General features: G+C 42.8%; 11 protein-coding genes across 17 annotated transcripts in view; 3 read left to right on the top strand and 8 right to left on the bottom strand.

The window, feature by feature from the left end:
* The window catches only part of ammecr1 (AMMECR nuclear protein 1), a 19,152-nt gene extending 10,130 nt beyond the window's left edge, over positions 1–9,022 (bottom strand). Inside the window, exons 1-2 of the mRNA XM_083665097.1 lie at positions 7,652–9,022; positions 1,293–1,403 (exon numbers count right to left, since the gene is read on the bottom strand). Of these exons, the coding sequence (XP_083521223.1) occupies positions 1,293–1,403; positions 7,652–8,100 (560 nt within the window). The 5' untranslated portion in view covers positions 8,101–9,022. The remainder of the gene's footprint in view (positions 1–1,292; positions 1,404–7,651) is intronic.
* Positions 9,023–11,878: 2,856 nt separating this feature from the next.
* Positions 11,879–22,642, bottom strand: kif4 (kinesin family member 4). 2 transcript variants are annotated; one of them, XM_083696193.1, is made up of 31 exons: positions 22,403–22,642; positions 21,909–22,042; positions 21,692–21,806; positions 21,228–21,418; positions 20,925–21,014; positions 20,474–20,640; positions 20,179–20,273; positions 19,948–20,067; positions 19,352–19,527; positions 19,145–19,197; positions 18,675–18,807; positions 18,478–18,536; positions 18,216–18,321; positions 17,856–17,969; positions 17,515–17,697; positions 17,187–17,290; positions 16,877–17,021; positions 16,617–16,727; positions 16,421–16,504; positions 16,120–16,233; positions 15,736–15,891; positions 15,465–15,562; positions 14,829–14,958; positions 14,507–14,677; positions 14,269–14,391; positions 14,007–14,084; positions 13,750–13,851; positions 13,449–13,601; positions 13,162–13,287; positions 12,753–12,869; positions 11,879–12,451 (listed from the first exon to the last, which is right to left on the bottom strand). In XM_083696193.1, the coding sequence occupies exons 2-31, from the start codon at positions 22,029–22,031 to the stop codon at positions 12,260–12,262; spliced, it is 3,729 nt and encodes a 1,242-aa protein (XP_083552319.1). In that variant the 5' UTR covers positions 22,032–22,042; positions 22,403–22,642; the 3' UTR covers positions 11,879–12,259. The 2 variants fall into 2 exon arrangements, with proteins under 2 accessions (XP_083552319.1, XP_083552320.1); XM_083696194.1 differs by having other exon boundaries at positions 22,435–22,642.
* Positions 22,643–23,210: 568 nt separating this feature from the next.
* Positions 23,211–25,722, bottom strand: mrps12 (mitochondrial ribosomal protein S12). 2 transcript variants are annotated; one of them, XM_083691173.1, is made up of 3 exons: positions 25,595–25,722; positions 24,274–24,324; positions 23,211–24,118 (listed from the first exon to the last, which is right to left on the bottom strand). In XM_083691173.1, exons 2-3 carry the CDS (start codon positions 24,320–24,322, stop codon positions 23,736–23,738), a joined length of 432 nt encoding a protein of 143 aa, XP_083547299.1. In that variant the 5' UTR covers positions 24,323–24,324; positions 25,595–25,722; the 3' UTR covers positions 23,211–23,735. The 2 variants fall into 2 exon arrangements, with proteins under 2 accessions (XP_083547299.1, XP_083547300.1); XM_083691174.1 differs by having other exon boundaries at positions 25,591–25,720.
* Positions 25,723–28,018: 2,296 nt separating this feature from the next.
* On the bottom strand, positions 28,019–32,253 carry LOC310801239 (neuronal PAS domain-containing protein 4A-like; the record flags this gene model as incomplete). The annotated part of the gene is made up of 9 exons (XM_083665234.1): positions 28,019–28,047; positions 28,243–28,870; positions 29,129–29,852; positions 30,071–30,206; positions 30,370–30,479; positions 30,572–30,863; positions 30,978–31,080; positions 31,462–31,613; positions 32,079–32,253. 9 exons carry the CDS (start codon positions 32,251–32,253, stop codon positions 28,019–28,021), a joined length of 2,349 nt encoding a protein of 782 aa, XP_083521360.1.
* A 4,339-nt stretch (positions 32,254–36,592) lies between these two features.
* efemp2b (EGF containing fibulin extracellular matrix protein 2b) lies at positions 36,593–40,550 on the bottom strand (the record flags this gene model as incomplete). The annotated part of the gene is made up of 10 exons (XM_083665395.1): positions 40,451–40,550; positions 40,124–40,172; positions 39,635–39,847; positions 39,310–39,432; positions 39,091–39,207; positions 38,845–38,964; positions 38,539–38,658; positions 38,022–38,148; positions 37,417–37,612; positions 36,593–36,754 (listed from the first exon to the last, which is right to left on the bottom strand). The coding sequence occupies exons 1-10, from the start codon at positions 40,538–40,540 to the stop codon at positions 36,593–36,595; spliced, it is 1,317 nt and encodes a 438-aa protein (XP_083521521.1). The 5' UTR covers positions 40,541–40,550.
* A 2,407-nt stretch (positions 40,551–42,957) lies between these two features.
* Positions 42,958–47,560, bottom strand: fibpb (fibroblast growth factor (acidic) intracellular binding protein b; the record flags this gene model as incomplete). Its single annotated transcript, XM_083686006.1, has 10 exons — positions 42,958–43,180; positions 43,357–43,454; positions 44,045–44,131; positions 44,401–44,464; positions 44,596–44,704; positions 45,780–45,913; positions 46,147–46,247; positions 46,765–46,891; positions 47,051–47,249; positions 47,482–47,560. The coding sequence occupies 10 exons, from the start codon at positions 47,558–47,560 to the stop codon at positions 43,111–43,113; spliced, it is 1,068 nt and encodes a 355-aa protein (XP_083542132.1). The 3' UTR covers positions 42,958–43,110.
* Positions 47,561–48,846: 1,286 nt separating this feature from the next.
* Positions 48,847–49,446, top strand: LOC310823732 (coiled-coil domain-containing protein 85B-like; the record flags this gene model as incomplete). The annotated part of the gene is made up of 1 exon (XM_083696581.1): positions 48,847–49,446. The coding sequence occupies one exon, from the start codon at positions 48,847–48,849 to the stop codon at positions 49,444–49,446; it is 600 nt and encodes a 199-aa protein (XP_083552707.1).
* An 815-nt stretch (positions 49,447–50,261) lies between these two features.
* Positions 50,262–51,907, bottom strand: tmem223 (transmembrane protein 223). The gene is made up of 2 exons (XM_083696547.1): positions 51,205–51,907; positions 50,262–51,037 (listed from the first exon to the last, which is right to left on the bottom strand). Exons 1-2 carry the CDS (start codon positions 51,809–51,811, stop codon positions 50,739–50,741), a joined length of 906 nt encoding a protein of 301 aa, XP_083552673.1. The 5' UTR covers positions 51,812–51,907; the 3' UTR covers positions 50,262–50,738.
* A 1,120-nt stretch (positions 51,908–53,027) lies between these two features.
* LOC310825000 (cofilin-2-like) lies at positions 53,028–56,800 on the top strand. Its single transcript, XM_083697396.1, has 4 exons — positions 53,028–53,107; positions 54,953–55,263; positions 55,404–55,480; positions 55,585–56,800. Exons 1-4 carry the CDS (start codon positions 53,105–53,107, stop codon positions 55,695–55,697), a joined length of 504 nt encoding a protein of 167 aa, XP_083553522.1. The 5' UTR covers positions 53,028–53,104; the 3' UTR covers positions 55,698–56,800.
* A 2,519-nt stretch (positions 56,801–59,319) lies between these two features.
* On the top strand, positions 59,320–63,863 carry tmem151a (transmembrane protein 151A; the record flags this gene model as incomplete). Its single annotated transcript, XM_083665522.1, has 2 exons — positions 59,320–59,379; positions 62,211–63,863. 2 exons carry the CDS (start codon positions 59,320–59,322, stop codon positions 63,861–63,863), a joined length of 1,713 nt encoding a protein of 570 aa, XP_083521648.1.
* A 4,729-nt stretch (positions 63,864–68,592) lies between these two features.
* Positions 68,593–69,719, bottom strand: part of LOC310820066 (mitochondrial fission factor homolog A-like) — a 6,966-nt gene continuing 5,839 nt past the window's right edge. For all 5 annotated transcript variants that reach the window (XM_083691566.1, XM_083691565.1, XM_083691564.1 and 2 more), the window contains one exon: positions 68,593–69,719. This exon is cut by the window's right edge and continues 1,312 nt beyond it. The gene's annotated coding sequence lies outside the window, so the exon portion shown is untranslated.

Raw genomic sequence — 69,719 nt, 5'->3', positions numbered from 1 at the left:
TGAAGCAGCAGCGAATACACTGACGGTGACATTTTGGTTGCAAACTCTCAGCACTCATTTCAAACCTAGGGAAATAATCTTGAATTATTGAATTGAATTATTATTTCTAGAACAAAGTCAGGAGAAGTCAGAATGCCATGGGGGGGGGGGGGGGGCAAATAATCTGAAAACCAAAATCATAGGTTAGCACAAGCCTTCAGCCAGAGAGCAGACATCTGTGTGACTAAATACATGATCAGACAGCTAGTTGTTTCAGTTTTATGTAGGACATGAAGGATATTATTTTTCATCAAAGGAGTATATTGATAACATTACTCTTGGAGGCAAACACCAGAAGGCCCCTCTTTTCACAGAAGTAACCCAGGCCTCCCTAATGACATTAGATCCCACAGAGGCAGGCCAAGAAAGGCAGGGGGGGTGAACAAAAACACCCTACTCTACTGGCATCCTTATCTGGACTCACCTCTGTTTTAGTTCCCAATCACAAAACATCGCCCCCACCCTCCTACCAACTACCAACATTTGAAAAAAACAGTAACTTGATGAACACCATCAAGGTATAAGCTAGGAACATAAACACACTGGTTGAAACTGTTCAAAAAAGACATGTTGTATGAAACATACTAACAATGCATCAGAAAGTTTGACTAATCTTGATTTTTCTTTTTAAGAAATGTTGCTGAAAGGGCTTCTATGTTGTCATCAGGGAAAAAATGAATTAAGTGACATTTGCTGTGACAGCAGAAAACTTGATCTCTCTGACTGTTGCAGTCCATGACCTCCTCTATAGGCCCCAGTGTGGAATCATCCTAGCAACAGTGCTGGCCAATGAGAGGCTGGCAGGAGTCTTAACTTGTAGCCAATGGGAGCCAAGCTCCAGATGTCAGTGTGTAGGCCTATGTGCCTGAGTGTGTGTGCCTGAGTGTGTGTGCCTGAGTGAGAGTGTGTGTGTGTGTGTGTGTGTGTGTGTGTGTGTGTGTGTGTGTGAAAAAGAGCGATAGGGAGAGAGCTTCAGCCCAGCCTTGTGTGCACCCCCTGCCCATTCTAATACAGTATGTTATTTTTTCCTGTCCACCTGCCTCTCCCCTGCTGAGGTATTATGGGCCATTTCCTTACATGATCCAACAGAAACAAAATGGTTTCTCTGATGGTCGGGGGTGTTTTTCAACAGCTGAATAAAAACAGATAGAGGAAAAGTCTGACATTGCAAAGATTGGTTACAGCTGTCAAGCCTGTAAAGACAATGAGGTTGTGGAAACCTTGTTCATGTAAATATGAAGAAAGTGGCTTACCTGGTAAGGGTGTACTCCCTGAGTCCTGAATGCAGGTTCATGGCAGAAAATGTACCTATACAACCCCTCAACCGCTTGTCTCTGCCTATTTTCCATGTGACAAACAGCGGGCTGAAAGAGAAGAGAGACAACACTGGAGTCATTGGAGATTCACAAAGTGAAACCACTCATAGTCTAGGCTAGGTTATATCAACTATTTGAAATTGATCCACTATGAAGTAGACACAAACAATTGTGGTGAGATCAGACACTTCTGTTTCTGATGATTTCCATTATTGATTAAGAACAGGTTCATATCGGGAGGGGGGGGGGGGGGGGGGGGGGTCTTTTACAACTCACAAATTGGCACTGACAGGTATTGACTGACATCACACTCCCCAATAGCCGATATAAGAAGTAAGATCTAATATGTTACTCAGGTGCTCTCTGGTTCTGTTTTCTCTCAAAGCAGGTCTGTAGCTGTTACAGGTTAGACTGTCTGCTAATCATTTCCTTATGGACTCTGCAGCACACATTTTAAGCCTGACTGACCATAGGGAGCCAACATCCATTTCCAAAGGAGAGAGGGGAGCAAGGCAGCAGTGACATTTTGTCTGTGGTATGTGTGCCTAAAGAATGCTGTGCATCGATCATTCCTGCATTCAACCGAAAACTGACACACAGATAGAGTAGTCTACATGTTAAAGACACTAATCTTGCCAACAAAAAAAGCCCAAACCCAAAAGTATAGGCGACAACATTTAAGACGACAACAAAAACAATGAAATCCTTCAATCCAGGGAATAACACTGAGAAGGGTGTCCAATTAATCACCTAAAAACCTTTTCAGCTCCACCGCTTCAACCTCAATTCACCTTAGGAAAAAGTGCCTAATCTTGTTCTATCAATTATCTGAGGATCTCCCAATTCTATTGCCTGACACTGAAAGCTAAACCCTGCCTAGGTTCATACAGCACAGAGTTGTATGATGAGTACCATTACCTTTGTTCAGTAAAGTATTGAGGCAGCACATTCACCTTATGGGTGTAGAAGACTTATGACGTAGAATGACCATCTAAAAAAAAAAAAAAAAAGAGAGAGAGTGCCAGGGAAAGGAAAATAGTATAAAAAGAGTAAACTATTCTTAGTATCACTGCCTTTCTTGAGGTTCATGTATATTTAACAGCGAGGGCAATGAAGGGGAGACGGAGGGAAGCCAGGCAGTGAGGACATCATAGAGCGTGAGGAAAGGAGCTGGCAAGAGGGAATCAGATGGTTCGTAAAATCTGACGCTGTGGCTGAATCTGTGGCTTAAAATCTGTCAACCCGCATCTAAAAATCAACTACTGTCACCACAGGCAGCACTCAATAACTGTCTGAAAAAAAGAACAGTGGACAATCACTTCACAGTGCCCTTTAGTCTCGTAAGAGAGAGAGAGAGAGATGGCGACTGTACAAGATAGACATATTTATCTATATGTCGGAGTGAGAGAGGCATGAACGTAATGTATACATGTGAGAGTAAAAAAACACAAACACAGTGAGATTTATGATGGTCAATTCTAATAAGAAGTGATCTCTGGGATGACAGACTGATCTCCATGCTTAGGGGTGAGGGGCTGTAATGGGTTGACTTCATCAGAGAGACAAGCTCCTCCAGACTGTCAATGAGTCAGGCCACTCCATGGCTTTGCAGCAGAGACCCACCCAACCCCAGAGACTGACGGTTTCAGTCTGCAGCGCCCTCCTTAAGATGGATAGCTTTTAATCTCGCAGAGGAAACTCTTGGCAAATAAGGTGAGCAGCAGCCTGAGAGTCTGTGCGAGCAAAGCCATTAATCTATGAGAAAACAAGGGGCAAAGGTAGGGACAGTCAACATGGGTTGCTGCTGTGACCCCAGCTCACCACGTTTATGGACAGTCTTACATTTCTCTCTGACAAAGGCTGGAGGTTCCATTCGAGATCTGTGAAATTCAGCACCATGCTTTGAAATGTGTCTCATTATTGAACAATATGTTGTAATAGGGGTATTCTATAATACCTTACAAAACAAATGGGCACTTCCAGCCATAAGGTTTCCTGACGTGTGAAAATGGCAGATGCGTTAAGGCCTGTATGCTATGTAAACTCTATGGTGAGTGTTATCAGTGCTTGAGAGAGGGATTATAGGGAACATTTTTGACACGCAGCCAGGTTTGATGGGTTCACTGCATTACAAAAGCCAGACTCTTGAGTCAACATTGATTTCTCTTAATGAACTGCTGATGAATCAATCACACCATGGGGTCTAAGCAAACCAGAGAATCTGTAAAAACCCTGTGGCTGAGTCATCAAAATAGTTAACAGGACAATAGAGCACTGCAGATATCAAAGGAAGGGGGAGGGCGGAGGGTGGGTTTGAACAGCTAGAAAGCAGCCATCTGGTTTACTGTTCAGGTGACACACCCTTGTTGTGGTCTTTGTGTCCTCAAAGTCACAGACCACATGTTAATGAAATGTAAATTATTCCCTGGACTCCTATTACGTGCTCACTATCTAGAGTGCTACCCAGGCTCTTTTCTCACTACTCTCCCTCTCTTGGCTGAGGTCCCATCCCGTGTGCCCATTCTGAGCAGTAATCCCACAGCCTGCCTGCCACATTCTAAAGGGATGTCCTATCACATCACGTGCCACACTGTGACCTTGACGCTTCCACTCAAGCACTCCCCCCCACCCATAGCCATCACTATCCTCACATTCACACACAGAGACCGGCTCCAACCCCCACCTGGATGCTGTATTTTCCTGATGATGAAAGGCACACACATCCCCAACGGTTTCAATGAAATCATTCAAACGTGTGTAAAATGGCATGGTATCATGGATGGATGGCTGGAGGAATGGAGAGCAGTGTGACTCACTCATCATGGATTGATGGATGGATAAATGGAAAGCAGTGTCTGATTGACAATGTGGATTTCATCCCATCACAACGACACCCACCCACCCACACCCACACCCACACCCACCCACCCACACACACACACAACGGCACACAAGTGTTACCATGGAATCCATGGCCACACTTTACATTTACTGCATGCATTTTACTGTGTAATTACAACTAGGCCTATTGATCAGAGACACTCTGTCTGTGTCCACAGGCTTGGTCCTCTGCAGTGCAAAAAGCTTACTCAGTCCATTCATAGCACTTTATATCACAATGCTAGTATTCCTATGTAAATACTACTGCACATACAGTACCATCGAACAAGTAAGCTATTGTACTTAATCATTGGCATTGTTACACTGTGCTTACATTGTACTTAGTGTTCTGGTTAAACTCTGGTTTTTGTAAGTACAGTGTAGCAATGGGTAATTAAAATGCTTGTCACACAGTAATTACAATTGTGTTTACGGTACATGGTCATAAGAGCACTAATGTAAAAGTGTTACTGAATTCACTATGAGAGTCAACTTTCTGCACTGCAGAGGGCCAACCCTGAGGACACAGACAGTGTGTCTCTGAGAAGCACATCAAGCAATGGAAGATTATAAAAGGCTTCGTCAAGCATATTTAACACAACCCAGCTAGACACTTGAATTAGCAAGGAGGCCTAAGCCACACAAAGAGGTCTTGACAGGTGCATACTGGAACAGATACATAGGTGGTGGTCTAGGCCTGTGTCATAAGGGAGGCTAATGTGTTTACATTGGACTTTGTGTCCTGTGCTTCATTCAAAGCTAAATAAATGAAAATAGGTGCCGGAAACACAATACAAACCTGCGGGGGGGGGGGGTACTGCTACATCTGGAGCACAGTTCGTATAGCTACCTCCACACTGCAGACTGACTGCTAAGTAGTGATGACATCACTGCCAGCCATAATCACAATCACACATTGGACTACACAGGCCCAGCGTGTGTTCACACCTCAGGGATTTTTCAGTAAATGCATCATTGCTGTAATGGGTACCATCTATCCCTCCGCTTAGTTGAAATTACAGTCTTAGGACACTGGCATCATACAAACAACATTGACTGTTGATATGGGCAGCAAGTGGAGCTGGTGTTGACTTTGAAATGGACTATTAATAATAGCAAAGCATTTGGGATACAGCGTTCTCCCGAAAATCACTACATCTCGTTTGCTGTTGGAGGAACCTCTCATATGAGTCCTGTGCATTTTGTTCAGAGACAGGAACTCACTACCTTTCCATGGCCAGTTCAAAGTGTTGAACTTGATATCAAATAGCAATTTTAGGTGGGATCTCTCTTTGAGGGAAAGTCAACCAGGGTTGGAAACCACCCACACCCCATCCCATCTGCCACTCTCCTTGGTCTTTCAGGTCACATTTCCCAACATCAGGCAGAACTTTCCCTTGACCCCTAAATCCAGGGACAGTGGGCACATCAAATGGATCAACAGATTAGAGTGCATCATCACCATGGCCCTGAGCACTGGCTGCTTCCTGCTGTCACAAAACACTGATTCAAACAGTATTTCCCTGCATAGTGCTTGGGTGAATACTGGTTTTCCAGACGCATGGAGCCTAGAGACTTGACATGTTAAAACCACACCTTCCACTTCTCCCCATGACAGGTTGTTATTTGTGGTTTAGAAAATATTATTACAAATGCTTTGGGATAGTTCTTTCACTGCAATAAATTAAACCAAAACAAAAATTGTGACATTGTCTTAGAAAGCAATTTAACTTTGCTAGTTGAGCTCTATCACCAGTAACAACAAATAAGAAAAAATATAGTGCTGTTTTTTTTATTATAACAAACCAGCTGGTCATGGGAATCAGGGGAAACTACCTTCAATAGAACAACAGCTACCAGACTTCTCTCACTAGTAAATCTATAAATAGACCTCTAATTCAAGAAATCCCTGCACCTGTAAACTGAGACATGATATCACATGTCCCGCTTTCAACCAATGACTTCACTCCACTGTCCAACATTAATAAGAGGTCCTGAATATAGTGAGTACATTTCAGTGTATGCATTTGTGGGAGAGAAGGAGGCCAAGAGATAGCCTAAAGAGAGATGGGTGGGCCACTGGCCTTCTTTTGCTTGCATATCTCCATATTAGATATTATGTCCTTGTTTTCATATATTATTTTTCTTCAGACTGTATGACAGTTCTTTCATACACTGCAGAAGGGGCCACATATCCAGGTTGAAAATAGGAGATACTGTTTCTGACTCCTTGAGAAATCTTGGCACAAAATGCTGACAGATGATTATTTGAGGCACGTTAGGAGCTAGACAGACATACTCATATTCTGAGGGGGTGGACATTCAATATTACTTACACCGTAGCTACAAAAACGTAAAAGAATTGACACAATGAGTAAAAGATATGTTTCCTACCAATGTCCCTATAATTGATAGTCAACATCCCATGCAAAACAGGCTACATAATCTTACCAAATTATTTAAAATTCAGTGACAATTCAATTAAATGGCAAATAGATGCAAGAGGAAGGTATTAAGCTTGAAAATAAAATGTCTGATTCTAAAATACTGTATTTAGATGTCCTAAATAAATGACTGCCCTGAGTGCTACTCTACAGCCCAGCAGCAGCCGGCCACATTCGCTGGCTAGCTATGCTAACCGATGGATCCATTTACTAGAGTTCGACGTTAAGATGAATGATACTGAGATGCGTCTTTTTCCGAAAACACGTCTGGCTTTGTATTTCCAAGTTGTCTGTGTGTAAGGCGATCACGTTGTGTGCCGTGACATAATTTATGTTTTTCAAAGTTTCTTGAGTTCCACCTCGTCCTTCCCAGCTACAAAGCTTGCTATTATTGCTAGTTAACTAGCTAGCTACCATTTTTCTTTGTTGATTTGCAGTGGCTAGCAGGCAGCCGTATCGCCACCGGGTCTGACTAATCCCTGGAACGACATAAGATAAACATAAACGTTTAATTTTTTTAGACATAACGTTATGTCTAGTATATACATAGCATTTTCATACATTTCCTCAGTGAACAGAAGCTCCCAATAGACAGAAATGCAATTGATTAAAGTGAAACTGTTACAAATAGATTCAACATTCCATGGCTAGGACGTTCCATTCCAGCAACTAGACTACACCACCCAGTGAAAATGTAAACTTGGCTGCATCACCAAGTAAAAGCTGAAGTTAGTAAACTTGAGACGTTTCATTCAAAGTAACTGGCTGGGTAATTTCACTGCAAATATTTAGGAGACGAGATGTAAATCAGTCACTATGGGAGGACACTTCTCAGCAAGTCGCTCGAACGTTTGACGTTCGCTTGCTAGCTGAAAAGACTAGTTTTGAGTAATGTGTGTAACAATATTAGACTAGCCAGGGTAGTTACTTGTTAGCACAGCAGCAGTTGCGTGAAATTAGGACGGGACTTACTAGGGATCGTTTGTAAACCTGGGTGTTCGGGGAGGTTGGTATCCATACAGATGGCAATAAAGCACGTCGAAACAGAAGCAGCACATCTCCGCCGAAACGACCATCTTCCTGCCCCCACTTCCCGAACCAGATCCCGGGCTGAGGTTCGGGGAGAGGCCAGTTGAGTTGTAGCCTCCCGGGGTTGGGGACAACGCGTTGGTGGTGCTACTACTACTACCCCCAGGACCCCCCAGGCCGTTCACTCGGTTAACGTTCCCCGCCGCCACTGTCGAGGAGGAACCAATCCCCAAGTCCGATCCACAATGTCCGGTCCCTGCCACCCCGCTTCCCGCCCCCACCCCGCCAGGACCCCCCGACCCGGGGGATCCCGACAGCTTCTGCTTCTTCACCCCGCAGCACCCGGCCGCCATCTTGGAACAATCTGCACCGACACACCGCTTCCGACCCATCACCGTCACCGCGGGAAGGGTGGGGGGAAACGCCGACCAGACGTAAAAATCCCACTGCGTTAATACGTATGACGGACAATGCTCCACTTTCACTTTTTTTAGTCGGACGAGGTAATAACCAATATGAGGAGACTGCAATGTCACCCTATAGTTGCCTTTAAAATATGCGTGCCTTACGCAAAATCCTTACGCGTTTTCCTTAGGGAGCCAGCTGTGGACCACTTAAAATGTAACGGTTCGATGGATCTCAGATATTTGTCTGGGATACAGGCCCCTTCTTCGGAACACGATACCCACACCAAGGTGATATCACAAAGCAATCTCTCGTATAATGCAGAAGCTCATTCACCTTACTACCCAACAAAGCGACAGTTAGTTGGTTAACAAGACAGTCAGTAGCCAGATGTGGAGCTGACCGCTACTGCACTGCACCCCCCGCAGCACATACACAATCCTTTTTGTGTGGGAGTCGGGAGCTTGAGTACGCAGGACCCATACGCTTCAGCACGAATAGCACATTACGCTCCGGACCATGAAGCTTAACATTACACCAGTTGTTTACTTTCATCCGAACTTCTAGCTAGATAACTGCCCCAATATTGGAGGTCCAAACGTCAAGTCGACGCAGAGTACAATTCTGGCATTTGGCAATGCAGTTTGAGCTAAACAGCGTCAGTCAGCGCCGACTAGGTCATTTCAACACACCCGCAGCTGTTCACATTGCACCTGCATTTTATGGCTGTTCTGGTGCCCAGTTTAAAAAATCTTATTAAACTCAAACGTCATATGTCGAGCTGAAAGTTTGCTGTAGATTTGTTTGGAGGTTGTCATCCGTTTATGGGGATACATTTTTAAAGAGCATTCTATTCCGTTTGTCTGAAATCCTCCGGGTTTAGCCACCCTCGCTCCTCGTCAGACTCACAGCGGCCAGCTACCATTAGCCTCTGTGCTATTGAAAAAACCCTGTGATCAGCTGTGGTCACTGCATTCACCTCCTCGAATACAGGAAATATGTTCCTACGCACAATACGTAGGCTAGTCCAAAAGGGGTGCTCTCATGGGTTGACAAATCGGAATTCTTGATGCGGATTACGCTGAAAAAATGCTGCGTGCGGCTGTCCTCAGTTTAGATCGTTTGATGCCGCCAGACCTCAGCGCGTGATGTTCGATTGACGACTGGAATGAATTGCTAAAAATTAAAACCAAGATAATTCCTCAACATACTCCAAAACCTTTTCTGTCTAGTCTTAAAATTCAATCCAATCGTCCTCTCGCCACCAGGCCACATCTGATGATCATAGCTCTCTCCAAAATGCCTATGGTACTCTTGCAGTTGCAAGGGATGCTCAGATGTTTTAAATTGGATATCATCGTGCTCCTCTCACACTAGAGCTATTTCATAAAAGGGAAACACTTTACATTAAGTTGCCCTATAGGCCTACATGTGTAGTAACATTATAATGAATGTAGTAACAACATTGTATTAACATGTTGGTATCATAGTTAAATACAAGTGGTTTGTGTTATAAGCCTACACAAGTGGAATACCGATCAGTCCTTATTCCACTTATAATAACATAAACGTCTCGGATCCTATATGCAATTACAAACTGTATTTATTTACAACAATTATTCCTAATGCAGTGTAACAGCATGTTGATGTAATGTTGTTACTAACGTTATTAAAGAGTACTACACAGGTACAGGGGCAACATAAATGTGAATGAATTAGCCTACTTTATTCTCAAATATGTTTCACTTGCAGACAGCTATACTCACAAGAACTAAACATTTTTCATCGGCATAAGTGCTTAGAGTGATACCAAGGTCAGAGAGAGATCCTTGCACAAAATTCAGTGTTAGTTTACATCACTCTGCAGATGGGTGGCTTAAAATGGATGACAGTGAGATTTCTCTCAGCTGCGCTAAACAGATTGAGAGACAGCAGGTTTGGGAGAAAACTCAAGAGCCCTGTGAGTTGCTCCATCTAATAAGTCAAGTCATTCTCCATTGAATGTGCAATTGACTTGATTTACCGTGTTTTGCCGGGTAACCTTTCTACAAACAACAGTGCAATGCAGGTCAAGTGGGAGGGGGTGGGTGGGGGAGGGTATAATGATATTGAAAATGCAAATAACTTAACTTTAACATAACCATAACTATAATGGCATTTAACCTGCTCCATTTACATAGACCTGTTACCTGCAATTTACCAGTATGACTAGGTCTGCCACAGGTACAAGGAATAATCCTGCCGAGAGATTTTGAAGCCAGTGTCGTGTTCTCGATCTGACAGAAAGTGTGTTTTTAAGAATAATCTAATGGAAATTATTGTAAAATAACAATTATACTGTCTTACACATGATACCATGAATATTCATGTTATAGTACTCAACTTTTGCAATTATGATTAAATACTACTTCAGAGATTGTCAATCATCATGCTATTTCCTTCATCACATTTTTGTAATTATTATAACAGTGGTTTATGGCTCATTAGATCGGCTGTATGAATATACTTATTTATTCAAAATATGCATATTCTTCATTTATTAATCTATAAAACGTTACCGATGGTATGATGTTACCGATGGTTGCAGATGAGATATTGTTCTTTGCATGTTAGTGTGTCTGAAAGTCTGTCTGAAACATTTAGATTATTTTGGTGTTAAATTGTCAAATTGCCATAACATCAATTCATGTTCTGAATTACATAATTAACTAACCCATTAAAAATACAAGAAAACATTTGGAATGTACGTTTTGCCTTAGGTACCTCTTAAAAACGACAATAATTAGAGGGGGAACACTATCTGACAAGGAAACACACACTGGCACGACACCGGATATACCATGTGGCCATGGAGAGAACTGCAGCGGGTGCCAAAACGCATATTTCACGTCAGAAAACACAGTAAACACGTCAGAAAAACACAGTGCCTCTACTTTAGCAACTGACTGCGATTGCGTTGGTGCTACCAGTCAGATGTCGTAATGAACGTTATGGCGGCCCCATAAACGGCATTTATTGGCTTCATTGCGATCTTAGGAAACATATATGTTATAGATGACCACCAAATGGATCTCCTATGATCGCAGTTAAGCCTATATCCCATATCAGTCAATCAATGGTGTAACCGGGGTTATTGACACTTTACAAACACGCCAATCTAGCTTCCATCACACTGTATGCCTTTGAATCATGCTATACAATTTTGCCATAGAATTTTGAAAAGTCCCCTTTATAACTGTAACAGAGATTCCTTTAAAGAGGCTTTGTGTGTAATCAACTTTTCAATGTGGATATTGTGATGTCATCAAAACGATTATTGAAAAGTGGATTGCTATTGCATTTTGTATTGTTGGCAATGCTGGAAATCCAATGGTTGACTAGCTCTGCAGCCTCATCTACATTCATTTATTCAGGCGAGGGAAGTAATCACACCTGATTTTTGGACTCTTTTGAATTTTCCAGACACTAACTGCATTATAAAAACCAACTCTACACCAGAACCAGCAATACATACCTCTTACAACACTGGGTTATTGCTCATTTTAACATATTAGTCCGTGCCAGGCGTTCTCACGACACTGGCACAACAGTGATCCCTGAATAAGGAGAAAGACACTGTCATTTTGAATTTGGGCCAACCCAGGCTCTCAGTTTAGCCACATTGATCTACTTTTACAGTTCTTCAAAAGGATTGCCTTTAGTAAGAGTTTAGCTTGTAATTAATTAAATTAACTAATTAGTCATCTTCCACAGAAAACATTGAATAATTTTTCATTTATTAAGACAAATCCAAATTAATAAGATACGCTAGATTAATAATCAATATTTGCATACTTAACATTTATATTTCAAGTGACAAATGTTCCCTATGGACTAATCAACTAGCTCATTAACGCATTTCTGCTCTCATAATTAGGAAATGTAAGAGAGCTTACAATCAGTAAACTGTCCAGTGTCCTCGAACATCAGAAGACAAAAAGATTATTGTCTAACTTTAAAATCAAGTCCTACACTTATTTTAAGAACAGAAGTGGACAGTCAAAAGACAGAGAAAATGACAAAACAAAACATTTACAAAGACACACAAACAGATCACATGAGAACTATCCAAGAACAGATTGAGAGGTCTGTTCTAGCCTGCCCAACTTAAGGCTCTTCTCCGATGGGCGTACACACAGAGAAAAAGCTGTTCTGAAAGTTTGATAGGGCTCTTTTCTTCTTCTTCAAGTAACTAGCTGTGTTCCTCTCTTCTTCTCCTTCTTTCTCCTCCTCCTCCTCATCTGGGGTGACAGGTTTCCTCTCCAGTTTCAGGTCTGCAGGGAGGTGCTCTCCAAGCACCTACAAGAACACAGTGAGGAAGAGTGTTCTATAAAGCACATACTCCAAGAAATAAACACTTCTCTCTCAAAGTGTTCCTCCCTAAGGTGCAACTCAGTGTGAAATAATATCATCTCACCAGATTCATTACCAACTGAAATGTAACACTACCCAACTGTGTGTCATAAAGTGCAAGAGAGCTTGATGAGCTATTTACAGGTAATGATGTCACCTCTGCTCCTGTATAATCAACTGCTCGGTCTAAGGACACGAAGCCCTGTCATGATATAAACTTTGTTGATTGGGTACTTGGGTTGCCTACCTTCTTAGTGGGGGTGGCACAGGGTGGTTGGAAGAAGGTGGCATCCCCAGGGCTAATAGCTGTGGGGTCTTGAATGGAAACTGAATCTTTAGACCCATCGTCCAGATCACTTGAGTCCTGCATTCAGAAAAAGAGGGAGAGAATACCATAACACATCACCACCTCAGTCTTCCAAAAGCCTACTCTAAAAGCTATTTATTACTTACAAAATCTAATCCCAAATCAATGTGCTTGAAACAAATGTTTCATACAAATGATTTCCTATGGGGGAAAATACTGTACATTTTTGTCTAAATGTTCACACATTGGATTGTACTTCTTTTTTTCTTTATTAGGTAAAAAATGAGATGTCACTCACATACCGCCTATAGAGTAGATATCTGACAACCTAGGGTCGGTCACATCTTACCACAATAGATGTCCTAGTGTCCATGTTGCGGCACTTCTCATGATCACACTGGCAGTTCTCACCACAGGTCATCGCTCCCTTACGGCACCGGCAGAGCTTGTTGCCACAGCGACCCTTACATGCACACTGAAAAAAAACAAAAGAAATCCAACAGGCCATGAAAAACTGGGCACTCTATAAAAGTAGATTTTAATAATTCAATTTACATCCATCCATGATGCATTTGTGTCAAGCCTTCATCAGAATGCAAGGACTATGTTATCAAATACACAGAACATCCGTCTTACCCCTGTTGCCTTGGATCTCTTGCGACCTTTGTCATTCTTCTCAGGGCGCCACTCTTCCACCTCTTCCTCAGACTCTGAGGCAGACACCAGCTCCTCATAGTCAATGGCCACCTTCGAGGGTGCCCTGGCTGTAGTGAAGCGCCGCGGCTTGAGCTGTAGGAGGTAAATGACATGACCAGTGAGAGGAGGCAACCTCAAGGCATTGGCCTTGAGTCAGCTTTCCATTACCTAGTCTGTCCCTACAATATAGACAGATGTGAAACGGTTATATTGCAGAGGCAAGATGTTAGCAGCGGCTTACCTTTGGTGGGACATACTCAAAGGAGTCGTCTAGGGATTCAGTAGACATTGGCATGTGCTTGTTGATCTTTTTTCCACTGGCCAACTGGAGTAATGTTAGTTTCTGAGAACACAGAAGGCTCCAATGCATCAGTGTTTTGTGCTTTTAGCTGGCTACTTGATTTTGAGTGCTGTATGACAGTGCCTTTTCGTGTCGTTGGTGTCTTTTTCTATGGGCATCCCAGGCCCTCGACTGTACCTGCTCATCTGTACAATTACCTGTTTATATTGTTCATTCTCCTCCATCAGCCTCTGGTTTTGCTCACTCAGTTCATGCATCTTCGCAATCTCTTCCTCCTGTGGGAAAAACATTGTGTATGGAGGTGAATGGGATTTAGTTACTCTCATATTCAATCAAATGTTGGATGTTTGGCCTACCTGAGCCTAATTCTGAATATCAATGAAAGAGTTCTAGAAAAAGGTCATGAAAATGGAACAGACCTACTGGTCACACAGTCGGGGACAGGACATGGTAACGCACCTGGAACCTCAAGCGCTGCAGAAGCTCCTTCTCCCTTTTTGAAGTCTCGTCATCTTGCGCCTTTTTCTCTTCCACCCCCCCACCCACGGGCTTAATCTGCAGCTGGCTAAGGAGGTACAGGACCTTGGGAAGGAAAGAGGGAGAGCCACTTCAGTTAGAAGAGAACATCAGCACAAAGATAAAGCAAAAACAGTGAGTGATTACTGGAATCTAATAGCAGATGCAGTCATAAGAGCACCTTCTCTTGGTGGCCCTGCTCTAACTCCACAAGGTGTTGCTGGTGCTCCATATCCATGGTGGAAATCAGCTTCCTCTCTTCAGACAACACCTTCTGCAGGTCCAGGACATTCCCCTTCTCCTGCTGCAGGTTGCAGTCCAGCTTAGCGCTGGCCGTTTTGGCAGACACCAACTGTGGAGGTGGTAAGATTTGTTGCATACATTAAACATTAGCTTACCACAAAGCATTATAGGCTAGTAGCTAGTACAGTGCAATAGTGAGGCACTGAGAATTTATGTAACTGATATCCTTGCATTTATAATGTACAGTATGCATCTCTCACCTCTGACATGAGGATCTTGAGGGCACACTTGGCCTCCACTATAGTAGTGACAGTGTCCCAGCGCTGCTTCAACCGCCCCTCACCATCTGCATCCAGAACTTTCTGCTGGAGGTCAGCTATCTGGGCACTCCTATGAAATAAAGGGAAAAAAAATCAATCAATGTCATTCAATTCATATGTTGTTTGATTGATCAAATCATAACCTGATCTGTTAATTGTCTGATTATCACATAATAGCACTATCCTTATTGAAAGAACCAAGCTGCAGCTGTAAATGTCAATGGTAACACTTATAAAAAGACTTGTAGTCATCTTATCAACAGGAACACGATGAACAGATGGTATGGCGTATGCTTTGGACGAGGTGTGAAAAGTTTGGAGCAGTGCCTCATTATGACATCCAAACACGCGTAGGATTTCCCTGTGCAAGCCAAGAAGGGCTAGGCCAGGAATTCCAAATGAAAGTGCATACTTGCACAGCAGTTTAATTGATCATCTAGATATAACATCTTTCACAATCTTGGGAGTCTTTGAAAAATACATTTAACAGCATGGTGACGGCAGTGTCTCATCCACCATATGAATAAGAGTTTGGATTGAAGAGATCCCACAGCCAAGAGAAAGACGATGACTCACCTGAGGCCCATCTCCGTCTCCAGACTGTCCACCTGTTTACTTAGAGATGCCTCCAGCTCCCCCTGGCTCTCCAGCTCTGAGATAATGAGGGTCCGACGCTGTGAGTTTGTGTGTGTGTGTGTGTGTGTGTGTGTGGAGGGGGGAGAGAACAAAACAGCAATGTCAGTATAAAGTCATAGACAATTCCTCAAAGTATATTTTCAAGCATTCCAAATTGTGTAAAGGCACATTTTCATTCATAAGAAGGGGGGGCATTTTCAGCCTGACTCACTCGGACTTTGGCAGCTGGTCGCTCCCCTGCCTCCATCTGCACTTTGAGTTGGGAGATCTCCTCTGCCAGCATCTTCCTGTCCTCCAGTAGGTCCTTCAGGTGGCGCTGTGCCTCTTCTGTGCTCACCAGCACCTCCACCTCATTCAGGAGCCACGTCTGCCCACACAAACACAAGCGCAGAGTTCAGGCCACGGCATACTCACTTAAGCATCCAGACAGACAAATACTCAAACAGGCCACATGCAATCATTCAGACCTGCACACACTTACACATTATGGCAATCATTTTCTATATTGCAGACCAAGACCCTTACAATGATTAAAAAAAAATAAAAGAAATGCGCAGACACAGACATACAGAATATTATTAAAAGATGACAGGACCTTCACTCTCCCAGCAGCTCCTTCCATCCCTCTGTGCTGGACATCCTTTCGTTTCTCTGCCACCTCACTCCTCTTCTGCAGGGCATCCTTCAGACGCTTATTTGCTGCTGCGGCCTGCGGGAGAGCCAACGCAAAGTAACTACTTACCACACATTACAGACTCTCAACAGCCATTTAGGAATTAACACCAAGACTGCTACCCTAGAGCAGGCTTCAAGATTAAAATAAACAGGTAAAACATTTAAAAAAATGGCATAATAATTCCCTTCTATCCAAATAAGGAGGGGTTGGGGTAGCTCACCTCCTCAGTTTTACGACGCAGGACACTGGCCTGCTTCTCGAAGTCCCTTTCAAGCTTCAGCAATTCATACTGACGCTTACGGTCCTGTGAAGGAGAAAATACATTGTTAATAAATATCCAACAAAATGCTAGGGACACACACACAATATATGCCTAATGTTAGGAATATATACTGGTAAAATCAAACATCACACACCTTCTCCTTAAGCTGAAGCACCTCCTTATCCTTCTTGGTCTTAAACAGTCTGAACTTCTCAGAGTCCTCCTTCATCTGCCTCATCAGCTGCACGCGCTGACCCTTCATAGCCTACAGGGACAGGGAGCAGACAGGGAAGCAATCAACTACCACATTCTACTTCTTATTGCCATCATTCCCCATCACTCATTGAAATGCATCAATGGAGATTCAGATGAAAGCCTTGACTGACACACATGAAGCAAGCCGCATCTGTGTACCTGGATTTCGCCGTTGAGCTTGTTCACGCTGCGTGCAGAGGTCTCTTTGAGCTTAAGAAGCTTGGACTGCTCCTGGAGCTTCTTCTTCATGTCTGTGATCTGACTCTCCAACTCCTGCAGCCTCTTTCTACGCTGCTCACTCAGCCTGGATGAGACGAGGGACAGAGACAGTAAAGTTTGTTGCGCCGGATAAGCTGCCACAGTCCAATCATAAAGCTGTCATGACATCCTGCCCACTTCATTGAGGAGGCTTATTGTAAGTCGCTTTGGATAAAGCGTAAATGAAAATGAAGGAGGCCAGGGCCCTTACTTAGCCTGGTTGGTGTCCTTCTTGGCAGAGTGGAGAGTCAGGATGAGGTCCTCCTTCTCCTTCTGCAGGGACCCCACTGCTGCCTGCAGACCCTTCATGTTATTCTGTAAGGTCACATCATGCACGGTGAGGGGTGAAGCTCAAAAGGCTGCTGCACCAGTCCAGCTCTAGCAATCGGCCAAAAACTTCGCACGCAAATCAAGAAAGTGTGCAGATTGGATTTGGGGCAGATTAGGCCCTAGTGATTCCTTCTTGGGGTCAGTCATACATTCTATGACTGAATCCTCTCTACTCTTCCCATCTGCTCTTATGCCATCTCCACACCCACCTGATGTTCAGTTTGCATGGGCTCCAGTTGGCTGTCATTCTGGCACATTTTCCTGACAATATCCTCCTTCTGCGCCAGAATTTCATTGAGCTTGATCAGCTCCTTGGACATTTGGGCCTGATGCAGGGCATGCTGGGTAGTGAAGCCCTCAGGACAGTCCTTATCGATCATGGCTGCAGCAGTCTGTGTAGGGTGATACAGGAATAAACATTAGTGGAACAGTAGGTCAAAATCCACAGACAAGACACAAATCTCAGAATGTATTCAGGGACTATCAGACTTAGTCATGAGCAGCATAGACAGCATTCTCAAATAGATGACTCACAGAAAAACACACTTACCGAGGGGGAACCCTCTGTTGGGGTTCCACTGCTGTCATCTCTTCCAGTCTCCGGAGCTCCACAGACTTCTGAGGCCATAGACTCTATAGTGGCAGCAATGCCAGCACTCTCATCCTGAGGAAAAGAGGTCAACAATTACTGTTTGGTAAGGTCAGCATGAGCAAGGCACAAACTTCTAAAATACTTTATACAGTATGCTGCTATCACTTAAGAGAAAATAAATATATAGGAATGCAAAAAAGGGTGAGGGAAGTGTTTGATGTGCTCTGTCTTTGCTAGTAAAGAACACCAAGGGGATTGAAGACATTATGCAGCAACTCCAGCCCCGTGGTTTGTGAGAGCTCCCCCCTCTGGCCTTACTTGGAGCTGCAGGATGACGTGCTGCAGATTCCTGATTACTTCCACATTCTCCTTCAGCTCCTGGTCCTCCAAAGTCTCCATCACCCTCTGCAGGTCAACTTTACACCTGCAAGTTAAAGTCTCTGGTGTTTTACAAACACAAATCTTCCTTGTGGCAAACGATAGGGAGTAACGACAACAGGGACTTGGCCCTGTATAGGAATTCAGTTTGAAGCCTTGACTTCAGTCCTAAAAGTGTGTCAGATAAGAGAATCAGACTTACGCTGCATGCTGTTTCAATTCTTCGAGTTTGCTTTGCAGTTTCTCATTGACTTGTTCTGTCTGTTGTGAGACAAAACAGTTGCAACATCTGGGATGAAAACAGTGTTATCACGACATTTAAATCAAAGTGCGTAAGTGTGGCAGTGTGATATGACTGCGGTATTGCTTGCACAGTCCTAGGCTAATGCGTGTCCTTACCATGAAGATCCTCTCAAACATGAGCGCAGTCTGTCCTGCCGCCTCACTCAGCGCTCGGCTCAGCTTATTGTTCTCATCCTGCAGGGTGCGTGTCCTCTCCAGGATCTTCAACACATTCTCTGCAGGCTCCGGCCTTTGAGGGAGGGAATGAAACCACATTTTAGCCAGCGCCTCATTCATGATTGGTTTAGAATCAGTTTTTTGGCTGAATAAAGGGAATGTGCCTTGCATCGAGGACAGTGTGTTTGTGTATTTGTGTTCTCTCTCAGGCAGCTTCAATTAACCTGGTCCTAGTGAGACCTAAACATGGTGAGTCTCAATAGCCGAATGCTTCTTCTCCACCACAACGCTTTCACCTCTCCTACCATTCAGATCAATGCAGATCTACAGAGATGAGACTACACATTTCTGCACTTTTAGGTCTGCATTGAGGAAATGATCCAAAGTGATATACTAGATTTGAAACTTACCCTGAGAGCACACCCCCACGTGCATGCAGGAGCATAACCTGCAGCTCCTGGACCTGTGTCCAATAGAGGGAGAGCATATCACTGAATCAACATACAGATATTTGAAAACATAATGATCCTAAGACAACAGAGTTTAGTCTTAATGAAGCAGTTGGGAATGAAAATCTCCGTACGCTGGAGCACTCTGTACGCGTAACGTAACTGTACCTGCTGCTTTAGCCGTTTTGTTTCAGCAACTCGAGGGTCCACGTTGACTACAGGCTTGTTTTTGATCTTGCGGGCTCGGTCTGCGTAACGCAGTGTGTTGATGGTCTCCTCAATGTTGGAGTCTGCAGGGCTGACGCAGGCGATCATCAAGGTGTGGCTGTTACCGCCCAAAGAATCTGATAGAAAAAAGGAGGATCTGATCTTTCACACATATCCAACACATCCTCATGATCGTGGTCGAAAGACCTCAAGGGCTATGGCATATTAACTTAGGACAATGTTTTTTTTTTTTTTTTTTTAAATAAGTAACACATAATCAGCAAGGTATAACTTGCATAGCGAATTTAGAGTCTAATTGAGAATCAGATGCTAGGTGTTAATGAGAACCTTGAATGTTGTCGTCTCTAAGAATGCCTTATGCTGTATAATTCATGCATCTCTTGCTTTGTCATCTGAATACCACATGGTCTCATATCACATAACACTATCTTTTTTTGCTGTTTTCCTTGTGCACTAAAACAAATACTGACCGAGTGAGATCATATTGACAGTGTCATCTACCCCTGCATGACCTAACCATCCATGAGAGCCCTTACCCTGCAGCAGGCGGGTAAGCTTGGAGTCTCTGTAGGGCACAAAGGTGCCTTTCTTGCTCTCATCCCCCAGGGCACTGATCACGTTCCCCAGGGAAAGTAGGCCTCTGTTGATGCTGATGCCTGGGGCAGAAACAGGATGATATGAACCAACCACAAATTCCAGAGGAGCAAGGACTGCAGTTTAAATATTTAACATTAACGGTTTAAAAAAAATACAGGGAATCGACTCACCTTCCTTCAGACGATCACCCTCAGCTTTAGTTTTCTTCTGCCTCTCAGAGCCTGCTAGATCCACCAGGTGCAGTTTTGACACCATAGAGTCAGTCCTACAAGTTCATATTGGACACAAAAAGGCAACGAAATGAGGACAATTATTTATTCTACTCTATTCTCTCAAATGAAACTATGTAGTGTGCATTGGCTAAGCTTGTAACATTTCAACAGCTAGATTTTAGCTGACAACTCTTGAAACATGTTTTCTGTGGGAGGAAAAGGACAAGGCGTTGTCACATCGTGGCAAACTGACTTGTCTCCCCCTTTGCGCTGGTCCAGGCTGATGGTGAAGATGGCGTGGGAACGGGACGAGGCAGCATTCATGGCTGTGGAGCCCACAGTACGGGCTGAATTTCCCAGCTCCAGGCAGCCTACCATCTCATGGGCAGAGGACACCACCCTCTCCGTCAGGCCCACAATCTGCAAAGACATAGGCAGATGAAAAATATGAAAATGGTTTAACTTACAACACACTATTTACCAAGCAGTTGTTTAAAAGCAAAGCTTTTACTTTAATTAAAAAGGGAACCCATTCTGCCTACTACAAACTTGAAGTATGTTTAATATGCTCCATGTTATTATTAAGAAAAACAATCATTTTCTTCTTCTGACCCATTAGGATAAATAACTTTTGAATAACTGCTGGTTTTTTTCTGCAGATAATTTGTTTGCTCTTAACCTCAGCAACATTATCTGTCAATCACCTTTATGCCGTCCTTAGGGTCCTCTCGAATGCTGATGGCTGGTTTATCTTTGGATGTACAGAGCAAGTCCAGGATGTCCTCATTGTAGATCTATGACAAATCAAATTCAAACAAAATTGTTAATTAGAAAAATGGACAAAAACATATCTACATTACCGCCAAGAACAATACACAGATTTCTTTACAACCAAAGTTCTCAATGTTATGAGCACCAATTTTTGTCCATGACAGGGAAATCATACATAATGACATTAAAACACAATGAATAATACATTTCTATGAAGGCTAGATGTTCCCACAGACCTCAAGGTAAGATACGGTAAGAGAAAATTCACAATCCGTCCTCTTCTCCATTTCGTAAAAGATCCTTCTAACGACCCTCGGGATGACCCCAACTGTGGGCTCATTCTCTTGGGCCGACGTGTAGGTTCCTCCCATGGAAAAAGTCTTCCCTGAACCTGTCTGTCCATAGGCAATCACAGTGGCATGATAACCTGAATAGAAGAATACACAGACTTTATTGATACCATTTAATTGTTGTCACTTTTGGTCAGTGTCATTACCCTGTCATGTAAGGTTAAATTGACTCAGAAGAGTAAAATGGAAAGATATAGATCAGTTATTACAACATGACTAGTCAATGTATTCTATGGCAAGGCATTACTTTGGCAGCAGCTTTAATGTTTACAAACACACATCCAGGCAGAGCTGTTATTTAGTAGTGAAAATAGGTATTCCCTTGACAACAAGGTGTGTGAAATGTTTACCTTTGAAAAGCCCACACAGCAGCGGTAAAACAGCAGTGTTGAAGACTTCATCTTGTTCGGACATTGGGTCAAATACATAATCGTAAGTGAACGCCTTTTCTGTACCAACAATCACCTGCGAAAGACAATACTTTCATTAAACTAGAATTACACTAATTAAGGAAATGTATCTACTGTCTACAACAGCAAGTGATGTGTGATTCATTAGATCAGCCACCTGTGGCTCCCCAGGCACGTAGGTGAGACAGCATTGGCACCCCTCATTGATTTCTTTGGGAACCAAGGGACGGCACCGCAGGGCGACCCGCACGGGAATCGCCTTGTCATCATCTTTTGTCATAGTTAGTACTCCTGCGAGATCAGACACAATCATTGTATATTAATACAAAGTATTATCCCCGGTCAAATGTGACATTACGTAGTCTTCCTGCTGGTCACAAAAAAGACCATATACAAATGTGACATTATTTTTGGTAGCACCTGCTGGTCCTCCCTGCTTAAGTGTGCCACTTGAACCCCCCGCACCAACAGGCACCACCACCCTCGCCTCGGAATAGCTAGCGTGCTCTTAGGCAAGCTCACAGTCAATGTTATTAACTAGCTAGCCACACAGCCGAACCATAAACAACTACTCTACAACAACGCTTCAATGTCATTGTACTTAATGAATTGAACCGTTCGTCAGTTGAAAACAAATCAATCAAAACATACCTCAGCTGGTTCGTAGCGGTGCTAGTTGCTACCTTTTGCTTCAGCTGATTTGGAAGGCGACGTCAATGTCGTTGGTCTTCACTCTCTTCACCTTCTTTCTAGCTACAAATCAATCAGTGCGCGAAATATCTTGGCTAGCTATCCACGTCTCTGGGAATTGTCACAGATGTATAACATTGGTTAGCTAGCCAATCAACGGCATATCGCTAGTAAATATGTGACTATTGTTTGTTCAAATAATCCTTGTGTCAGCTTTTCATGAACTTCTTCTTGCCCGCCACTTTCAAATCTTCAGTCCCGCCTACCTTTTGCGTCGCTTCAGTGTGCAAAGCGTGCTGTATGGTAGTTTGTGATTGTCAAAATAAAAGTCTCACAAAAAACCTTACTCTGCACACACTCAACACATTGGGTTATAAATCGTTTCTTAGCATTCGTTGTAGATTAATTAATAATTTATGACAAACCGATATATGGTTAAAAGTATGTGATATGTGAAGATAATATGCACGCCTCCCTTCATAAAAAACAACCTTTACTGTATTGCAGATATTTTCGTAAAATATTAGGGTATTCCTGTCACTTGGTTATCCGCATGGGCTTCCGAGACAACAGCTATGTCTAAAAAATGATTTGAACACTGTTGCGGTCAGTTATTTTCACCTTAATGTTCATACTTGAAAAGGAAAAGGACTGCATGAACTTAGAGCAGTCTAAGTTCATGCAGTCCTTTTCCTTTTCAAGTGCTAAAAGGGTTTGAGTTTTGTGCTAGAAACCATAAAGAACTAAATGACTACTCATCATACGGTGATGGGATCTTCAGTATAACCACATTTTAATTTGATTAGATTTCAGGGGACACGTAGAAACATAAATATTGCATTACACATACATAGTACATGTCTTTTGAAATAATGAATACACTGTGGCATGCTTATCAATGTGTTTGCATACAATGCACCTAAGGGTAACTGTACAAGCTGCATTTAAATGCTGACATATTGAAATTGATCTATGACAAGTCAAATAAAGTAGGTATACAATTCTGCTTGCCAAGGAAGTGCTAGAAACGAAACATTAATATTGTAAAACTGAACTTTCAAAGGCATCGGTGAGGTGAAAGCTGTTTCATCATATTATAAGTCCACAGTATAAAACGATGAAAGATAAGACTTATTATTGTGAAAAATGGATACTTCACAAAAGAGAACATGGTCACATGGTCAAAGACACAAACAAACACATTTATTTAACATTTCTCACACAGATCCACACACATCAGCTTCCCTCATATATGTGCATCTCACCACCCTTTCCCTTACCCCCATCCCATCAGTTATTGTTTCTTCTTCACAACATGAGCACAGTCATATTTGCCCCTGACCACAGTCAGCTTAACTCCTGGCAGGTCCTGCGTCCTGCCACCCTGCACCAGCACTACATTATGCTCCTGAAGGTTGTGTCCCTCCCCAGGGATGAAAACTACCGCCTCCTTGCCATTAGAGAGCCGGACTCTGGCACATTTGCGGTTGGCTGAGTTTGGCTTTTTGGGTTTACGGATCATTGTCTTCAGGATCACAGCCTTCATCTGTGGATGGCCAAAGAGGGGACCAACACGTGGAGGAGGGGGTGAAGGCTTGCCTCGGCGATGCATCTGATTCAGAGTAGCCATGGTTCTGTATAGGACAGGTCCAGTCCATCGGGACACAGACTGGGGCACTGAAGTGGGGTTGGGTACAAATAGTGCATTAGAGATTTGGTTAACTACTTATCTGACGTAGATATCAAAATGAATTTGTCAAACATCACACAATTCACAACATTTAAGTATCATGTGTATCAAAACACCTCAACATGCAGCCGAGATCAAGTACCTTGTAGAAGTGACGTCAATATCGGTCTCAGACTTCCCAATGATGCCATCCCTGAAAAATACATGGCCAAAAAATTCACACGGGGAGGAGTGATAGCAGCATTGCATCTTTTTAGTCAAAACCTCTTGTGTGCACATATCACATTCCTACAATTGATGAAAATAGATTGCTTGGCTAAATAAAGAGTCTTCTTCCTCTTCTAATAGCCCCATCAGTTCCCGTTGTATTATTCAAAGCGTTCGTACTGAGAGTTATGACTGAGATAGCCCTAACGGCAGTTAGAGGTCTGTTTCATCCTAGTCTTTTGTGTATCCTCTAAAGGACAAGTATGAAACAGACCTCTACCGGCTGTTCTGCCTAATGACTGAGCACTGTGAATGACAGGAACAGATGAGACTAGCTAGCTACAGTGCCTTCAGTAAGTATTCACTCCCCTTTTTCCACATTTTGTTGTGTTACAACCTGACTTTAAAATAGATTTAATAGATTTATTTTGTCACTGATCTACACAAAACACCCCATAATGTCAAAGTAAAAAAATGTTGTTGGTATATTTACAAATTAATTAAAAATGAAAAGCTGTAATGTTTTGTGTCCATAAGTCCACCCCTTTTGCTATGACACTCCTAAAATTAGCTCAAATGCAAAAATGTCTTGAACAAGTCACACAAGTTGAATTCAGTCCATCTGAGTCCAAGGATAATAGTTCATGTGATATCGGAATTAATGTCTTTGTTTTTTGTAGGGTTTCTGATCAATTACACTGTTACTGTTACTACCAACTCAGCAAATTTCATAATTTTCTCTTGATCCTGACAAACTCCCCAGTCCCTGACGGTGACAAACATACCCATAACATGATGCAGCTACCACTATTCTTCACACGAGGGATGGTGCGGAAACTGCATTGCAATCAATCACATTAACGATTATCCTTGCACTCAGATGGACTCAATTCAGTGACTTGTTCAAGACATTTTTGCATTTGAGCTAATTTTAGGAGTGTCATAGCAAGGGGGGTGAATACTTTTGGACTCAAGACATTTCAGCTTTTCATTTTTAATTAATTTGTAAACATTTCTAAAAAAAATATTTTCACTTTGACAGTATGGGTTATTTTGTGTAGATCAGTGACAAATACAAATCTATTAAATCTATTTTAAAATCAGGTTGTAACACAACAAAACGTGGAAAAAGTCCAGGGGAGTGAATATTTACTGAAGGCACTGTAGCTACACTGTTAATGGTCACCTTGCAGTTCGCTAGCAGGTTATTATTAGCATCATTTATTTCAGTCCAAAACGTTTCAAGTCGTACCTACTTTTCAGTTACCCCAAGCCAGTTTCACCGCCTTGTTGTGTTTAAATTAGAAAACAACGTGTAATAGAGAAAATAACAGATTTCACTTAATCATGTAATTATTCTTCCAGTTTCAGGGACATGGCCACCGGAACTATTTCATTTTCTTTTCCGGTTTCAGGGTGACATATTCTTCTTCTTTGCTATCTTTGAACTCAGTTACAGATTTTCTCTACATGCACTACCGCCCCCTAGTAATCAACCTGAAAACAACCAGGGAACAACCACAAAAAAAACACACTGCACTAAATTCCACTCTACTGGTTAGAGGAATGCATTTTTACAGCAATGTATTTTGTTGTTGCTGTAAAATCAGTACCAGTGTGTGTGTGTGTGTGTGTGTGTGTGTGTGTGTGTGTGTGTGTGTGTGTGTGTGTGTGTGAGTGTCTGGGTGTGTGCACGCATGTGTACATGTGTACATGTAGCCTCCATGTGTAGAACAAGATGAAGTAGCGAGTGGGGGCAAAGTGAGGGAGGACAGAAGGGATATATGAGAATGGCAACCTTGAATCATAATAAGATGGTTGAATGAGAAAGGGATGAATGAACGAGAACACAGATGTGTGAAAGTGGGGAGATGAAAGGAAAGAGCGAGTGGTGAATGGATGAGTAGGAGGAGAGAGAAACAGTGAGAGCTGAGAGGGATTGAGGAATAAGCATCTCAAGTCCTTCTTGTATTTTTTCATACCCTTTTGTCACTCTCCTGTTTTTTCTCTCATTAAATGTCAGCCTATTTCGGTCCCTCTTCAATTTTCTCAAGGACAGGCGAGCAGGAGAGGAAAAACGGAGTGAGTGCAAAACATTTGAACCTCTCTCTTTGATTGGAATGGTACAAGTCAAGTCAAGGTATAAAAGGGGAGCACAAACTTTTAAATAACTAGAAAGTAAGGCTTGTAAAATCAGAGAATCAAATGAGAGCAAAATGGGATATTGGAAAAGGAAGAAAGCAGTGAGCCAGACAGAAGAAAAAGAAACACTATTCAAGCAGGGAGGTCATAGAAGATGTAATCATACGTGATTCAAAAACACCAGCTCCAGCAGGGTACATTTGTGTGTGCTTGTGGTTACATTAGAAACAGGGTGCATTATGTTATTGTGCGTGTGTGTGTGTGTGTGTGTGTGTGTGTGTGTGTGTGTGTGTGTGTGTGTCTGTATGTGCGTGCGTGCGTGAGTGTGCGTGTGTGTGCGTGGGTGGGTGGGTGCATGCTTGTGTGCTTGTCTGCTTGTGCGTATGTGTGAGAGAGAGATGTGTGTGTTGTGCACCCTCATTCAACCTTGGAGAACAGTGTGGGCTGTTGATTGTTTCCAAGGGGCGAGATCTTGCATCAAGCGTCACAGTGTACGTCAGTAGTGTCCCTGACTCAGTTTCATCACACAATGGAGAGGAGAGAATAAGGGAGATGGAACAGGAATAGATAGAATCTCAGTGTCTGACCCCTCAATAAGACAAATAGACTTTTCAAGCATATTTTAATGTTGTTGTTTTTGATTGGTGAATACATGTATCAGCAATAGGAGATCATGTCACATCCACATTACTCAGAAAGGTAATAGGTAACTGTGTGCATTTTCTGATGCTGAAATAAAGAAATAAGAAAGTTATATAATATGATTATATAATATGGTTATATACATTGGTACACTAGTAATACACAATTTCCACTCTACTTCTACAGTTAAAAAAATACATATTCAGTACATCAGTCAAATCTAGTATGAGAGCACATGTCAGCATTATTCTCTTCAAAACACTATTACACTATCACGTACCAAGTATCAATTATACAAAAAAATATCATAATCTAATTTCTATAACATAGGAATCAAATCCTTTACTTTTGCTGTAGGCAATTAAGCTACATTGGTGTGTACTTTGACACAAAAAAAAAAGTCTGTGTCAAATGATAGTATAGAAAAACAACCCTTCATGATTGTCAAACCAAAATGCATCCATTCAACTCTGTAAGTAGCCATGGAAGGACATCCTCACAGACAGGTGGTGTTCTTCTGTCAGTCATGCTTCAGAGTGATGTTATTCTACATCATGGCCAACATCAAAAGACCAGTTTATCACAATAGGAAAACAAAATATTTGTGGTGCATCACTTTTCTTTTTTATGAGATCTTGAATTTGTGCTCAAAGTAGACTTCTTCCTCATTATGAGTTGACATTTATGGCACTTTGTTTGATCTCTGTTTTTACTGTATATTACTGAACATTGAGAATAAAAGTAATATAAAGTAATGGAATCATGGTCAAATATTGGATTATAAATATTACAAATATTTCACCTCTCTGGATATTTGTTATAGACTTTTACAGGAAAAGCTTCATCACAAAATATGACAATATGCCATACTTAAGGAATTAAGTCACAGACTTATTTTAGAACGTAGGGTCACGCAGGCTTTCACCTGAGGAAACAAGAGAGAGAAGTTGTAAGGACAATGTCATATATCACTTCATATATCATGCCAGTTGTTTCTATTGATTGTTGCATGCATCTTATACTGTGTGAGAAGGGGACATATAATAAGGCTGTGAAAAGAAATGCATGTAAGACAGCATGCTATGCTGATGAATGCGCTTAATAACAGAAAGGCCCTTACCTTGATGGAAGCTTCGTGAGTGCATGGTTGAGTGGGAGTTGATACAACTCAGGTTGTTATCCCAGGAAGGGGTGATCGAGGCATCTGCCTCAAACTCTGAAACCATGTCAGCTAATTCCTCCACGAGGAACTGGGCATGGGGCAAACCGAGGGTGGGGGCAGGATGGGATAAGGCACAGGGGCTAAGGGCCGGCTCTTGGGAGTCTGTGAAAGTGGTGGATGGAGGCATCAATGACACATCCATATCCATCACACTCTCTGGTGACACTTCCCTGTCTCTTATAGTCCCTGCCCCGACGGCCATCATAGCTCCACCCGCCGCCATGCAATTACACTGCGCCGATTGGACGCTACAGAAGTGGTGTACACCAATTGAAGATTTACCATCAAAGTGGCTGGGGGGAGAGTAGCTCTCTGGGGTCAGTGGGGAGCATGGGGAAGAGGAATGAGAGGGGGAGTTAGAGGAGGAGCACAAAGAGGGCGATGAAGGGAAAGATGAGAGGTCCTGAATTAGGATCTCTAATATCACACTCTCTTCATACAGAGAGATATCTTCTTGAGTAATGGGTGGGTCAAGTCCCCTCCAGGAGTAGCACTCAACTCCACAAGGGAAACTTTGGGGAAGGGACTGAGGGGTGGGTGAAGAGGAGAGGGAGGATAGGGTTTCTCTAGACAGAAGAGGGTCACAGTAGAATCTCTCGGCTAAAGACCTGATATACCCAGCCAAGAGGGAGATTTCCTCCCTCTCTCTCTCTTGCTCTTTCTCCACGGAGGGAAAGGTGGAGCATGGCTGTTGTGTGGGTGATACCTCTGAAGTCAGGAGCCCATTTGGAGGGCAATGGAAGGGCCTCTGGGGCATATCTACATACAATGGCCCCCTTATTACTGGCAGGGTCATGATGTCGCATTCATCTCCTCCAAAAATATCAGTGGTGGGGGGCAGCTTTCTAAAGGGCTCAGCTGGGAGCAGCAGGCCAGGATGACCACAGGAGAGGAAGGGTGTTCTAAGGGCAGAGGTAACCATTGACTGGGGCTTTTGGCATGGCTCTGCTGCATTGGTGGGATCTAAATTAAATTGCAGCTTCTCCCCAAATCTAAAACAGCCACTTGCGTAATGAGGAGTATCAGGGGGATTGCACCCAAACTCCCCCATCTGTTCAGTTTGGGGCATCTTAAGAGTGGGGAGGGGCTTGGTAAGGGTGGTGTGGAGGGGCTCTGATTGGTTGGCCAAGAGGGAGGAAATGCTCTGAGTTAGAGTGTCAGACTCAGGTTCAGTCAGTGTGGGTGGAGAGGAGACGCTTGGTCTAAAAGAGAGATGGCTGGTCGGTGGTTTCCACCGCTGTTGGCCTCCATGTGTCTGACTGAAGTTCTCCTCCTCCAGAGACGACAGGCTGGATAGAGGACCATGGCCAGCTGGCGGCATCACCTCGGAGGAGGAGCTCATACCAAGTGTGGCAGCGCTGAAGTCAAAGGACTGGGCAGACAAGCCACTGCTGCTCGGGGTGAAGACTTGATCTGGGCTGGACATCGTCTCACCAGAACCAAAATACTCAGGAAACTGGTTCTGCTCCAAACACAGCTGCTGACGTATTGACCACGCCTCTGATTCACTGAAAGAGAGAGAGAGAGAGAGAGAGAGAGAGAGAGAGAGAGAGAGAGAGAGAGAGAGAGAGAGAGAGAGGGAGATATTAGCATTATAAGAGAGAGTATGCAACTGTTTTGTGTTGACCCTTGTTTAATAATAATGATTTAGAAATATCAGTCCCTAATGAGGATTGCAGTAAAGGAAGATGATGTACGGTGTAACATGGCAGTGCAACTGTGGTACCTGATTATGTAGTTGCGGCAGCTGATGGGGTACTCTCCGTTGTCCAGTTGGAGGACCATGTAGAGCCAGACCCAGGAGTGGTCCTTCGCCTCCACCTGCACCACCATCTCCACCTGCCTCTCCCCTTCTTCACTCACTGCAGAGAAAAAAACACATTCCGATAGTTACCACTGCTCACTGGTCTATTCCAGACATTGAGTTGAGTATGATTCATTATGTAGGTAACAGTATGTTTAGTGGTTGTGCTGCTTTTCTGTTGAGTTGAGTTGATCTTCGTTGTGTGGTGTCAATGTACTCACCTAGGGCACAGTGCTGTGCAGAGGCATGGGAGAGATCCCTGGGGTGGAGTAGGCTGTACCAGGAGCGGGAGCGGAGAGTCTCCACGTCATAGCCCAGGTATACACTCACACTGAAGGGAGAGGGAATTACAGCATTAATAACTTTTTTTTCTTCAGCTCCATACACAAGCAGAACTTTAGAATGAACCAGGGTCCAGTTTACCTGTCCTGGACATCCCAAAGCCTCATGTCCTTGTGATGCTGAGAGTGGAAACAGGCCAGCAGGAAGGAGCGGTCAGGCGGTGGGGTTAGGAGGGGACTCCTGGGTAATGTGAGGTTGGATGTTTTTGCCTTCAGAGGGGTACAGAAACACACCCATACTGGGTTGGAGGTCCAGTATGTAGAGACTGGGAAGGGGGGGTTCAGGCAGCGAGCCCTGACCAGCATCAGCTTGTTCTCCGCACCCTGCCGTCTTATGAGTTTTGAAGTACTGAAGCGACATCGAAATAGACGGTCTGGAGAGGGGTAGAAGGAAAATGATCAAATGATTGAATATGATTTTTAATTATATAAACTGTTAATAATGTAGTATTATTCTAGGGTGCACAGCAGTGAGAGATGATGTTTACCTGTTTCCGGAGTGCCCAGCGGTACAAGGTTGCTTCTCATGATGAAGTGGTCACTTGGATCTATTATATCAAACACGCTGTCACTCTGGGCAACCAGGTCAACCTTAAAGAGAAAGACATTGTGCAACACATTAATTGTGCAATCATTTCAGTGTATGGTATTTCAAAGCACAACCACCAATGCTTTGGACAAAACATTTTTTATAGTTGTCATCCTGGTTATTTAGCAACTTCCACATTTCCAATATAATAGAAGTCTATGGGGACCACTCTGTGGCCAGTGGACCCAATCACTTTATTGGAAAAAGTGCAAGTGCCTAAATAGCTGGAATTATTATCGAGAACATTTCTTTGGGTAGTAACTGGAGTTAAAGAATGTGGTTAGTCAATCGATTTTAAAGTGAATATCCCTTTAAATGCCCAGACTATCAAATGTTACACAAACTTGTTTTTGAAATATTCAGAGGGAATATGGGATACTCACCATACAATGTCCGAGGTGATCGGCAACGTTGTCTGATAGATAGAGAAGCTTGCCATCTCCCGTTATGAGCAGCAGGAAACCGGATAACTCGTGGGTCAGCTCCGAGAGCTCGTGAAACGACATGAACCCATTGCTGTCGTCGTCAAGAGCGCCTGTTTTGGCAGAGAAAGAGATGACAATGTCGGCATGAATAGAAACGTCAAGTTGATTAATATATTCTCCTTGTATTTGCACAATAGATTGGTCTAGCCTACTTTACCACATAGTATATGAAGCCTACACATTCATTGAGAGGTTGCATAGCTATTTAACTGTCACTATTTGTAACAGACTACCACCCATATTAACATTTTCAGAACTTTGGACAGCGAACGACTTGAACTCGGCTTTAAGCCGTAACAGTCCGGTATCAGAACAAATTACTAATTACTGCTAAACAAACCCTATACAAATCGCTCAATTGGAAAGAGTGCACGCAATGGTTTTCCACCACGTTAAAGTGCATCTGTTGACTGACCAGGTAAAGCAAAATTGTGCCAACGCAAGTTTTTCTATAGCCTGACCCATGAGCAAGCACTTGTTTTTTAAAATGCATTTAAAATTATGAAAATGTTTACCTTGAGAGAAGAATAAAGACTTTCTGGTGTACATGCAGGCAAGTGACATGATGTGTAGGTAAGAGAGTCGTGCTTTGTCCGCATCAGTGATAGGCAACATCTCCTTGAGGTTCCGAATCTCCGCGTTGATTTGGTCCCTCCGAGCCTTGGATGCCCCTTTAGTGGACCGATACATTGTTGCGTTAATTGGCTGAGACAGGTGTTGGTTCGGTTGGAATTGCGCTTCTCTGTCTATCTCTTCCTCATTACATTGTCTAGAATTTACAACTGAATGGTTAAAATGAGAATTAGCCATCTAATTTCAGAATTTTCATTTTTTTCGAAACTGTTATTTGTCTAGATCCGTTTCTATCCCTCACCACGGAACTCAAATATGTCTAATCTTGCCAACACTTGGTTATCGTGATAAGACAGTACATGTCCTTTATATAGGCTGGGGTAAAGTGTGTGTGTGTGTGTGTGTGTGTGTGTGTGTGTTTCTCTCTCTCTCGCTCTCTCTCTCTCTCTCTCTCTCTCTCTCTCTCTCTCTCTCTCTCTCTCTCTGTCTGTCTGTCTGTGTGTGTGTGTGTGTGTGTGTGTGTGTGTGTGTGTGTGTGTGTGTGTGTGTGTGTGTGTGTGTGTATGTTGCAATTTAACCAACCAAAGCATAGACACGTAACTTATAGGTGAGCTGAGCAAACGCCCACACATTCCTGCCTCCTTTCCCTTCTGTTGGTGATGCTTAGAGGATTCAGCCTTGAACATGTTCACCTCTTTTCTTTATTCTACGATTGTTCATTTTATTTTTAGAACATGGAGCTTGGCAGAATGTTTTCATTGCAAGAATACATTCTATTTTTCGTTCTCTCACCTCGTATATAGACTGGGGTTGAGGTCGACACCAATTATAGCTGAAACAAGAATCCATTTAAAATATTTGCTAATGTAGTTTCAGAGAATTGGAATGGCAAGAAATATCAGGTGTTAGTAGTGTTTGCCTATAAAAGTGAATATGAGTAGCAACTGGGGAGGATGTTACTACGGTGTTACAACTACTATCGAGACATATTCTACATACACATTTTGTGTGACACACTCTCACACACACACACACACACACACACACACACACACACACACACACACACACACACACACACACAACATGCCTGACTCAAACATCCTGTTGATAGTCGTTGATGTTATCATTCTACTAAGGAGTCATCTACTATGGAGTTCATCACTATAGAGGCTGTTTGATCAGTTATAGAGACAGAGAGATTTACAAGGGTTTGAAGTCAGTTGTCCTTGAATGGTAAAAAAAAAAAAAACGACGATAGACAGAGTGAAGTCTTTCTGGTTCAGTTTGGTCAGCCTATGGGACAGTCAGCACAGAGGGAACTGCTGTTTTGAACAACTCCCAGGAGAGATGGATGTTTTTACCGTGGGTGGTATAGCCATCTGTTGAAACCACAATGGTGTTGGAGTATGGAATATATATTCCCATTGATTGATGCAGGCATTGGTGTACTATAAAAGCACATTGTCTCACCATTTCACTGGTAAATGTGCTACTTTGTTGATTGGGACACTTTGCAATTTACAGAATCTTGGGCTGGCATCTGCAGAGGTGTTGGAAGTTTTTTATTTTTTTCTTCTTCTCTGTTTTCATTCATCAAGGACAAGTAACTTGTATCCATCTATGTGCCCATGGCAACAATACTGCTGTTACTTAGTAACCACAGTGGCGCACAAATAGCAGAGAACTATTTTATCTCAAAGATACAGTATAACGTTAGAATTATTGGTTTAATTCATACTAAATCATTCATTGGAGGCAGAGAGAGAGAGAGAGAAGAACATATGAACAGATCCTGAGAGATGCACAACTAGAAACATCAAAGAGAACTTGCATAATCCAACAATTCTTATCATTCTTATACTTATAATTCTTATATTCATATAATCATATTACAGCTAATATGTTTTGTGAGAAACCGGTCTGATTTCATGGACAATCTCTTAATTATAGTTGAATTGATGAATTATCTTGGAGGACAAGCACATCATTACAGTATAGGTGCATTTTAAACTAAATATGCTGTTTAACACCTCATTGTATCTCTTTGTAGTGTTCTCTGAGGTAATGAGGATTTCTTTATATATTATTGTGTAGGCCTACGCACCTATTCCCTCTTTAAGTCTGTCTCTGTCCTACTCTCTTCTTGAATGAGAGGACAAGTCTATTCATTTACTCTTTAATTCATGCCAGAGCAATTCTCTTAATGGACTGATGATGACAATAGACTCATGATGGGGTGGAGAGAAAATGATTCTCCACCTATACCAGTTCAATTTCCCACTCTCTTGGCAGGAGAACAAAAGGTTTTGTCATTGAAAATTGTATCCATATGTTGTTGCCATATGTACAGAATGTTTTACAGCATTTGTTATTATTGGAATTAGTGTAATACATAGATCACAGACCCTTACTGTAACAAACCACAAATAAACAAAAGGCAATTACCAAAACAAAAATGCACACTCTTCAAGTCTATGATATACAGTATATGTTTTGTTTGACAGCTTATTTTCAAATTCGAACAACCCCCCCTACTTAGACCTGTGCCGCTTAATGGTACCCTGTGGTACAATCCCTATCCAATACCAGGTAAGCCCTACAGTACATTACCCCCTGTACCTCCCAGCTCCCACCCACACCCATCTGCTTCTCCTGCCCACCTACATACCGTCTGGCTACCCTGCCTCTGAGCTACAAACACACCCTCGACATTCATTTGTATAATCCCAAAACAATGTGGTCATTGCTTGTTCCAATGCCAGAGAGCCTAAAGTTGTGAATTGACAAGTCTACAGAAACCTGCCTGACATACAGAACATGTTAACTTAGCACTCATACGGAGAGATACAACTCATTCAGCATAATAGGGTTTGTGCAAAAGCCTTTTACCTGCCTTTTCATTTGAAACAATGTCCACCCATCTGGTGTCTTACTGTACTTAGAGTGGATCTGATTAAGAGGTTTTAGTGGTGGGTAGGCTTCTGTTGTTCCTGCCATTGTGTGGGGACATTGAGGTACTGCTATGGTTGTTGCTCAGCCCACTGGTCATGTGTGTGGGAAAGCTGAGAACAATTCATCATAACCTCTGGTGTGTGTGTGTGAAGAAGAGCATGATACAGCGAGTTCACACATCCATCAGTTGCTTCTACAGCAGCATTCACATCATGATAGTTTCTAAAACTCTTTTCTAAAATAAATGTCAATTCTTAGACAGCAGTTCACATAACAACTGAGTCAGTATCACTTATGCCTTCCTCTGAGGTTATAAGTCTCTAACCATAATTCTGAAAGTCCATACCGGTGATTACGATGCATATTTAATATATCACTGAAATAGCAATGGCTTAATTTCAGATTTAATTAATAGCTTTATTAATGTAATACAGTAGCTACTATATAGAAAATATAAATAAACTCCAGGGTAATCAGTGTAATTGAAGTGTGTGTCTTTTATCTAATTAGTGCTTTACGTCTCTGTCTCATACCATGAATTATCGCTCCTTGAGCTAAAGAGATCTGAGCATGTGCAAGAGTGAATGAGAGAGGGCAAGCAGAAGAACAAGTTGTTGAGTCTGAGTACCCTAAATTAAGCAGGAGTGTGGACAAGGGAGGTGAAGTGTATGCACCTGCAGAGAGCTGGAAGGCGGCAACAGCAGTGAATATTCAGGCTTCAAATATGACATTTAATTCTTCTTTTAATTTTAGTACCATGTCCTTCAAAACAACAATCATTTGTCAAAACTGCAGATTAGTTATAAACAGCAATGGCTATACCATAGAGATAGAATTAATTCCACAAGGGATAATACTAATATCTGAGCTAGAATGGAATGAGGGATGAAAGATGGCGACATAGATAATTAAAATAACATGAGTCCTTTGAAATAACAGCGTTGAATAGAGACCTGATGTTATATGAGTCGCCTTGGTAACAAGGTATAATGGTCCTACTTCAACTTTGCTAGCAAAGTGTATTGAAAATGTGGCGCAGAGGTAAGTAGACTCCAAGAATGATGTCTGAAATTATGGTGAACAAAATGTCATTGGGTAATCAAAGTTTCATCATTAATTGGACAATTTTCTCTCTGTAGCAAAATGCCCCTCTCTCTCTCTCTGTGTATGTGTGTGTGTGTGTGTGTGTGTGTGTGTGTGTGCATGTGTGTGTGTGTGCGCGTATGTGTGCGTGCGTGTGCGTGTGTGTGTGTGTGTGTGTGTGTGTGTGTATGAGAAAGAGAAAGAGTGTGAGATGACTCACTGAATAATGAGAGAATGTATTCACAACTTGCTCTCCACAAGCTTTATTCTTAAGGAAGAGTCTGCCAAATGTTCCTGTCCATGTCCTTAACAGCTCCCTTCATCCACATCACATCTCTCTCACTCTCACTCTCTATTTCTGTACTTGCTCTCACCCCTCTCACCCCTCTCTCTCTCCACCCTCTCTTTCCCTCTCTCCTCAGAAGGCATAAGGCCCAACAAAGACAGACAGCCGCAGGGAAGAGCTGGTCTGATAGCTCATGAGGGGGTTGACAGACACCATCTCTAGGTCCAGGGTGTATTCCTTAGGGCCAGTCACGGCACGGGCCAGAACCAGCATGGCGCTGATGTTGTTGATTTGCTGAGAAAAGATTGAGAGAGAGAGAGAGAGAGAGAGAAAGAGAGAGAGAGAGAGAGAACAAGATACTGGCAGTAAGTGAACGTGCTGGACTCATCATTTGAATCTCCAAAACAGTCTCAGATACAACATGCAGAACACATGCGATTTCTTGAAATGAAATGGTCCTATATTTTTATTTTCTGTTTCACTATTAATATAGGCATTTTTATGTGTGATTAGATGTTAGAAAGGCTTGATAATAGTTATGTTTTACCAATGGTAGACATTCTGACTTGTTGGCATGCTTCCAGTCCAGTGGTCTGGTGTGGTATAAGACCATGTATGGCTATGACTGGGAGAAGCTCTCGCCTTGACTCATATACAGTATCAACACTGTCCCCATTTACCTCTACATAAACACACCCATGCACGCGCACACACACACACACACACACACACAGAAAATCACATTCACACACACACACACACACACACACACACACAGAAAATCACATTCACACATATGGCACAACACACACAAAATGCAATATCACACATAAAGACTGAGGTTTAGTCGACGGTAATTTGTGGTGAGTTGAGTGAATCTGGTATTCTGTATGTGGAGTGGAGAGACACTAGCTAGCTGATTCTCCAAGAGTTAGCAACATTTCCCACCCACTCACCCGTATGTAGAATTCCCCGTGGTCATCTCCAGAGCGGATGCGGAAGGTGTTGTACGCTCCAGGGTAGACGCTGGTGGCCTGGATCTGGAAGATGTCCGAAGGGACGGAGCGCTCGGAGGTGATGCTCATATAACGGTGGACGATGGAGAACGGAAGGTCCCGACACTCTGGCTTCACTACCGGGCAAACGCAGCGGCTGAGGAGACAGGGAGGCGTGAGAGGAGACGGGGAGGCGTGAGTTACTTATCTAACACATTGCTATACATCGGTCGTCATTTCTTAGAAGGCCTTTCAGGACTGGGCACCTACTGGAATAGTGTTGCTGAGGTGTGAGAATGGTGTGTGTGTGTGTGTGTGTGTGTGTGTAGCAACATTATATTACGTGATTGTGCTTGTACCATGGGGGTTTGGGGGTGAGGCTTCTGTTGTTCCTGCTATTATGTGGGAGGACATTTAAGTACTGCTACTGTTGTTGCTTGGCCCACTGCTCATGTGTGTAGGAAAGCTGAGAACAATTCATCCTAACCTCTGGTGTGTGTGTCAAGAAGGGTATAGTACAGTAATAGAAATGTATGTGTATCTGTGTAAGCGTGTGTGTTACTTACTTGTCGGATACCTGCACATAGGGCTCTTCACAGCGGTTGGAGTCAGCACACTGATACCCCCCGTGGATATTAATACAAGTCTGACCGTCTCCACACTGGTGTGTTCCAGCCTCACACTCATTCACATCTGGAGAGGGGAGAGAAGGAGGGCACAGGAGAGAGAGGGAGGTGGGAATGAGGTGGGTAATATCAAGCCTCAGCAGGAGCATTCATTCTAATGTTAGTACAATGACTCCAATTCACGTTTGTCAACCCTAAACTAGAGCTGTGAGGGCAGTCGGTGTGGGTGTGTGTGTGTGTGTGTGTGCGCGCGTGTGCATGTGTGTGTGTGTGTGTGTGTGTGTGTGTGACTGTTATCATATTCCCGCCATAGCTCCCTCTCCATTACTTACTTTTTCGCTCTCTTATGCCAGGGTCAGCAGGTAAGAAGTATTCAAGAGGGCCATCAGTGTCAATGCCAGATGTAAATTACAATAATTGTTTGTGTGTCATCCCATGAAACCCTAACAATGCTTACCATGGCAAAGTCTTGAACCCTGTAGCTGGTACCCCTCTGGACACACACAGGAGAACCTCCCCGGCTCGTTAAGACACTGGAACTGGCACATGTAGCTGGAGTAGCTGCACTCATCTATATCTGCAGAGAGAGGGGAGGAGAGGCAGAGAGTGGAAGAGGTTGAAGACATCCAGGACACAGCATATCGAAGGAGAGGGCTTAAGTTCAATATCCATGTAGCAACAGTGCTCTTCTTTTTCATGTTGGAAACACAACAATATAGACTGGCAAGCAGACAGACAGACAGACAGACAGACAGGCCCATACCGTTACATGAGGAGCCGTCTGGTCCTAGTTCGTAGCCTTGTTCACAGCGACAGAGGAAGGTGCCGTACGTGTTGTAACATCTCTGCTGACAGGGGGCGCCCATCTCACACTCATTCACATCTGGATGACGGCAAGCAAGAGTGACCAGCGGAGGAGTGAAGAAGGGTAGAAGTCAGGAACAGGTGGATTTGATCAGCCGTTGGATTCTAAACACATTTTGTCGTCATCCTATACAGAGGCACTTACCAACACATGAACGGTTGTTTCCAGCCAACTGAAAGCCAGATTCACATTCACAGGAGAAAGAGCCGGGAACATTTACACAACGATGCTGACAGTACCTGTTTCTGCACTCATCAATGTCTGCAAAGGAGAGGAGAGGAGTGGATGAAAAGCCTCATTAGGGTAAAACTTACGGAGCGAAGTTCGGTGTAAAGAAGGTGTGATAGAGAGTGTCTCACTCACCCACACACTCGATGCCAATCTTGCTGTACCCGTCTGGACACTGACAGCTGTAGGTGCCCACAGTGTTAATGCACTGCTGGCTAGGCTGGCAGTCATGAAGATCCAGTCCACACTCATCCACATCTGCAAAACACACACACGCACGCACACAGCTTTTGATTCACAGAACAAAGAGAGTCATTCTGACAACATCACACCCTGATTACCATTTTTCTGTCAAACAAAACATGTCCCTCCCAACAACAACAACAACACATACACTCATACTCATAGTGTCTCTACTCCCACCTGACACAATTGAGGCTTTTTGAGGCTTGTCACTCACCTACACAGACCTCCCCCTGCGCCTCATAGCCCACTGGGCAGGGGTTGAAGGCCTCGTTGGATTCCACAGGCAGGCTGGCCACTGATTGGCTGGAGGGTTCAGGGGCAGTGATGACAGAGGCAGAGCGAGGGAGACACAGGTAGCCACCATAGTGGTTGAAGCACTTCATCTCTCCCTGGCATGCTTCTGGAATGGTCTCACACTCATTTACATCTGATCGATAAGAGGGGCGAGAGAGAAGAGGAGAGAGAGAGAGAGAGAGAGAGAGAGAGAGAGAGAGAGAGAGAGGCCAGACCAGTGAGAGGGGCAGAGAGGATGTGGACAGGGAAAATGGAGATGCAGCAAATGTGCATGTAAGGGGCCAAATAAAACAAAGAGGCTTGGTGCCATGCTATGATGACAGTGACACCATGGGATCATTAGCACAGTGACATAACTTTGTCTCACATAACTCTCTGTGACATTAGAGTCAAAGATTCATCCACCCACCTTTACAGTGCTGACTCGGAGCATCCCACACATAGCCATCTGTGCACTCCTGAGAGAGAGAAAGAGAGTGTCACACACACACACACACACACATACACATACACACACACACACACACACACACACACACACACACACACACACACACACACACACACGCACGCACACACACACACACATCTCATGGCAGTGTAGCTGTCACAGAGACAGGAGGTTGAAGGTTGGCTTTCAGAAGAACAGAGTGAAAAACGGGGCAAAAAAGGTGAGGTAAAAGGCATTAGAATGGAGTAAGGAGAGGAGAAGAGAAGAGATTTCATTCATCCTTACCGTGTAGCCGTCTGCTTCAGGAGGAGATTGGGATGTTGTAAGGTGGATGAGGGAAAGACTCGCACATAATAACCCATATATTCCCTGCATACTCTCTCCTGTACACAAACACACACACAAGCAGATGTACAGGATAGTGCTTTAAAACACTGTAGATTCACTTGATCACAATCACAAACATGCACACAAGTCAGTCATCCAGACTGAAGACTACAAGAGAAAGCCTGGCAACACATGGAGGCAGAGTAGTGATGTACCAGTCTATCTGTGTGTGTGTGTGTGTGTGTGTGTGTGTGTGTGTGTGTGTGTGTGTGTGTGTGTGTGTGTGCGTGTGTGCGTGTGTGTGTGCGTGTGTCATTTGAACGAAAACATAACAGCATATTATAATGGTGTGAAATCTCATTGACATAATGGCTTCTTTTCTCAGACCCAGAATAAGCCCACACCTGACCTAGACTATTAGACTACTGGAGAATCTCCACTGAATATGCTGCCTATCCAGGAAACTTATATTGGCATACCAACCACATCACCTCTCTTTTGGGAGATTAAAGCAATTAAACTGGCTCCAAGAGTGCTGTGACCTCTTTTTCCTTTTCCAAAATTCCACTGCACCAGTCTCATAATGCCAGAGATGGGACTTCAGTGGATATAGGGAGGAGGATGCAGGTATAACGAATATATATATATATATGCATATGCATACAGGGTAAAGTTCACATCTGCATACAAATGTGTTTTGGTACACAGTAAATGTTTTTGGGTGACCTATAGGCTACAGGCAAGGGAGAATGAATGAAACGTGAAGTCTCTCTTTGTTCACTACAATGGACTGCATATTCATTCTTAAATGTTCTACTGATCTAATTCACACATTAAGTTGAAAGTCAAATCATTAATCAAAAATAATTTCAATTGAAATAGCAAATTGTATATTCAAGAAATGTTACTCACTGAGCACTTGGTCTTCTTCTCTTGGTCCACAGATTAGTTCACTTGCATGTAACGATTCCTTTTTACCCGTTCACAATGTATTCTAACCGAAGATCTCTAGATGCAGGACTACAGAACGGCTTTATGGAGTCTTCCTCACTTTGTCACCTTTTGTCTTAGTGATTTAGCGGTCGTCTCCTTCACACTGTCTCTGTCCTATAGCCACACTGGGTGTGTGAACAGCCAACTGTGGCCATGTGAAAGTGTGTATGAGAAAGAGAGTATTTGTGGGAAAAAGGGGGTTGGGGGTAAAGAAAAAGGGGGGAATGGTACAGCCCCTTCTGAACCACTCCAACCCCCCCCCCCCCCCCCCCACACACACACACACACAACCTAACAACTTCCTTACTGCACAGCCTTGCCATCCTTCAACCTCCCCGTTTTGCCTCTCTAGCCAGGATTCAAATTCCTGGTCTATAGCCCAAATACCAAATCAATCACTCAAATGGCCTAACCCTAACCAGGAAAAATCGTGGCGTGTAAAGAAACAGACCCTGCTTCCCAAGGAGAGGCATACCTGGGTTCAATCAACCCCCATTTCCAACCAATCAATACCTGGGTTAGGGTTAGGGTTAGGGTTAGCCCTAACCCTAACCCTAACCACCACCACTGACCATTCTACCTCAGTATCGTATCACTCTCCCCCAGCTCCCTCTGTACCTCTGCCATCCATCCATGCCTTGTGCCACCCCTCCCTCTCCCTCTTCTTAAGACACAGTCGGATATTTACAGCCTGGGAAGGGGGGCCCGTAGGAATGTGGAGACAAATTAGTGTGCAGGATAAAAGGAGTGAGGTACAACAGTAAAAGACAGCAGGCCACTGTTTCTACACGGAGCACTCATGTTGAATTCCAATACTATCCAATGGTGCCCAAGAGCATCTATGCATTTGGAAAAGTGATCTGATTCAGGGAATACTGAGGCACTGTGATTCCATTCCCTTAGTCCAAGTTATCATTAGGAAAAAGGGGACACTTTCTCAAGGAAATTTCCATGACCATTTGGTGCGACAGAGGCAGGAGGGGGTTTGACAGCTGTCCCAGTGAAGGGGTTTTATAGGGCAGTAAAGTCTCAACTCAAACCCAACCCCCCCCATCTCAGACAGCCCTGACCAACTGTAGCCCCCTGCTGCTTACCCACCCCCTTTAGACACACACACACACACACACACACACACACACACACACGCATACACACACACGCACACACACGCACACACATGCGCAATCAACTACAAGCACACACAGACACAGTTCCACACACATACTAAGCATCAGACACATGCAGTATGTGTAAAACAAATATCTTCATTTAACTCACAATTTACACATCAAAGAATGTTCATCCAGTATATTTACAAGGACAATAATTGAGGGGCCCTACCGAAGAGATAGGACAGAGGAGGAGAACAGGGCTATCCTCGGCGGAGGTAGTTAAATGAAGAGATAGGACAGAGGAGGAGAACAGGGCTATCCTCGGTGGAGGTAGTTAAATGAAGAGATAGGACAGAGGAGGAGAACAGGGCTATCCTCGGTGGAGGTAGTTAAATGCATGAGAGATGACTGAGTTACGGATTCACTGGAAGATGATGTGGCGTGATTATAAATACAGAGCTGTAGACTAGTGCTTTCTATTTTGAGGTCCAAACCAGCATGCAGGGGATCCCCCTATTCATGGTACATTTTCAGGATACAGCTTTTGATGACTCTCATGTATCTGTCCCAGGTCATCAGGTGCCTGACAGAAGAAGTAAGCAGTTTTAGTTCAACAACACAAACTGTATGAAGTCTCAGGTGATTATACATGCATGCATGTGCGTGTGTGTGCACACACACACACAGACACAGACACAGACACAGACACACACACACACACACACACACACAGACACACACACAAACACACAAACACACCTGAATGTGCGAAGAGAGTGGACTGCATTGGTGTAGTGAGTGAGGAAGAGTGTGAGCTCTCCCTCTGTCCATCCATCTGACCGACATGGCTCGATGAACTGGGAGGTGAGGAAGAGAGCAGTCTATTAGCAGTATACAAGCAGCAGAACTGGCCACAACACAATTCATCAAAACCTAATCTCATCAGAATAGGAAAATAAACAATCCAGACCTAAAACAATGAAAGTCAGAAACAGAGCAGTAGATATGCATAGCCCCATGGTCAAGCTGATAGAAACAGATTTAATACCATAACATAGAAAATGTATTTATGGTCTAAGTCATACACCTGTTATAGACAGGCCAAACGTACCTGTCAAGGACTTTTGGATACAAAATCCAATATTTTCTAGCTACCTCACCACTGTACAGACAGTGACACATCATAAAACATGTTATATATATTGTAGTGTAACGCAATAATGATTTAAAAAGCATTACAGCTTGTGAACGTTTTATTTACAAGATTCTCATTTCAAACCTGCAACATGCCCTAAACCAATCAGATTCTTTCTACCCTTACAATAAAGTTGACGACACTTTATGTCAACCTGTGTGAAGCTCACTGAGGCATGTAGTAGAAACCTGTAGTAAATCAACCATGACTGATGTAATAATGCATTAATCTGCAATTAGGAATGTACAGTACCTTCTCCACAAGGTCGATGAATAGATCTCTGACATCTTTGGTGTTTGTGAGCTTAGATGCAATGTTAACCAGGGCTCTTGAAAGACTCTGTATGTAGACAGAGGGTGAGATAAAAAAAAAAAGTATATTGCTCATGATATGCTCATCTCAATCTGAGATGTAGTTGTGAACTTTATTTAAGTTATCATAGCTTTGATACCTTTCATTTGGAATCAATCATTATTCCAGGCATTGAATTAAAATAAACTATTATTGTCTATACTTAAGATTGTTTCAAGATTTCAATTATTGTTAGGAACAACTCAAATTCTGTTAACAACACATTTTAGAATTAGTACACAGTTAAAGCTGCTCACTTTAAAGTTAGCCTCCATTTCATTGAAGACGTTGATCTTCCCTCGAAGCACAGCACACACCAGGCTAAGAGGGTGACGAGAGGGAGATGAGAGCAGTTAAGAGGAAACAGTTACGACACACAGAGCAATTTCTATAACTCTCCACAGTAAACCCATTCAAGCACTTTCCTACCCATGATTACTATCTATCCATACCTTTTATGTTGTTCAAGCACGTCTTTGTCAGTTATCAACAATTTGAGATCTTTCAGGTCATGCAGAAACTCTTTCTCCAGGTCAACATCCATATCCTCAATCATGCTGTCTGTGAAAAACAAAAGTGAGTGAGTTTGTGTTTTCTCTGATGCATTCTGCTCTCCAGTTCAGAATGCATAGTCCCACTATTTTAGGGTACCCAAAAGTAATGGGACAACTGGTTTGACAGATGTTTCTGGTAAGTCAGGTGTGTTCCATCACATCATTTGTGCAGGCATGAGAGAGCTGTCAATGCCTTTGGAGTTTAGTATTGGTGTCTGTCAACATGAGGACCAAAGAGGTGTCATTGAAAGTCAAGGAAGCCATTATTAGGCTAAAAAACTGAAAAAACGATCAGAAACATAGCCAAAACCTTAGGGTTGCCAAAATCAACAGTTTGGAACATTAAAACATTAAAAAGAAAACATGCATTTCATTTCATTATAATAATGTTTTCGGCAAAAATACCTCAAAACAAACAACAACTGAAGATGGCTGCAGTACAGGCCTGGCAGAGCATCACCAGAGAAGATACCCAGCATCTGGTGGAGTCAATGGGTCGCAGACTGGCTGTTATTGCATGCAAAGGATTGTCGACCAAATACTAAACATGAGTGCTTAATTTGGGTATTACTTTTGGGTAATCTGAAATAGAGGGACTATGCATCAAAAGTGGTGTCATTTCTGAATGGTGAAACCAATATGTACACCAATATCATCAAATAAAAGCTGAGAATCTTTACTTTAACCTTATAGTTATTGTTTGATTTCAAATCCAAACCTTTGGAGTGTAGAGCCAAAAGAAGAAAAAAATGCTTCACTGTCCCATTACTTACACAGGGCACTGTAACCCAAAGCCAATTGAGATGAATATAATGTCTGGGCCACCCACAACACACTCTTCTGGGCTCAAGTGTTACAGTACATGCACCATTGGTGTGATTCAGACATCAAGCTCTAATTCAACGATTAGGCAATCAATCTACTGTCTAACTTGGCCTCATAGAGCAATGAAGTAAAGTCTTGTAACTTATGAGAAGCCGTATATCTGAAATATCATTCAAATTCCCCTAAATAATCTACCTTGACCAACAATGTTATGTACAAGTTATGTACTGGTATACACCAGCACAGATGTCTCTCACCCACAGCTCCCACTGTCCAGTGGCTGATTAGCTGCCCTGCACAGAAGGAAAAGTCCTGGAAGGAGAGGTACTGCAGCTTCCTCTTTCCCGTCTCAAAGCGGCTGTTTGCAAAGAACACAATAGTTGCATAGTCCCTACAGAAAGACAGAAATAAGAGAGAATCACACAAAAAGTTAGTATATGTATGTACCAAAAAAGTAAGGGCAAGTTTCTAAGAAACATCACATCATAATTGTGTTCCTATATTCAGCAATCATCCTTTAAACTTTATACAGGTTTAGTCATTAACAATTTTCAGAAATTCTTGCCCTACACACTATGTCTATTTTTTCTCTCTCTCTGTCTTTGACTCTATCCTTATATCCACCTTGCCAGTGTGTCAGACAGCAAGAAGTGATGCTGGATATTTTCCACTAGGGGGCCCTTCAGCTCCTCCACCACTTTGAACACCCGCTTGAAATTGTCAAACTGGAGAGAGACAGAGAGAAAGAGAATGAGAGGAAGAGGGAGAGGGTGGGAAGGCATCAGGTTGGTACAGTCCATATCCTCTATATTTCTATTTTTGAATAATATTCCATTCTCCTGTATTTGTATGTTTGTATTTTGTATGGTTTATTTGAACAGGGCTAGAGATAAGAAACAGAGAGGGAGACAGATGAGGAGACCGTGGGTGAAGGTGGACTCTAGGGGTTGTACATATGATTGTGGAGTCAGATGTTCTACCCCTGTGCCAGACTCCGGCCCTATGCTCTGCATTTCTAGCAAAGTGTCTGTTCTTAGTGAGTCACAGAACATACACAGCATAAAATTATATGACCACAAGCGGATTCCTCCTGGCAAAATTGCATCTCTATGCCATATCTCAAAATACATTTTCTGCCTGTCCATTAGAGATGGTTTTCCAGGGTAATCTGAATCAGAGGTGCATTATGCCACTGGAACAAGGACGTTCTCAATGTGTCAATGGCACTCATGTCAGTCCCACCTGGCGCCTGCAGCTTTTCAGTGTGATCCCTGTTTTAGAACTGATGTCATCCAGGTCCTTCTTGGTCCCTTTGGAGAGCTTCTTTCCCAGCACCTCTCTGGCAAATGTACTATCAAACTTGTAGTATCTGCACAACACAGCAACAACTCACTGTCAAACTTCTTTTTATGACAAATGAGGACAGTTTTTAGGACACACACACACACACACACACACACACACACACACACACACACACACACACACACACACACACAGACACAGACAGACAGACAGACAGACAGACCTCTCAATGAGCAAGCTCTGGCTTTGGGGCGGGATCTGGAACAGCAGCTGATTGGCCAGTTTGGTAGGGTAGTCTAAGAGGCGCTCACACATCTGGAAGGTTCTGAACTGGTCCATAGTGTCACTGTGCAGCACTTCTGCACTTGCCTCACACTCCAACAATGCCCCTCCATCCATCCGCACTCTCACTGCACTGGCCACTGTGAGGGAGAGAGGAAGGCAGAGACAGAGGTGAGGTGAGAAGAGATAAAGGGGATCAAGTGGGAGATGAGGGGTGAGAGATAATTACTGTGATTAGGTCCTTAACATCCTAATGGGTACACTAAATACATTTGGGTCCACAACAATGCAGTGAGGACTATGGTAAAAACCAAATCATTCATCTCATCATAGCCTCATAGTCTCACAGAATAAACAGAATAAAAGACTAACCTGTATAACCATCCAACCAAAGCTGATAGACCTCCATATCCATGATTGTAGTGTTTCCCACAAACACATCCAGCTCCATAGCAATCTTTTAACGGCCAAAACATACAATATTGGAGAATACATTTCAGAACAGTTTTTGTGGGTCACAACACTTGCACAGTAGACAGTCAGAATGATCATTCACCAAGTCTAAATATGTCTAGGCCCTGTTTAGTTTAAACGAATGGGGTCAATTCAATCTAGGTGAAGCTGCCATGAACACATAGCTTGGATGACCTGTAGTCATTCGGCACAAAAGGTAACTCACTGCCTAGTCATTATATAACTAAGTCAGGGGAAAATACTTACCCTGAAAATTCGAAGGTGATTTAGACTATCTGTCAAATTGAAGTTAAGCTGTAGCCAGCAAATACATTGCAGCAGGCATCGTTAGTTTGGTACAGCATCTGCGGACGCAGGGTTCTCTATAAGATTAGGCTTATCAAATTTAAATAGCTGTGTCAAACGAACGCTCAAGACAACATTTAGATACGATGTGTAAGCCTCATCTAATTGTTAAATCACAGCGAAACGTCCAAGGGGGGTCGCTGACATGTTAATGCCTCTCAAAATCCACAACAGAAAGCGCAACTTTATTGGATCTATTGGATTCGTTGGATCTTCTGAGATATTAGTAGATACTCTTGAAGGCACTTTACTGCCATCTACTGCTGTGGGGTAAAAATCTATTCTTTACTGCGCATCACAATGACTCGTGCATGTAATCGTAGACTATTTGCAACACATGCTGTCCTGGAAATAATATCATAGTCGCAGAAAAATCTTTCTACATCTTTCAATATCTATTGCTATCTGAAATGGTAGGCGGCCAGGGGAACATGTAGATCTACAAAGGTTTCGACATTTGATAGCACGCCTGCCAGGCAGAGAGGAAAAAATAGGCTCCAGTGTTTCATACCATATCAATATTTGTGGTGGTGATGATGAACTGGTCTTTGACCAAATCGATGTTTTCGTCATCCTTTTCCCGCGCTTTGATGCATCGATAGAATATGTCACATTTGATTTCCAATGTTGTTTGTCCAATTTTTATTCTCTTAAACAGTGGAAGAGCAAATTAAGCCATAGCAGGTTTTTTTTTTTTTTTTGCAGGACCTGCGGCCTTGCAGATGATGAGCAGGACATCTCTTTGGAGACGCTATGGACGGCAAGACAATCCAAATAGGCTCATTTTAATCCATCTGTAAGCACAACCTGTAATCATTTTATGAAATACTGAATGTGTGCTTTCATCTCACTCAATGACATTATAGCATCTCGAGCCTGTAGCTGCCGCGCATGCCAAGCATAGCCACCAACAACAAAATGTGCAGCAACAGTGAGATTGACAGCGAGCTCTCTAAAATGTCCGACGCGCACTTGTTATCATTCTCAAAGACAGACCTGGTGGCCCGGTTACGCAAAGAGGAAGCCAAAAAGATGACAGCCCTGATACAGCGGGGGCGTTTAATCAAAGAGGTTAACAAACAACTGCAGGATCATTTACTCGAAATCAGGGAACTTAAATCAGTCAATAAACGACTTCAGGAGGAGAATCAAGAATTGCGAGAACTATGCACTTTCCTGGACGATGACCGATTAAAAGTCAAAACCCTGTCGCGAGAATGGCAACTTTTTGGACACCACGCAGCCAAAGTGATGCGTGAGGACTTGGGTGACCACTTGAAAAAGCTTGCCGATTTGGAGCGAGTGCAAGACGGATTGGTTAAAGAGAATTTTGATCTTAAGGAACTGTGCGTTGTTTTGGAGGATGGATGTGTCAACAGAGGTGATTCCAGCCCTGGCGGGTCGTCGGATATAAGTCTACAGTATTTGCTGGCCCGGGACCTTGGAGATGGGAGCTCCAGTACTGGGAGTATCGGTAGTCCCGATCCGATTCTTCTAGTGTGTTCCCCCGATGATTAAGATTAAGAGATTATTAAGGGGATATTAAACTCAGGACATATGCTATAGCAGGTATATTCATTGGAATTACTCATTTTGCATGTAATGTATATAAGGTTATATCACCCAAAATATTCTCCATATAAGCCATTTCCTCTGTCAAACTGCTAATTAATAACAAGAAGCGTTCCGTCAATCACCATCAAGCAATGTCAATGGGCATAACCGCACTGTAGCCTACTGACTGGAGCTGACCATGGTACTGAAATGAACTCTGCCGGTAATTCAAGGCCATTTCCCCATGCACGTCGACTATCACTGAAGTGTATGTGTTCGAGAACGACATAAACAACTGTTATTGCAAACTGATCCACACAACAAACAAAAAAACATTCTAGAACGAAAAGGGGTTATTCGACTGTCCCTGTGACTCCTTTCCGCTGTCCTTTGGGGTTCCATGTATGGGAACTCTTTCCAGCTGAAGAACCTTTCTGGAATAAAAAGAAATTCTAAGAGTGGTTAAATGCTTCACCAGAAAAAAAAAATACCAGTACAGAATCTGTAAATCTCAAACACACGCCCAATGTCTTATTGCCTATCTGCTTTTTAAATATTCACTAATAGATGGGGATTGTAATTTAACAAAGAGATAATTTTATTGGATTGAATGATGTGTTATCTTTTGTCTTATTGTGCAGCACAATCACATTAGCTATTAACACTGTTTTGGTGACACATTTGTATGTATTGGAATTTTTGTACATTTTATTACAATTTCAACAAGGCATTAGCCTGTCCTTTAAGCTGTTAAGCCTTTTGAAAGTAGATTAGTGTCCCCTCCTTGAAATCAATGTTGCCCCCGTAATATTTGTGAGTATTGTACAGTGGTGCTGAATTGTTGTGTAGTATCCTAATTGTTAAATAACTCATGTTTTAATTAAAAACATTAAAGGCTTGGAAATGTAGAACACTTGTAGTTTTCTAACTGATTTGGTTTGTTTTGAATAATTCTCTTCACAATGTCCTGTTATGAGATTAATCAAGGGGGGGGGGGGGGGGAGGGTCTTCCTTTCATATGGCAAATAACTGAAAAATATATTTTTAGTCAGAATACTGTCAACTCAAAAGCAAAAGATGGTTACAACTGATTGACTGTCCACACCATTTTAATATGTCATAATCAATGAAAGACAAACAGGCACAAATGACTTTGTCTAGCCTACTGAATCAACAGTGTGCAATAGACCTTATAGGCTGTTGCCTATCACCCAGAAGTTGAAATTGCACTGTGATGTATTGCTGCTTCTAAGACCTTAGAATGGTCGATAAGCCCCAACAGTAACATCAAACAGTTTAGGATTGTTCAGTGTCCCTTCGTTGTCCAAAAGAAAGTAGAACTTGTGGCCTTTAACCCTGAGGGGAATGAAAGACGGCGACTCCTGTCTGTGGGCATGGCAAGTCACTTGTGATAAGGGTATGGTCATTCTCTGCCACTTGTTTGGTCCCAGGGGTGACTGTGTTGACACAGTGACCATTCCACCCCCCTTATGCAAAATCACCTGGCTGACAGACCGGCGACAGAACAGCAGCCCGAGTCCAACAATTCCTCCTCCTGATAGAAAGAGAGGGAGATAAATAATACAAATTATGACACAAATTGGCCAATTAACTAGAGTTGTTACGTGACATTATGTGAAGACTGAGTGAGACAACGGCATAGGCTACATGCCTGTGTGCCTTGAGTCTATTTGGCTACATTTTGGCGCCTAGCCTACCTACCAATCACAAGACAAGCCAGTGTGAAACCGTATCTCCAAGCATTAGATCCCAGGTTCATATCGAAACTCCAAAATCCTGCCAAGCCAGTAGTGGCCACTTTCCGTCCACCCGAATCACTTCCGCGAGTATCTCGAAGGCCAGTAAAGGCAAAGTGGGCCAGGTATGTCCAGAAAAGCAACTGACCACCACAAAAGACTGCTAAGAGGCGAAAGAATCTGGTTCGGTCGTGCTCAAACAGAATGACATCTTTTGCAACTGATGTGGAAAATGAACGGGAGGCGATCGTGGGTTGGTGCAGTTTCTTTAGTAAATGACATCTTGTCTGTGTATTCAGCATCCTTAAGTGAAGTGAGCACAGACCAAAACATAACGATCGGGTCCCCTCTCTTCTCATCCAGTTGTAAAGACTTGTCACCCCACGTCCCACCCCAACGCTTGACGACAATGGCTTTGCCAATGTAATTAAAGGCATGTGTGATGAACAGTTCAAGGTCTTGCTTGGTTTGACATCGTTGAAGACGCTCAATCGCGAAATATTCGGCAGTCGATGGCGTGCAAAACGGGAGCAACGCTCTGATGTACTGCACAACAAATACTGAAAGCCCATTATTGTCGGTGTTTCTTCCTTTCAGTTTATAAAGCTGTTTTAATGTTTTCAGAGGGAATAGGCTATAGCAAATACTTCATGTCTTACTATATAGGACGCCGCCATGACGGGAAGTGTTGGTGTACGGATGCTGCCCTGGTACAAACAAGATAGATAACCTGACTATCAGAAACGCAACCGGTCTTGCTAGAGAGATTACATACACTCACCGGCCACTTTATTAGGTACACCTTGCTAGTACTGGGTTGGACCCCCTTTTGTAGCCCATCTGCTTCAAGGTTCGACGTGTTGTGCGTTTAGAGATGGTCTTCTGCATACTTTGGTTGTAACGAGTGGTTATTTGAGTTACTGTTGCCTTTCTATCATCTCGAACCAGTCTGGCCATTCTCCATCAACAAGGCATTTTCGCCCAGAGAACTGCCGCTCACTGGATATTTTCTCTTTTTCCGACCATTTTCTGTAAACCCTAGAGATGGTTGTGCGTGAGAATGCCCGCATATCAGCAGTTTCTGAAATACTCAGACCAGCCCGTCTGGCACCAACAACTATGCCACGTTCAAAGTCACTGAAATCACCTTTCTTCCCCATTCTGATGCTCGGTTTGAACTTCAGCCGGTCATCTTGACCATGTCTACATGCCTAAATGCATTGAGTTGCTGCCATGTGATTGGCTGATTAGATATTTGCGTTACCGAGCAGTTGAACAGTTGGTCAGTAGGTCACAAACATGTCAGAGAAATAGTTGTCCTAAGATACATTCTTATTCAAATCATATGTAATGCAATTCTCATTGAAAAATGTCCCAAGTGAATTTCTACTTTATTGATAGATAAATACATTTTGTTCAGGTAGGCCTACCTGGGACTGTTTCGTTTTTTTTTTTTTTCATGTAGATGAAAGTCGTGACTCATGTCTTTATTTAGGCTACTATTCAAGAGCACTCACCTATGAATATGGGCTTGATTTGTCTTCAGTAGGCCTGTACAGACTGAGCTAAATCTGTTTTACTTCTCACATACTAGAGCAATTTCAGCACTAGCCTACAATTAGAGAATTTTACTTTGTGTAGTCCGCTGTTGACCAACTCTGTTGCGCGAGTTTGTAGGTTGGAAAAGGGGGATGAATTTGACACAACAAAAAATACAGTTCCCATGATACCTTTTGTTGACATACTCCCTCCTTTGTTCTGATGCCCGTCAGGCGCGCGTGTCCGCCCGTCTGGTGTAGTACGAGCCCATCCGAGAACGAACATTTCATTTTCGACTCAGACGCAGACACACAAAAGATCCAACTATGGTAACGTTACGTTCATGTTCCAAATTATCTTCTTAGCTACGATAATGCACTCATCCCACAGTATATTTTAGCGAACATTTAGGAGGAAATAACTGATCATAAAGTGAAGTGATTTTATTTCGTTTCACATTTTTTCACAATCGATGAACATTTCTGCTAGCTAGCTAGCTAAATATGTGATTGCTAACCTGCTAGCAATTAATCAGTCAGTTGTCATTACCTGGCGTGGTTACTATCTAGCCAGTATCCCGGTTTAAACGTGAAAGTGATTGTGAACCGGTTTTTATTTATACTAAGCACCAGTTTGGGTTTGTCAGATGATTGCCAGCTAACGGTTTTGTCAGATGACTTTCTGGTGGTGTTTCTAGTCTAGTGTGAGAGTCCTCGCCTCGGGCTAGCTATCTGTCAACCGGCTGTCAAGTCGTACCAGAGTCGGAAATAACATGCATTGTCATTATACAGCAAGTATGTCAGCTATTGCTGTAACTTAGCTAGCTAACTACTTGCTCATGTCTATAATTTAGTTTTAGCTGTCTAGTCACCTGACGTAATATTCTCACTCAATTAGGTAGCTACCCGAATGGTTTTTCAGGCCTAGCGGCCTGCTTGAACGCTTGAACTGGCTAGCTTTGGTTGCTAGCTAGCGGGTGACACAGTCAGTTCAAATGGCAAGCTCTCTGAGCAAGCTAGCTAACTAGGTATATGTAGCTATTGCTTTTTGGCATTCTCCACTTTATATTGTGGTAAATGAGAACATATGCTTCTGTCGTTTTCTCTCATTTGGTAGTGTCTCATTTGACCAGTCATCAGGCAGTCTCCTGTCCTGTCCGACCCCACCCTACTAGGAAGTGCACCGTTTGAACCACTAACGTTAGCTAGCCAGCCAGCCAGTTTCCTGTATTGGACTTGCTACGAGGAAATAGGCCTATATCTTCGGACTTTGTTCAGTGGCCGGTTCTTTGACTCTCGCACGATTGTAAATTATCTGTGTGAACCTCCCCTAATGATTATTAAAAACACATCTCTCCCCACTTGACGTGCATGTTGAAGTGAAATAATCAGTGTTTTAATCCTCCCCACATTTAAACAGGGTTAGGGTTCTCTGGTAGGTAGAGATAGATTGGCTTGTTGTGTCGCAACTCACTAGCCATAAGTGAACCTGGACGAGTTGTATGTAAGGTCTCCAGGCAGTAAGTAGGCTAAGCAAGTAGGCCATACTATTGAGTTGTGCATTGTTAGTCACCATCATTGTTTACAGTTTACATTTTTTTTTGTACATTTTAAAATTGTAACAGAGACCTAATTGTCTAAAGACAATTTTATGGAGGCTAACGTTTGCCCAGGTTATTCTCTAGATGGTAATTTGGTACTGTATTGGATGATCATGGTTGTTGCAGTTTTTAGTGTGGGAATATGGGCCACTGTGTCATTCACTCACATCTTCAAGGTGTTGATTTCAGGAGCACATTCAGCTGCTTCACATTCACCGACAGACAGCTGGTGTTATGCTCATATAATGTACACGTCTATCTTGATCTGACACAACACTTGAACACAGTTATTGTATTATTGTGGTGTATTTTTTAAAAGGGCAGAAATTAGATATCTTTGGCACTCAACAGCTGGACATTATTTCAATAATTCAAGGACTGACCTAACCTTTACTTCAGATAAAGCCTAGGCATTACAGTGGGCCTTTAAAAAAAATTTCCCAATGGGTTAGCCAGGGGTAATTTCAGGCAGCCTATCTTTTGCTACAAGCACAGTTTTTGGTTGGGTACACAAAGTTAGTATATTTAGAGCGACCGACTTTTATCATAAATCTCAAATCATTCCTCCCCCTAGGCCTCTGGGGTGACAGTGACCGATGAAGTGATTACCGTCTTCAATGAGATGAAGGTCCGCAAGGCCCAGGCCAATGAGGACGAGAAGAAGAAGAGGAAGAAGGCAGTGCTGTTCTGCCTGAGTGAGAACAAGAAACACATCATCCTGGAGGAGGGTAAAGAAATCCTGACTGGGGATGTGGGGACCACTGTTCAGGACCCTTACTTGCACTTTGTCAAGATGCTCCCCTCAGACGACTGCCGCTACGCCCTCTACGACGCCACCTACGAGACCAAGGAGACCAAGAAAGAGGATCTGGTCTTCATCTTCTGGTGAGTGTTAATTGTCCAGTACTGGGTTTGAAGGGGAATTGTCATTAAGAAGAAAAAATAAAAAATCGTAAAAAAATAAAAAATTGATAGTGACAGACATAAACAGTTCACCCTTTTTTTGTTACCAATCTGTGTTTCAGGGCCCCAGAGAGTGCTCCCCTGAAGAGCAAAATGATCTATGCTAGCTCCAAGGATGCCATTAAGAAGAAATTCACAGGTGAGTGGAGAGTGTTTTAGGACAAAATAAATGATCATTTTATGCTTGTGTATTCTTCTAATGTTATTGTATGATGTTGACATTTTAATACTGCTAAATTCTAGGTATCAAGCATGAATGGCAAGTTAACGGTTTGGATGACATCAAAGACAGGCGCACCCTTGCAGAGAAGCTTGGAGGCTCATCTGTGGTGACCCTTGAAGGGGGACCTGTATAAATCCATTATTGGGCTTCAACTGAGGCCTTTAGGGAGAGAATGACCAGATCCTGGGGGTTTTGCTGTTCATTCCAGAATCGGGAGGGATTGGGTGGGAGGGTTTTAAGTACCAATAAGAGGGGCTTGGCAGTGGGGTTGTACTCTTGTTGTCTCAAGAAAATCAAGTATGCTATTTCATGGTTTAAAATTGTGGTTATCATTCCACCTCTCAAAATAAAGAACAAAAATAGACTCATGGTCTTAAAATTGATGATAAAAGATTGACAAAATTGATGAAAAATTTAAGAAATGTATGTACACCATTTCAAGCTTGTCCTAACAATTTATCAAAAGTACAAATGAGAGGGTTGGTGGTGGGGTTGTATTCTTGTTGTAAGAAGAAGTATGCTATTTCATGGTTTAAAATTGTGGTTATTCCATTTCATCAAATGAAGAACAAAAGAAAAATGAAGAACAAAATCAGACTGATTAGACTGAATCAAAATTGATGAAGAAATGTTTCAAGCTTGTCCATAAAAAATCCACTTAAATGACGGAACAAAATATAACCAAAATGTGGTTTATATTAAAGTGGGTGATGATGAAGTAGATTATTGAGATGGAGAACTGTTTGTGTTATGTATGATGGAGGTGTATAAATGGACTGGGCAAAAGAAAAAAAAGTGGTAATGAGCCATTCTGACTATCACAGTGGGTTATTAATATGTCCATTTATGAATACTGTTCATACCTATCTGCTGATAATTCCTGTAATGCCAAATTTGTTCTTGAGCATGTTTGTAGCTAAAACTAGATTCAGTTCTGAGCTTATTTGCCTAACATTTCAATTCCCAAACTTAACTCAATTCCAGTAAATTGTGATAATTTCCAAGACCTTTGACCAAACAGTTACAAAGTGTGTTTTTAAAATGCATTCCTTTTTCCCCCAGACAACATTTCAAAACAGCTTTAACATGAATTTAGAAGAAGTGGGTTTAATTAGGTGAAGTAAGGTGGGAGGCAGCAGTTGGAACAAGCCTGTGAGAGGAAGTGTGGATGGATATATTGTGGGTGTTTTGTCTTTGTCTCCTTATGTCTAAATAAAGAAAATGCACTTAAATTTACTTCCTAGTGTCAGTTTCATGTATTTCTTGTGGGTAATTTTGTTGTGACTCTATAACTGCAGTAAATGGGACCCATTGTATTTTGAGGTATGGATATGAGTTTGTCCCATTTAAACTTTGCAATGTAAACACCCTGACCAATATCTTCATCCATGCTAGCTACTTGTGACACAAGTGGCACCATCTGTCCACTGTCTTGAGAAAGTGCATGCTACTCAGAATTAGTAAAACTACGTTATTATTGGAGGTAGCTACAGCATATCTATTCTTCAGCAGAGTTTTGTGCAAAGTATTTTATCATGAACCTTGCAATCTTGCCACCTGTCGATGTAGTCTGTTAATGTTCAATTCACTGATGAGCTCAAGATGTGAGACGTTCCTGAATAAGATCAATGAACTGAAAGTAACCGTCTACACTTCAAACTAACCAAGATGTGATGGATGAATAGATACATGGAACAAAGAGTGATGTCTCCCAGTAGTAGCAGATCAATAGGAGGCAAAATGATGTGTTGGCTATGAAATGGAGGGCCACATTTTCCTTGGGCAAAACAGCACTGAACTGTGCAAGAATACTTAAAAACAAAAAAGTAATACAGCATGATTTTTATTGTACCTTTTCTTGTTTTTGTGAAGCCATATAAGACCAGAAATAAACAGCATCATACCCAGCCATCACCATGCCTTGAGATATCTTTACACATACTGTACATGACATGTCTTGAGACACACTGTGCTGTGTCTAGATGTCAAGAAATACAAAAATGTCTCAAGATGTCTTAAGAGATCTCAAGGCATGGGGATGGTGTGATGCTGTGAACATGGTGATGAAATGACACCACCAGCGATTGGAAAATGTGCCATGTCATTTTCTATTCCATTTCAAGAATATAACGCTGTAACTAAAGCTATTATTATTGTAGGTTTGGTTTAGTTTTTGCTGGTTTGCCCATTTTGATGAAAGGTCATATGGTGTTCCTTGATTCTCAAAAAGTAATACCAAAACTTTTAGGTAATCGTATTAATATCAAGGATCCTAAATGTACTAATAATTCTCACTTGGTAGAGGTAGAATTGTAAAAAGTGTGGATGTTACCCTTTAAGTACTGCATTTCAAACAAAGTAAGTGAGGTGCATCTTAAGATTTTACACAATATATCCATCCATACTGATCGAACTGTCTTATTTCAAGCTGTGTAGAGATTGATTTAAAAAAACAAAAAACAAAACGTTTCTGATAGTTATAACAAGACTCTATTGAATGCATTCTTTAGTTTGGATGGACTTGGTGGAATATATAGTTGTTAAAACTGGTCATACAATACATATTGAATGTAAAGATGTTATTACTTACTTTGAATGTGAAAGAAATTCCCAGAAATGTATAATCAACCTTATGATTTGATTGGTAAGATTCTATATCCACAAAGCTACATTTAGCAAATCTAAGACCTGTTTTAAAGTATTTTAATTGATTTGTTTTTAATTGGGTCACTCAGATGTATTCAAAACCAAAAAAGTGTGTCAACTGTAAAATTCTATGATTCATTATTTAGTGAAGATTAGGTATGTCACTGTGGCTGTTGGTTAAAATATTATGTTTGAATGTTTGTAATCATTGTTTTGTGTTAATAAAAAATCATTTAAAAAAGGACATATCCCAGATTTGACCTATTACACTGGTGGTGCTACAGATAGTATAGACCTACTTCCATATCCTACATTGTTGATAGTGAGCCCTTGAATTGTTAGGCGTCACATACTGATTGCATTGGTCCTGCTGAAATGTGGTTGCCAAAAGTTTATGTTTATGCAGTAGCTGACAATTATTATTTTATGTCAAAGATATCAGAAGCGGTGACGTTGCGAACAGACCCGAAAACAAACCATACACATTTTAATGATGCGCTGTAGGTGTCCCTAGCTTGGTGACGTCAGCTCTAACCAGCGACGATCAAAAGTGCAGGTGAAAATATGTCTGGATGAAAATGAGACCGCTTGTGCTTACACATGACGGAAAAGGAGGAGGAGTGAGAGCGAAGTAACCTCTAGCGGACCCATTTCTGAATGGAGGGATGAAGATCTGCACGCATAGCCTGCTATTGATTTTGATAAAAACCCTATCTCATGAAATAAATGTCTTGCTTTCTAGGCTACTTATTTGTCCCCTATCTTTCTTCTTGTGCCATAGGAACGACTGTGTGTTCATCGAATTTTTCATTTGTCACGGCGACTAAACGGACATCTTTAAACCATCACTAACCATCACAACCATGTCAGTGGAGACATTTTTTGCCATGTCCTGTGCCCGAGCGAAAAGAAACGCTTTGGAGGAAAGATAGGAGGTGCGACAATTGGACGACTGATTGAAGCTCGAGGACGTTTGCTATCGGAGAATCGGAATGAGATATGTGGCTGAGGTTGGAGAGATTCCGAGATAGGACCCCCCTAATTGTGGGAGTCTTGGACAGAACTCCGATGCAAATGTTCAAGTCGTAGCAAGTGAGGACTGAATGACAATGCCTGCGGTGACTGTGACCGGAGAAGCGCCCTTACTCAACGGGGCTACAAGGGAAGAGGTAGCGTTGTGGTGTTTTAGAAGTGTGTGTGTGTGTGTGTGTGTGTGCAGTCCACTATAGTAAATGTGTTGCCTACTCTGAGCTAGACCTAAACTCTGTATTAGTAAAATCCCATCCCATCACTCATTGGATGCACTTTGCTCAGCCAACATTTTGCGCGTAAACAGCCTGGTCCAGATATGGGGTTGCAACTTCTACGTCCGAGTCAGGCTGGTTTTACAGCACTTGACCAGTCACGTTGTTGGAATTTAGTCTGTGCAGCACACAAGGTTAAGCTACTTGAAGAGTCACCCCTCACTAATGGAGAGACGCAACTGCATTGCAGTCGAACGGGAGGTAAACGATTTAGCTGAATTCAAGCTATTTTGACCGAACAAGGATATGTGACATTGAATCTCTGCGACATGAGACATGAATTATTAATTTCCTAAATCATCGGGAGACTCATATTATAAGAGATTTGTTATTTGGATGCATTCAGATGCATTGGCATAGTCGTCCCAGTCGACAATCTGCCCTGTAGCCTATACTGGCCTACTAAACTTGCGACGACTTCTCAGAGTTGCTGAGCAATTACCAAAGGTTTTATGTTACAGTGATCAATAGAGGACAGACGGTGAAGGAGATGGGGCAAGCAGTGCACTCATCATGTTTTTATTATAGCCTACTTACTTCTTATACTTTATGTGATCACTCCTTTATCTCTGGCTTGCCCTTCATTGTAATGTAAAGATAAGGTAATGGTATAGACCCCTTAAACTATGGTCCAGAACAAAAACACAGGCATCCAGGGGCAAAATCAGAGAGCATAAGGAAAATTAAGTTGAGTCAAAACACATTGTATTTTGTGTCTGCTATTGTGTTGTGTATACACACACACACACACACACACACACACACACACACACACACACACACACACACACACACACACACACACACACACACACACACACACACACACACAGCCACATTATATGACTGCCTCTAATAGTCTAGGCAGCAAGTGTCTCTCAGACCGGTAGTTCTTAGGGCTGCTAAATAATTCACACCAGTTGAGTGAGACAGCCCTATATATACCAACCTAAACCCACTATCTTTCTCTCTGTCCGTTTTTTTCACTAGGACGTTTCACATTTTGGGTATGAGTTTCAATGACTCCAGTTTCCCCTGTCATCAACAAGCCTACATTTTCTCACTCTATCCCCCACTTTATTGATCTGACGGTATAACCCGTCATTTTGGCAACTTGCTTTGACAATTGATAGGAGAATATTTTGCCCTTGCATTCAGGGCTGAGGTGTAAGACGAGGCCTCTGATTGGGATCTCTCCTTAGGAGTGTAACAAACAGAAAGTAAATTGCCACTGCACATTAAACTATATTCTTTTATTTCCATTCATTCTGCAGCATCATGACACTAGAAGTGCTCTTGTTTCATAGTGCTTGTGTCAATAAAGAGTGGGAGGGATAGAGTGGAAGAAAATAGCACTGTGGAAAGGAGATGATGCAACAAGGCTCCTACTGTACCATTATGAAACATGTGAATTCCTCATCCCTCTTTATTTTTTTTCATCTCCTCCACTGTCTTCATCTCTTCCTCTGTAATTGCCTTTAAGTGCAAGATGAGTGCATAGCCCATCATCATCAATACATACACACACACACACACGCACACACACACACACACACGCACACGCCCACACACACGCACACACACACGCACACACACACGACTAAGTTCATGATCAACTTTTGCCTCAGCTTGCTCTCTTATCCTTGCATGCAAATTTGAACTCCTGCAACCTATCCAACAGGGACATACTCTCTCCCAACCACGGTTTGGACAGCAGCCTGCCTCAAACACCCACTACAAGGGCACTGTTATGACTGTGAGAGAAACCAATTTAAAACTGCAAAATGAGGCAGATGGACAGATAGTCTGTGCTGTTTTATCTCACACTCTCTGTCTTTGTTTGTCTTTTAGTTATGTGCTGTCCAAGAGCTTGTGTCCAAGAGCACCATTGTGCGCATATTTTGCCCTTCCGCTTTACTCAATGTGCATATGCATCCTCCCAAGGGTAGCAGGAATGGCCACAGTACCACTAACTGCCACTGGCAACAGAGAGGTGAACACACTCTCTCTCAGCCCCACTCTTAATGAGGTCTAAAAGCATCAGCCTTTTCCAATGCCCACTAAAGTCAAGTGTTTAAAAGGGGCTGCATGGTATGAGTTACACTCTGCCAGGAAATGTCTTCATGCCTCCAGAGACTGGAATGGTTAATCTCAGGAAGATCAGGGGAGCAAGAGAGGGGATAATATTGATGTATAATGTTGTTACATTAGTTGTAACACATACAGATTAGATCTGATTAATGTCAAATCACCTGTATTCCTCTGAAATACACTTCAATGATCTGTTTGTTTTCTGTTTGTGTTTTTTTTTGCAGAAAAATCTAGTTTTAACACCCTTTCCTCTCCTTGTCTTTCTGCTTCTCCTTTTGTACATCCTCCAATCCTTCCCCTCTATTTCTCTTGTCCCTTCCTCCTAAAACCTCATCGTCACCTCTTTCCTAATACTTTGTTCAATGATCCTACCTACTCATTCCTGAATACAACTCTTCTTTGTTATCTTTCCTGTCCACTCCCATCTCTCTCTTTGTTAAACCTTTAACCTGTCCCTAACCCTAACCCTAACCCTTATCCATTACCCATTACTCAACCTCCACTAACCCTAACCGTAACACTAAATCGCTACCTATACTTAAACACAACCCTGTCCCACTATCCCCTGTATCCATACCTTGTCTCTTATCCCTTACCCCTTGTAGCAACGTCCCAGTAAACAGTCCCTCTCTGGGTCCCTGTGCCGAGAGTCCCACTGGAAGTGCCTGCTCCTTACACTGCTGATGTTCGGCTGTTTCGGCACGCTGGGATGGTGCTCCCTCTACCGCATCACCGTCATGGCTGCTGATGACCACGCACTCTACTATGGAGGCCGCGCCCGCCTATACCATGACAGCCCCTGCTCCAATGGCTACATCTACATCCCAGTTGCCTTCTTAGTCATGCTTTACATCGTCTACCTGGTGGAGTGCTGGCACTGCTATTCCAAAACGGCATCGCTGGCCCGGGTGGAGATAAGCCAGGTGTACGACAGGGTCCAGAGGCTCCAGCAGGCGATGCCCTGCATCTGGTGGAAGGCCATCAGCTACCACTATGTTCGAAGGACAAGGCAGGTGACTCGCTATCGCAATGGTGATGCTTACACCTCCACACAGGTGTATCATGAGCGGGTCAACACACATGCAGCCAGCTCCGAATTTGACTACACTCGGCACGGCGTCAAGGACGTATCCAAGGAGCTTCTTGGTCTTCTGGAGCATCCGGCCACCCGCCTTCGTTTCACCAAGTGCTTCAGCTTCGCCAGCGCCCGCGCTGAGGCGGCCTATCTCACCCAGCGGGCGCGCTTCTTTGCAGATAACGAGGGTCTGGACGACTACATGGAGGCGCGTGAGGGCATGCACCTGAAGAATGTCGACTTCCGTGAGCACATGCTGGCATTTCCTGACCCTGCGCGGCAGCCCTGGTTCTCTCGCCGGCGTGTGTTTTGGCTGGCCTCCGCCCTGCTGTTGTCTTGGCCGCTTCGCGTGGTGGCGGAGTACCGTACTGCGTATGTGCACTATCATGTGGAGAAGCTGTTTGGTGAGAACGACGATGCCAATGACAACGACAACACTGATATGGGCAACTACCGTCCAGGCATGCAGAGTGGGGTACGTGGGGGCCCTAGGTTACGTGTCATATCCAGAGTCAACACAGTGGACATCACTGAATTAGAGTGGCACATTCGCTGCAACCAGCAGATGGTGCCCAGTTACTCAGAAGCCTTGCTGATGGATCTTAACACCAACACAACTGCACCACCCACAGCTTTCCCAGCAGCAGGTGTCCCAACAAGGCGAAATTCGAGCTACGTCCTCCAGAGCTGCCCACACTGCCGCAGGTCTACCAGCAGCTCCTCACTCCCCTCGCGAGTTAGGGGAAATGTCGCAATGGGAGCAAGCTCTTTACCAAGTGGGACAGTGGGAAGGCTGGGAGGAGGAAGGCTAGCCCTCAGTCGCAGTGGATTCTCCCTTGGGCGGTTGCACACAGTGCGTCAGGCTTGTCTGTTTCACTCCCGGAGTCTTGGTGGTGGGCTGGGGGGAAGAGTTGATGAGGGAGGTGGTGGATTTCTGGGACTGGGCCTCCGCCGGGCAGACGAGGAGGGCAGAGGGGTCCTGGTGGGAGAAGGATATGATGAGGACGAGAACAGTATGCACCTGGAGGAGGATAGAGATCAAGACATAGAGAGAGTCAGGATTGATGTCAGGGATGGAGTGACAGAGAGACCACCTGCTTATCAGGAAGCACTCCACTTTCCTGTGTTAATTGTCCACGGTGAGGAGAGTTGTCATGGAGGTGGAGACCTTGACGCAGGATAATTCCTGTGATTGGTCAGGGTGACATGCAGTTCTTAAACAAATCTGCACAAGCTGACATATGGAATGAGTAAAAGTGGTGGAAGGTTCAGAGGGACGGAGGAAGACAAATGTGGACGTTTGCAATGTTGTAGAATGAGAGGGGAAGAAAGCTGTCTCAAGGTCTACTGTGTGTGAAAATCTGTAGGGAAAAGGGATTAGGAGGCTGCTGTAGATGAAATTACATTGATTTAGTTGCTTGTGTCCAAAGCAGAGACTTGCAGATGAAGAATTATGTTCCACTGTTAACAATGAAGAAAATTTGCTTTGTATCTTTTCCCTTAAATGTATGAAAAAGAGCTGCTCTTACCATGCCTAATACTTAACATCAACTGTAGTGCTGTTTCCAATGAGATTTGAGGTTATTTAAACGGGAACAGAACATTTTTCTCAATTAGCCTGCCTGCTGTAGGATGATTGTAGAGGTTATCTTTAACGTACAGAACTCCCTGTTTGAGTTTGGGCTCACTCATGTCACACACGGACAGAATACACATGAAACTACTGTAGACTAATTTTAGATTTGAAGTTATGAAAACATTTAACCAAGATAAAGTAGTAAAGAGACTTATGTGAACAATTCAGCTCTCCATTTGACACAACACGATTGCATAGCATGAGCCAGATATCTCAGCTCAAAACCTTGTCTCCATTTTGAAGTTGTGCAGATCCAAGATGCCCCAAAATATTGTATGACATCAAAGATATAGACATTTGGTGCTAAGTATGGGCATGTTTGAACGAAGACCTTACATTAATCGGTAGAAACTTAACTGTATATCAGGAAATACATTAAAGCAAAGGATAGTTTGTGGACCCACCAGACATTGACATAGGGTTGTCCTGGTTACTCCCTGTCTTCCAAAAGCTTATTGGCCCATCACAGATAACAGCCATGTGGACGATGACACTTTTTTACATTTCTGCCCAAACATGGGGAATGTATGGTGGAAGGAGATGAATGAGGAGATATTACAGGGATGGATAATTGTTCCTTACTGTCTGCATTTAAACTCTGCCATTCCGTCACCACTTTTATAAAGCAGGGGTTTTTGGTAAATGTCTCAGTTATACCCACTGTTGTAAAAATACATCATGGACAAGAACGGATCAGATAAACTCACACACCCACTCTCTCCCCCTCTCTCTCTCTCATACATATATATTTATTTCTCCCAAAGACACTTTGCTTTTGCATATAACAGTAATGTTCGTGGAACACACTCTCTGTGACTTCCCTAGCCATTTTTTTCCTCCAAGACATTTCTTTCTACAGTATCTATTGGCTTTTAGCAGATAGTTTATTAACATCTACTTCTAGGTTGTAGGTGCAAAGATCAGCATGAAGATAATTCATACAAATACATGAGGCCTAGTTAAGTAACTCTAGCCTAAGCACAACGGATACACAATTACAGATACAGTAGACAAAGCAACATAAAGACAATAGTCTGACAATACACTGACACCCAGGCAACCCAGCATGCAATAATTTGCACTGCTAGATCAGCATAGAATACACATACTGCAGTTCATAAGCACAAGTAGCCATCCTACAAACAGGTTTAAAGGATCAATAAAAGCAAAGTGGACTGACGTTTCAAAGACTGACAATGTAAACATAAACATGTTTGAATGTACTGACACGGTCAAGTACAGTAGTACAGTAACAGAGTGTGGGGTGACCCACTACAATCCCCAGAAAACAAAATAACACACATAATGTTGGAATTACTCCCACTGCTGATCATTCTGCTGTATCTGCTGTGTTACAAATATAATTCAAATTGTTGTTAATGATTTTAATGATGAGTATGGTGGTGGTACAGAAGCACTATTAAAATAAGACTTGATATATCAATCCATGTTTTCAATTTCCAATGTTATGTATTCTTATTAGTTGGTCTGCAATCAATCAAGGCTTTAATGTTGTATGAGAAATGACTGTGTACTTCTACCAGTACCACATGGTACAACAATAGGGCCATCGGAAATGATGCCATGGCCCCACCTAGTGACAAGTATAGTAACTGCTGAACATTGTATTTGATAAGTAGAAGCGTAGGTAGCACTTGGTCCTATAGGCTGCACACGTAACCAGACCTATGAATCAGGTTTTATGATTAAAGCAATAGGTTCTAGTTATTTTTATGCAGGACAATACGCCCACATGCAAGCTAAATTGCCTAGCCTCATTTATTTGGCTAACACTCTCCCTCCCTCCTACCATAAGCTGGTCTTAAAGCAGGGCTAAGCAGGGCACCTGTCAGTCATATTACCAATGAGAGACAGCATAACAACTGCATGGGACCCTGAGAGGTGTAAACAACAACAAACAAGTTCAGAGGAGAGAAGAATCAAGAGTAGTACTGTGCATGTTCAACTGCTGTCTTGAGGTTCAGATTGTGGTAAGTGGCCTATCCCATAAATGTCTAGGTGTGTGTGTGTGTGTGTGTGTGTGTGTGTGTGTGTGTGTGTGTGTGTGTGTGTGTGTGTGTGTGTGCGTGCGTGCTTGTTTTATATAAGTCAGAGCAAAATACCTTTTAGAAATCAGAGCACAATGTCAAATAAGAGCAACATTACTAATGTAATGTCGGATCAACTTTGGTAACTCAGTGTCATGGAATTTTGTTAACCACTTGATAAGACAGTAGGAAGAGCTAAGCTCCACGGTAAGCTGCTTGAACATGTCTTAGGGGCTAATGAATCAGACTAGATGCTGGTGTCATCTGAGTCTTTATTAGCATTTTTAGTGCCTTTTGAAATAGTGTCAGCATGTATAGTATTGGACTACTGCACCTGTGTAGTTCAGTGTACCTGGGTGTTTGCTGTCATGGAGGAATGTTGGGTGTTTAGTGCATTGCTTATGTTGAGTGAGATTATATTGTGTGCTATGACAAATTCTTCATTCTATATTGTACTTTTCCCCTCCTATCCACTTCCATTATTGCCCTACTATCCTTCCCACCTTTTACACTCTCCCAAACACTGCACTCATTCCCCCTTAACCTTTTATGACCCTAGAATTCTCTTCCACACTAGGACCCTCTTCCCCCTAGTCTGAGACCCACAGAACCCAACCTCTGCCAATCAATCCATTCTCACCCAGCACACCCAGTCAAGCCCAGCCCCAGCCAATATAATGTCCAAGGAGCAGGTGGATTCTGTGATACAGAGCATAGAGAACCTGCTGGGGGAGGCTTCGCGGCTGCGGATGCAGTGCCAGGAGCAAACCACCCAGCTGGCCCTGGTGACAGCACAGCTGAGAGAAGAGGGGCAGAACCTACGAGAGCAGAGCGAAGCTATGCAGCAGGACATGTCCAACATGCGCAGACAGCTGGAGCAGCTTCTGGACAACAAAGCTGCTATGGAGGCAAAAGAAAGACAAACTCGCAAACTCAGCAAGCAACTGTAAGAGACTGAGGGAAAGATAAGGGCTGAGTGGAGTGGGATACGAGGTGAGAGGAAGGACAGATGAGTGCGTGAATGATGATCTACTGAATGTAATGCCATTTATAAAGGTTGCAATGTATTTTTCTCTGAAGTTCCAAGTTAAGTTATACTATGACAGTACACAAGATGATTAGGGAAGGGTCGGGCAGAAGAGGTCATAGGTCAACTTGAGAGTTTGGTGCCCCCACATCCATTTAAGGTAAATAAATATACATATTTTGCTTGCGACAATGTAGTGAACTATTGATAACAGAACAGTCTCTTTGTCTGTGAGTGTAAAGTCACTGTTGATTTGAAACCCAAAACCTGTTGTTCTAATATGATAGGCTAATTTTGATACTTCCCATAAGAAAAGACCAATCAATACAACGTTAAATCTGACATAGAACCAGGTATCACTCTGAATGCACAGGAGAATCATTTGAGAAATGTCTGATCCAGAACTTTCTCCCAGGCACCTGTCTGCTGTTTCTGCACCTGTCTTTTCAATAAAAGCATTATCTTATACTCTGAAGATCCACCGTCTGATCCTTCATTATTGGTCCCTTTGAGTCCTTCAGTTGAGTTCAGTCCTTCAGAGCTCTTCCTAGGCGTAGTGAGTACGTTTCTCCTTTGATTGATCACATGCCAGTGCAACAGTGGTTGGACCTGTCGGCCGACAGGCATACTGGGACTGGCTGGGCGAATCGGGGTGATCAAGGATACCCAAGACACTGGACCTGTCGGCCTTCGAACATACCAGGGTTGGCTGTGCAGGTAGAAAACTAGGGTACCAGTAGTGATTGGCTGGGTTGGATCAAGGGTTTAAGGGTTAAAGTTGAGGGAGCCTGTGTATCCAGTAACCTAAGGTCAATTGAAGTGAGTAATAACGAGACAAGTGGATTACGGGGATAAGACGTGTTTATGTCTGTTGTTTATGCTTTGTGTGTGTTTTGTGTACATTGATTGAATTAGGGGAGGGATCGTAATTCTCATTTGGATTGGACAATCAACTTTAACTGTAATTCCAATTCGGAGTTCAGTAACACGCCAGGAAAAGGAGCGATGGGGAGGGCCAAGAGGGGGAAGTTAAGCGGTGCGGTCAGGCAAGGCTACCACTGGTTACAGGTGTGTGCTGTGCGGTCACCTATGTAATGTGTTAGTTTGGTGCTCCTGCAGCCATTGAAAGTAAATAAAGGCCTAGAATACAGAAGCAGAGCTTTGGTGATATATATTTTTTTTTTTAATATATTTTGCTTGCAACAAGGTAGTGAACTTTTGATAACAGAACACAGTCTCTTTGTCTGCGAGTGTGAAGTCATATGCAGGTGTCCAGCATGAATTAGAGAAGAGTTTTACTCCTTAATGTTGTCTAGATAATTAGAGAAGGGTTTTACTCCTTAATGTTATCTAGATAATTAGAGAAGGGTTTTACTCCTTAATGTTATCTCGTGGGACCCGGAGAGTTTGTGATCAGCAGAGCCTGGCACAGGGCAAGATATCACGGAGAGAAGAAGGGCCCATTATTTGGTCAAGGTCTGACATCTGCATGTGACTTCATACCCTGCAGGAAATTTATGTAAACAGCTCACTGTTGATTTGAAACCCAAAACTTGTTATGGTGTTCTAATATGATAAATATGATGAGAAATGGCTGATCTAGAACTTTCTCCCAGGCACCTGTCTTGTCTGCTGCTTTTGTGCCTGTTTTATCTGTGCCTGTCTTGTCAATAAAAACCTATTATTTTTTTGATCCATCATCTGATCCTTTATTATTGATCACTTCAAGTCCTTCATTAGATTGTAATCAGTTTAAAAGTATACACAAGTACTGTATTGTTTTGACCAATGACATCATGTGATGTCGTTAACCAATTCAGTCATAAGAATGCAGCAAGCAGCACCTCAGCAATATCATTGTTTCCTATCTATCACCTCCAGCCAGCTGTTTAGGTCACAGAGACCTAATACAATACAGGGATCAATGCTTCACTAGGTCTGCCTCCACCTTGACAATCAATACAGTCAATACATGTGACCCCTGCAAGCTTCTGACCCTAAACACCTTCGTCACCCCCCCACCCCCCTTTTCACTATTGTTTTCTATGTGAATGAGGATCAGTGCCTATACACACAACAGAGATAGATTAATGCCAATATTATTGTAAATAAATATTTAATATATATACTGTGAATAAATGCTCTTAGATTTGCAAACTGAAAATGTAAAATGTCACGATGTGTGAATAAAAATGAAAGCAGTGACAGACATCTTTCCAAAATTATATTAAGATAACACTTCAGCGTTAGAACTGTCAAATCTGCATTTGCAGATCAAATCACGTCAGTGGGTATGTTTTCATTTGTTTAAAGAATTTTGGCACGAAC

The sequence above is a fragment of the Argentina silus genome (genome assembly GCF_951799395.1).
Source record: "Argentina silus genome assembly, chromosome: 2".
NCBI lineage: Eukaryota > Metazoa > Chordata > Actinopteri > Argentiniformes > Argentinidae > Argentina > Argentina silus.
This window is presented reverse-complemented; position numbering and strand designations above follow the sequence as displayed.

Bases quoted from the DNA above. Each gene is read 5' to 3' on its own strand.
- tmem223 (XM_083696547.1), bottom strand. From the start codon at position 51,811: ATGGGCTTTCAGTATTTGTTGTGCAGTACATCAGAGCGTTGCTCCCGT. The intron at 51,038-51,204 runs GTAGGTAGGCTA...TCTTTCTATCAG, and splicing joins ACTGGCTTGTCTTGTGATTG to GAGGAGGAATTGTTGGACTC.
- kif4 (XM_083696193.1), bottom strand. From the start codon at position 22,031: ATGACAAAAGATGATGACAAGGCGATTCCCGTGCGGGTCGCCCTGCGG. The intron at 18,808-19,144 runs GTAAGTTTCAAA...CCTCCCTCAAAG, and splicing joins CGTGGGGGTGTGCTCTCAGG to GCCGGAGCCTGCAGAGAATG. The intron at 16,505-16,616 runs GTGTGTGATGTT...TCTCCTTCACAG, and splicing joins TGCTTCAGCTTAAGGAGAAG to GACCGTAAGCGTCAGTATGA.
- mrps12 (XM_083691173.1), bottom strand. From the start codon at position 24,322: ATGGCATCATTGGGAAGTCTGAGACCGATATTGACGTCACTTCTACAA. The intron at 24,119-24,273 runs GTACTTGATCTC...ACCCCACTTCAG, and splicing joins ATTGACGTCACTTCTACAAG to TGCCCCAGTCTGTGTCCCGA.
- LOC310825000 (XM_083697396.1), top strand. The intron at 55,264-55,403 runs GTGAGTGTTAAT...TCTGTGTTTCAG, and splicing joins GATCTGGTCTTCATCTTCTG to GGCCCCAGAGAGTGCTCCCC. The intron at 55,481-55,584 runs GTGAGTGGAGAG...GCTAAATTCTAG, and splicing joins CATTAAGAAGAAATTCACAG to GTATCAAGCATGAATGGCAA.